This window comes from Emys orbicularis, chromosome 9 (genome assembly GCF_028017835.1).
Source record: "Emys orbicularis isolate rEmyOrb1 chromosome 9, rEmyOrb1.hap1, whole genome shotgun sequence".
In the NCBI taxonomy this organism is placed as follows: Eukaryota; Metazoa; Chordata; order Testudines; family Emydidae; genus Emys; species Emys orbicularis.
Window position 1 is genome coordinate 26807809 of NC_088691.1, and position 72089 is coordinate 26879897.

The 72089-nt window shown below is 44.2% G+C and overlaps 1 protein-coding gene across 1 annotated transcript; it reads right to left on the reverse strand.

The window, feature by feature from the left end:
* Positions 1 to 5561: 5561 nt before the first annotated feature.
* CYSLTR1 (cysteinyl leukotriene receptor 1) lies at positions 5562 to 16786 on the reverse strand. Its single transcript, XM_065411289.1, has 2 exons — positions 16733 to 16786; positions 5562 to 6625 (listed from the first exon to the last, which is right to left on the reverse strand). Exon 2 carries the CDS (start codon positions 6585 to 6587, stop codon positions 5562 to 5564), a length of 1026 nt encoding a protein of 341 aa, XP_065267361.1. The 5' UTR covers positions 6588 to 6625; positions 16733 to 16786.
* Positions 16787 to 72089: the final 55303 nt, after the last annotated feature.

A 72089-nucleotide genomic window follows, 5' to 3' on the forward strand; every position in this document is an offset into this window, starting at 1 on the left:
GCAGATGTGGACAGAATACATTTGTCTTTAATTCCCCTCAGCACTGAACGATACAGGCATAGCACAAGTTGTGTAGACATGGGGACCCAGTCTTGGGGTTTGACGAAGCTGCACTTAGCACTGGACCTAAGAGATGAGGCCAAAGGCAGCTGTCATCCACTGTACGTCTTCTTGACAATGTGCTACTTCAGGCTGCTCTAAGCTGTGCCCAGTTACAACAGCCCCCAAAGGCACCATATCATCTTTTAGTATCACATCTTAATTAAGAAGAATCCTTATGCAGAGTTTTTAAAACTAGAAAATCAGAACACAGAGAACAAGTCTCAAATTATAACTTGCACCATTTTCTTTTAATTGTGTCTGGAATTGTTTTGTAAGTACAAAAACCTTCCCTCTTATACAAAAACAGGCTGATGTACCTTTTCTTACTATTCGTATTGTGTCATCAAAGACAGAACAATGAAATAAGTAATGTTATACATAAATCTTTACGGTACAATACATTGCATGGAACATTTTTCATTAGATATAGCTAAAGTACTTAATACATATTTTGAAACACTCTTGAAATAGGTCAGTGCAAACACACTTACACAATGACACCACCGACAACACCATATAAATAGCCTGAGACACAGCTGTAACATTTTACATCACACCTAAAGAACACGTTCTTCAGAACACAACAATTTAGACCACTCTTAATTTACAATATTAAAGTAATTTCCTTTATACAGAAAGATGTCAGACTACATTAAGACCACAAAACTCAACGATTTAACTACTTGTTAAACAAGCTTTAACTACTTGTTTTCTAGATAAGATGCTCACTCTTACAAGAGTCTATATATCTTTCCTAGTATGCCAAGGGCCCTCGGTCCAGTGTATGCAGCATTCCAGAGAGACTGTTTTTTGTTTCCATGCATCTGAATAAGTGGGTTTTTTACCCATGAAAGCTTATGCCCAAATAAATCTGTTAGTCTTTAAGGTGCCACTGGACTCCTCGTTGTAACTGTTCAGAGCACTTGGCCTTCCTTCTTGGTTAAAAAACACAAAGGTGCTTTCTTAGATATAGGATGAATTATAAAAATCTGCCCCCAATTTATCTTTTAAGGTAACAATGTGCCTAGCCTTCATCTGTACTGTTTTCTAACAAGACGCCGTCATGTTTTACCTTAAGTATAGTAAACCTTCTTCTGTCTTTTTTCTTCTTTTTCTTTCTTGTGTAGTTTTCCTTGAAGATCTTTCCAGAGTCTTGGGTTTTATCTTTTCCACAGTATGTAAGCAAGATGTGCAGTCAGGAATCACCCCTTTTTGGGGAGCGGGGTGTCATTTTTTTCTTTTTTTAATTAAAAATCACTTTATAGCCTCATACATTTACACAGCACAGCCCAAAGATAGGTGCTGCTCCTTCAGTGAGCTCTGAGTGTCTGGACCCCTGCCTCAATGCAGAGATCATTGCAGGCTCAGGGCCACAGAGCATTATGTTACTGCAATTATTTACAGGACTAGTCCCATTGAAATAAAGCCTATAGAGTGAGCCACATTTCAAAGCTTTTTATTATGTGAGCATTTATGACAGGTAGCGCTACCTTAAGTTACGCTTTAACTTCTATTTGCGCTGATACGATTTATAAATCGGTTTGTTTTATTTGGAAAGGTGTAACACTGTAAGTTTATATTCACAATGGCAGCACAAACAGAAGTTAGTATAATTGGAAACATAAGTTTCCATTGTGAATTAAAAGCAAACAGATTTCTGTAGGCCGGGATATCTGTGTGTATCACACCTATAAATCAAGCAGAAAACAGACCTGATGTCCTTCAGTTTGGTTCCTCTGGGACTTGGTTCCTCTAGTCCTGGAGTGTATCGCCACTTTCCTTGACCCAGCAAAAAAGGAAGTTACACATAAAGCAAGAAAGTGAGGTGAGACTAGTCAGCTATGAAACAGAGAGCAGCTGGGTCCAGTTTTATAAGGGGCTAATTGGGGCACAGTAACTGCAGTTCAGCTACTGGCTGTTCGGGCTCTCCTTGCTTACAAAGGCCTCCCCAGTGGGAGCACAAAGAGGAACAGCGGTTGTGTCTGGAGAGGCAGTCTCTCCTATAATCTTCTTTTCTGCCTAGTCGAGGAACTTCCTTATAGTACAACGTTTTTCATAGGTTCTCAAGGTACATTCAATGTACTTAATCTGGGATCCAATTGTTAGTCTGGAATAAACATTCCAGCACAGAATGCTTCCAGATTTGGGACTGCCTAATTTACCAACCTGCAGGCATGCAATGTGCTGACAATATTTTAATAAGCAGCTTTCTCTGGGACTGTGGTAAATATTGTGTACTCGGCTAGTGAGCTTGGAGTGAAGGGGAGGAGGGACTGCAGAATCTATTCATTAGTTTTCCCTTTTAACCAAAAACATTTTCTCATCTCTATGATCCAGGAAGGTGGTAGTATCATTTGGCAAAACGTTTTCTTTTCACAGTTATTGGTGAAATTCTATCCAAGTCACTAGCAAATGTCCCGTTGACTGCAAATTTGCAACAGAACCAGGCTTATACCATATCTGTCTGACCTACTTCCAATTCAAAGTAGAGTAGATCAAAGCACACTAGGGAACTTTTAGGGCGTGGTAGCAGAGTCCACATGGACAGTTAGGGGACTGTAGATTTATACCCCAGCTTGCTGCACACTAACTGTTCATCTAGACATGCCCCGAGGCTCAGGGATAAGTCATTTGTGGGTGGTGATGATTTAAAGTTATTCAGTGAGTGTGTGCATTGCCCCTGAGGCAAGGGAAAGCACTCCAAGCCTCTCTGGAGTTTGGTGGCAGAATTTTAACATGGCGCCCCTCCAGTGTGTATTTCACTGCTTAAGTCTCGGACAGCAGTAGTCTCTGCATTTCAACTCCTATTGATATTTCTGTTCTATTTTGATTGTGGGGTTTTTTTGGGTAGATTTTGGAAAGCTCTTGTAGCTGACAGGAACCCAAAGAAAGAAAGGAGAGACGGTCTCTCATGCTTCCATGCCTTGAGCAGGCAAAATTCAGCTTGAGACCAACATGTGCTGTGTGGTCAGAATAGAGTGGAGTGGCAGGAGAGAACAGTGCCAACCAAAAATACTACATTACTGGAAACCTGCCCATGGTCAGAGGAAGCCAGAAAGTCCTCCTGCTAATCAGCATTCATTTGAAGGCTGGGAAATGTCGTGGATAAGGGAAGACATGGGAGCTGAAAGAGGAAATGTGGAGTTTGGTGCTCATCCTCCCAGCCTCTAATAACTGAGCAAAAATACAATGTGGAAAATGTACCTGATGACTCACTGCTGTTTAATATTACTTCCAGGAATGCTTCCAAAGCTACATAGGCAACTTAGAATAGCCCCGCTCTGTTCAGCCCTCTTTTACAATGCCACTTTATGGTGGAAAACACTTCAAAGAGGAGCTAAGGTGGGAAGGTGGGTGGGGTTCAACTCTGTATCTTGAATTTTAAATATACCTTTCCACCTCCCCACTCCCACCCCCCGTAAAGCCTGACTGATGCATGGCTTAATTTTCATAGAATCATAGGACTGGAAGGGACCTTGAGAGGTCATCTAGTCCAATCCCTTGCACTCATGACAGGACTAAGTATTATTTAAACACCTGACAGGTGTTTGTCTAATCTGTTCTTAAAAATCTCCAGATGGAGAGTCAACACCCTCCTTAGGCAATGTATTCCAGTGCTTAACTACTCTTGACAGTTAGGAAGTTTTTTCTAATGTCCATCTTAAACCTCCCTTGCTGCAATTTAAGCTCATTGCTTCTTGTCCTATCCTCAGAGGTCAAGGAGAACAATTTTTCTCCGTCCTTCTTGTAACAACCTTTTATGTACTTGAAAACTGTTATCATGTCCCCCCTCAGTCTTCTCTTTTCCAGGCTAAACAAACCCAATTTTTTCAATCTTCCGTCATAGCTCATGTTTTATAGACCTTTAGCCATTTTTATTGCTCTTGTCTGGACTTTCTCCAATTTGTCCACATCTTTCCTGAAATGTGGCGCCCAGCACTGGAGACAATACTCCAGCTGAGGCCTAATTCAGCGTGGACTAGAGCGGAAGAATTACTTCTAGCATCTTGCTTAGAACACTCCTGCAAATATATCCCAGAATGAGGTTTGCTATTTTTGCAACTACACTGTTGACCCATATTTAGCCTGTGATCCACTATGACCCCCAGATCCCTTTCTGCAGTACTCCTTCCTAGGCAGTCTTTTTCCATTTTGTATGTAAGCAGCCACTGGCTTCAAGGAGACTACTCATGTTTTTAGGGTTCAATTGGTGCAGGACTGGGGCCAAAGTGTTTGTTTGGGAGGCACATACCAGAACTATATCTCAGGATTTACTTGTAAAATTCAGACAGACAGAAAGCCATTCAAAGGTCTTGTAGCTGTGAACTGAACTAGTGTGTTGCAATATATTTGGAAATGGGAACTCAAATTACAGGAAATGTGGGGGGGGGGGGGGGGGGACGACAAATACCGTTCCTGTGTGGGAAGGTATAGGCTCAGATCCTCTAGTGTGGTGTGGCTCTTTGTGCTGCACTGCCAGTGTATAGTGGACATAAAGCTAGCTTTAATGGTCACATGAGGATTACTTCTGTGTAGGGTGATCATCTGGTGATGCAGAGCCAGTGTAGTAGCTCCTATGCCACCCCCCTCATGGCTAGGGCTTCCCTAATCCCAGGCTGCAGGATCAGTTCCTTGGGGTGTTTAGTAGCTAGTACAAGTTAGAACAGTCCTTAGGCTGCTCTAAGTTACACCAGAAGATGGGCCTGCCACACAACCGGCCCACAACTGGAGGTGTGTAAAGGTGGCTTAAAGTCATCTGTGCACACGCCCTTCTGAATTAGGTGGTGACAATCAATGATCTATGCCACTGAAAGTTAAAAACCCGGGCAATAAATAACTGGGAATAGGGAAGACATTTTCCTGTGAAATCAGTGTCTGTTTTGGGATTCAGTGCATACTCTCCTCCTCTCTTCCCCCTCCCCCTTTGCATAAGCTCCATCAACTTCTATCATGGCAAATATTTACATTTCCCACTGGCTCAGTGACTAATGGTCTTTGTAGAGTTGCCTCATGACCTTATGTAGGATCTGAAGAGTTTGTCTGCATGAATTTACCAGCACGCAAATGTTTTCCTGCTGCTCTGCTGTAACTTCTTAAGTCGGGGGGAGGGGGGCGGGAACTGTACATGCCTTCTGAGCACGTTTTCAGAATATCCATTCACATTTCAGTCCTTTTTGCTTTGAGTCTCTTGGAATTTAAAATTACCCTCAGAATGCTCCACAGCACGATCAAATAAACCCCTCAATGGCAGCCAGAGGGGTGTCTGGTCAGAAAGGTATGAGTAGAAGCAGGTCCCTTTGGATTTTTGTCTCTATTTAACTTTGATGAAGATGCATTTGTTTTGTTCAGTTCTCCTGAAGCAGTTCTGCAATCACTGGTGTCCCACTGTGAGCTTATTTCTACTGCAGTGCCACACAAAAAGCCTTACAAAGGAAGCACAGCTACACTGCACATCCACCTTATTTATGGCTTTCTTGAAATGGCTCGTCGTCTTTCTCCTTTAATGATAACTTTTTCCTGGGTCCCTGTATCACACTGGAGGAGGAAGCCTTTCTAAATGTGGAAAGTCTCCTCCGAAAGTTGCCCCCTGAAAAGAAATACAGGAGTGGGTCAAAGCAGCAGTTTGAAGCTGCCAAGGATAGGGTTATCACTACTAATTTCTGCATGAAAAGGATGTCTTCACAGCTGGAGTCGTTCCTCTTCAGGAAGTGAAGGTGGATTGTGCGCTGAATATGGTAAGGTGTGAAGCTGACCAGGAAGGCAGCTGTTACAATGATTATCATCCAGATGGCCTTCTTACGAGTAGACTGATTCTTCTTCAGAGAATTCTTCAGTAAGGTCTTTATGATCATGGCATAACAGATAGTTATGACACTAAATGGGATAATAAAGCCTACAAACAGCGCAATATAATGTAGTACCAGCAGGCTGGTCATCTGACTGCTTTTTGGAGGTTCAAAGCACTTTGTCTTGTTACCTTCTTGGTAAGACCCACTCAGTAAAAATGGAGAACTTGTCAGTGTGACAAAAATCCAAATGCTCAGACATGCCAGTTTGGACTTTTTCTCAGTTACCAAATTGAGATTCTGGACGGGGAAAACTATGGCTATGCAGCGAGAGAAGCTCATGGCTGTCATGAATAAAATGCTACAGTACAGGTTGACGTAGAATGCATAGGAACTAACTCTGCATAAGAAGTCACCAAAGAACCAGTTGCCTCTGTGAACGTAATACACTACTCGAAGAGGCAGGGTGCATACACAGAGGAGGTCTGACACTGCAAGATTCAGCATGTAGATCTGGAAGGCTGTCTTCTGCTGGTACGTTTTTATGAGGACACACAGTACAAAGCCGTTTCCAACAAAGCCCAGAATCGCAATCATAGAGTACAATGTGGAGTACACTTTATTTCGGAAGTCGTCAATGGTCAAAAGGCATGTCAAGTTGCCGTCAGGCAATGCGGTCATATTTCCTGTGGTATCCATAGGCTCTGCCTGAGAGGTGTCACCTTGAAACCTACAGTCTAAAGATGAAAAATAAAAGTGAGTTTTATAAAGCAGTACATCAAAATATAACCCAATTATTAAATGGAAAAGACAGAAAGGTGAGTTTTTTGTTTGTTTTTTGGGGTGGGGCTAGAAGGGTTCATATTGAGCTAATATTTCAAATATCTGATGGCATAACTATCCTCACAAAAGGCAGGATCAATGTTCTTAAACCCAGATAATTCGTATTATAAACATCAAGGGTGAGATTTTCAAAATTCCTCAGCATTGGCTTGACTCTTCTCCCACTGAAGTCAATTGGAGTTTTGCCTTTGACCCCCAAGGAAGAAGAATTAGCCCAACACTGAGAACTTCTGAATATCCCATGCTAATTTCTCATAACCAGGGCCGGCTCCAGGCACCAGCGCAGCAAGCAGGTGCCTGGGGCAGCCAATGAAGAGGGCCGGCACGTTCGGCTCTTTGGCGGCAATTCGGCGGTGGGTCCCTCGGTCCCTCTCGGACGGAAGGACCTGCCGCCGAATTGCCGCCGAAGAATGGAGTGGCGCGGTGGAGCTGCCGCAGAAGTGCCGCCAATCGCAATCGCGGCTTCCCTCCTCCCTTTCCCCCCGGCCGCTTGGGGCGGCAAAAACCCTGGAGCCGGCCCTGCTCATAACTCATTCTAAAAGCAAATAAAAGAACAAAACAAAAATCCCCACTGGTGCTACCACTGGTTCCAAACTGGCAGTACAGTAGTAGTGGTTGGAGCTGCAATGCAGACAACTTTATTGGCTTCCAAGTTCTAACTTCCATGTTAGTTAAAAGGGGGAGAAGGAAATATCTGACAGCAGTATAATCACTGGTCAGCAAATATAGAACTTTAAAATGTATTCAAAAGGGACACGTTTAGCTACTCGCTCCTGTTTTTAGTGTGCTCACTCTCTAAATGCCTGGCAAATCCCAACTCCCTCCACACCATTCCGGAGGCCTTCTTGCATGAGGACAGACCTCAGCAGGAGAAAGCCCATATGGCAAGTTTTGAAGCTTTAACCAAAGTGTACAAAGAAGCCTTTTCTAGTACACAGAACGATTTAAAAAACTTTAAAAATAATCTTGAAGACAGCTCCAAGGTTGAGGCTGCTCACAGCTAGAATAGATGCTTGTTAGCTGCCAAAATTCTGCACAGGCCTCACTCCACTTAGGAATGATACAAATCTTAACTTGCCAAATTAATATAATATATTAATATAATATACACAGTCCCTCACTCATTTCATAAGAGCCCTACATGTTAGCCTACCAAAATCCAAATGTGGGAGGAGGGCTTACAATGGGAAGTTAACTCCAGAAATATCAAGACTTAGAACAACGCTTCCTTAGCTCTCGTCCCCTAACGCCCCTACTCTACTTGCGCTACATTGATGACATCTTCATCATCTGGACCCATGGAAAAGAAGCCCTTGAGGAATTCTACCATGATTTCAATAATTTCCATCCCACCATCAACCTCAGCCTAGATCAATCCACACAAGCGGTCCATTTCCTGGACACTACTGTGCTAATAAGCAATGGTCACATAAATAGCACCCTATACCGGAAACCTACTGACCACTATACTTACCTACATGCCTCCAGCTTCCATCCAGGACGCACCACACGATCCATTGTTTACAGCCAAGCTCTAAGATACGCATTTGCTCCAATCCCTCAGACAGAGACAAGCACCTACAAGATCTCTATCAAGCATTCTTAAAACTACAATACCCACCTGCTGAAGTGAAAAAACAGATTGACAGAGCCAGATGAGTACCCAGAAGTCACCTCCTACAAGACAGGCCCAACAAAGAAAATAACAGAACACCACTAGCTGTCACCTTCAGCCCCCAACTAAAACCTCTCCAGCGCATCATCAAAGATCTACAACCTATCCTGAAAGATGATCCCTCACTCTCACAGATCTTGGGAGACAGACCTGTCCTCGCTTACAGACAACCCCCCAACCTGAAGCAAATACTCACCAGCAACCACACATCACTGAACAAAAACACTGACCCAGGAACCTATCCTTGCAACAAAGCCCGATGCCAACTCTGTCCACATATCTATTCAAGTGACATCATCGTAGGACCTAATCACATCAGCCATGCCATCAGGGGCTCGTTCACCTGCACATCTACCAATGTGATATATGCCATCATGTGCCAGCAATGCCCCTCTGCCATGTACATTGGCCAAACTGGACAGTCTCTACGCAAAAGAATTAATGGACACAAATCTGACATCAGGAATCATAACATTCAAAAACCAGTAGGAGAACACTTTAACCTGTCTGGTCATTCAATGACAGACCTGCGGGTGGCAATTTTGCAACAGAAAAGCTTCAAAAACAGACTCCAACGAGAAACTGCTGAGCTGGAATTGATATGCAAACTAGATACAATCAACTTAGGCTTGAATAGAGACTGGGAATGGCTGAGCCATTACAAACATTGAATCTATCTCCCCATGTAAGTATTCTCACACTTCTTATCAAACTGTCTGTACTGGGCTAACTTGATTATCACTTCAAAAGTTTTTTTTCTCTTACTTAATTGGCCTCTCAGAGTTGGTAAGACAACTCCCACCTGTTCATGCTCTCTGTATGTGTGTATATATATCTCCTCAATATATGTTTCACTCTATATGCATCCGAAGAAGTGGGCTGTAGCCCATGAAAGCTTATGCTCTAATAAATTTGTTAGTCTCTAAGGTGCCACAAGTACTCCTGTTCTTTTTGCAGGAGACAGGTTTCAGAGTGTTAGCCGTGTTAGTCTGTATCAGCAAAAACAAGGAGGAATCCTTGTGGCACCTTAGAGATTAACAAATACTGATACTCACACCTTCTTGTCAACTGCTTGAAATGGGCCACCTTGATTACATTGGCCTCATTAGCACTACAAAAGTGATTTTCCCTCCCTTGGTATTCACCCCTTCTTGTCAACTGTTGAGAATAGGCCACTTCCACTTTAACTGAATTGGCTCCTTAGCACTGACCCCCCCCCCACTTGGTAAGGCAACTCCCATCTTTTCACGTGCTGTGTATTTATACCTGCCTACTGCATTTTCCATTCCAGGCAACTGATGAAGTGGGTTTTAGCCCACGAAAGCTTATGCCCAAATACATTTGTTAGTCTCTAAGGTGCCACAAGGACTCCTCGTTGTTTTTACTGCAGGAGACTGTCCCTTCCTGCAGCATCTTCCTACAGCCCTTTATAGGGAAAAACTATGCCCTTCTCAGCTGCATTTGATTAGTGATCAGGGCTGGCTGGTCCCAGATCTCTGGCCCTTAAGTGGGTGAGCCACCCTGTTACATATGCAAATAGTTCAGATGCTAAAAAGATGATTAGGACGAATTCCATCTAGGTCTGTGACGGGGACCATTGAAAGAGGTGCTATGAAGATAAAGATTTACTCCCCAAATCAAAGAAAAAACACGTGTCTTATACAGCACCATTTAGGAAGTGCACACTAGTCTGGTGCAAGGGGGCATTTCAGCCTTCTGAAATCATCAAGGGAAGTGCTGAGCTCAAGCATTTAATTACTTTTGGTTTCCTTTAATACTGGACAACTTCTGTATCAAATAAATATTTCTTGGGGGACATAATATTAGAAATGCTCAGCAGCAACCTCTGAAGGACATGCTAGCTATCGTGTGTGTGATTTATAAAGAACCCCTCTGTATGCCTGTAGAGGGGCAGGCGAGATTTGGAAGTGGACAAGCAAATCGGTTATATAATGATTTGTTCAGAGCCACTTCCCAGCAGTGGGTAAGATCACATCCTCTCTGAGTCAGAGCGGAGTAGGCAAATCCTCCATCCTTGCCTAGGTTAGCTTCCTTACACAGACTCTGTTCCCCTTTGTGGGTTTCGTTCAGTTCCATTGCTTTATGTAGAGCAATTTAGAACATCAGGCTGCCTGATTTGTTCCATCTTAAATCTGTTAGCAGTAGCATTTTATAATGTTTGAAGTAGATGAATAAAAACAAAGAGATAAGTCCACCACTTAAAAAAGCCTAGTGTCTTCACTCTCAAGCAAGATGTTTGAGATTACATATGTGAGAAAGAATTAATACATGATGGCATAGTAAGGATTTATCTGCATGAATTTACTTAGACTGTGAACTCTTTGGGGCAGGGACTGTCTCTGTTCTGTGTTTGTGCAGTGCCTTCCACAACGGGGTCCTGTTCCATGACCAGGGTTCCTAGGCACTACAGAAATACAAATACTAAATAATAATAATAATGATGATGATAGGTTTGGGATGGTCAGATTACTCAGGAGTGGGAAGGCATCAGGGGTTATGCTGGTGTTCCCAAACAATATAACATTTATAGCATCCTACCCTAACAAGCCCTCTATATGTGCCAAATATTTTACAGCAAGTCTATTTTTATAAATATTCTGGGAAGTTTTAAAACTTCATTGGGACTATTTTTTGTTTTCTTTCATCTCTGAAACCAGATGCTCTAGTTACCATGAGTTCAACAAAAACTCTAAAAGTGACCTAAAATAGCTTTCCATACATAAAAATATCATGACCTTAAGGTCTGATATCTCAGGATAATCCATGGGTCTCCCCATGGACAGAAGGAGATAGTCTCCCTGCTTAGAGTAGCTCAGCGATGAGTCTGATCTGTCCTTCCAACCACAGCCTCTCCCACCACACCTCTTCCCCAATGGACTTTGGGGAAGAGGTGTGGTGGGAGAGGCTGTGGTTGGAAGGACATTACAACATGCAAACTTAAATAAGCAAGAGCCACGTGGTGATGTTCACAGTTGCATTTGGACGCCAAACCTGTCCTGATTTTGGTTAAGTTCAGGATTCTATATGAACACTTTGCACAGCTATGCCCTCAACCTGGGACTAATTAAAACCAATTACCTACTGTAGGAAGGATTTCCCTCTCACTATTAGTTCCCTGAAGACCCAATCTCCCCCAGGGGTTGGTTATTATACATAAATTACTATTTCTCTTATTATCCTTAAGAAGACAAGCAACTAGTCAACAGCTGTTTCTGATCATGCTTTTCTTTTAAAACAGCTGAGCACTGACATTTGTCGGGTTTCTAAATATGACTAAAGATTTCCTTTAAAATCATGAGTGATTTGTAAGCGAAACTAAAAACCACTGATGAAAATGTGCTGCATTCAAACAAGTAGGCTGATTATAACAAATAAAATATGTGACAATTCTTGTGTGTATCTGTTGAAAGAATTTATTTGCTAACTGATGATGATTTAGATTAATTTTGCATCATATGAAATTAGGCACAGGGAAAGTCTAATTTACAAACATGACCAAATGCCTCTACTGATGTAGTCATAATCAACAGGAATTTTTAACTAAATCAGTTTCTGTTTATACTTGGTGGAGTCTTGAACCAAAACCTTGGAACTGAACAAACCTCAGTTGTGGAGGTGTTCCAAATGTCAGTCCAGATCCAGACATAAAATTTGCAAACAATCCCCCTTTTTAAAAAAAATAGTGGCAGAACCAAAACCCTGGATCCAAACATCCAACCTTGGGTAGAAATTGGATGGAACTTTGTGACTTAGACCTACTGCTTGGCCACATATTGAGGGTATAACAGATCCCTCTCTTTTTATGTTCTTTACATAATGACAGTGCATGGAACCATTTATCTACGTACAGCTGCAGCTAACATGGTAGGCATGTAAGCAACCAGAAGGGGGCAGCCATGATTAACCAGAACAAAGTATATGCCAAATTAAAATAACCACCAAACAATTTAGAGACGATTTAGTTTTGTTATTCTTAATAATTCTTCATATACTGTACCCAGGCTTCTAGTGGGTTTTAAATAAATTACACTGGAAAATTGCACTAAAGAATTACATAAACAAGAGACAAAGCCAAGTATAAGATGCCACTATGGCTGTTTTTAAAATGAGAGTTAAAGCATAATCAACCCTAGATGTCAATTCTAGTGTTCTTAATGATGTGAGCCAGATTTAATTTTCTCTGAGGAGGAGTATGTGAGTTACCTGCAAACGCTGAACTCAGACAGCTGCTTTTAAAAATTCCTTATTGTTATATTTTAGCTTAAAGGACAGAGTGAGGTATAGCCAGAACAAACTGAAAACCTTGATGAGTTATATTGCATAGGTTTGAGTCAGCTTGCAAGATCAGTGTGGTGACTTGTATATTTTTCTTTCAGTTCGAGCATACATTATATTCCTCTGTGTTATGCCTCGTAACAGTTAGTCATATACAGATCCCAATGCTGTAAACAAGCATATGCTTAACTTTGCTCGCACAAGTAGTCCCAGTCCCACTGAATCCGGAGAGACTGAGTGGAAGTGTTTGCAGGATCGGGCCCACAGTGTATCACATGTTTATTTTATAGTCTATTCTTTATAACAGAGTCCCTGGATGGATTGTCTAGGTCAGCAGTTCCCAATCTATGGGTCATGAGTCATGACCCCACCCGGGGTCATGCCAAAATGGTGGCCTCCATGCTGTCTGGGGTTGCGGAAAGCAACAAAGTCTGGAAATGGGATTATGCAGACAAAAAGTTTGGGAACCAGTGATCTAGGACCTGATCCTGCCTCCCTGAGGTCCATGGGAGCTTTGCCATTGACAGGGTTACCAGCTCTCATGGTCTTATTTCAAGTCTCAACATACTTGGTGTAATTCATGAAACCTCAGCTGCTGGAATCAAGAGATTGCATGAGAAATTCATCTTTCATGAAAAAAGCTGGAAATTTCTAGCCCTCACGGGTTGCAGAGAAAAGTTTGAAAGTGTGAAACAAGGGTACCCTAAAATCTCAGAAATCAGAAGGCAAAGAAAAAGAACCCCGAAGGTATTATTTTTTAAAATCTCCTGATTTTTAAGGCAATAATGATCTTTTGGGAGCTTCAGCTCATGATTTCTGAACTGTTGAGGTTGGCAATAATGCGACTGACTTCACTCTCTGAAGGATCAAGCCCCTAGTTCCTGTAGCCTTCAGCTCTGAACCTGCAACCACTTACGCACATGCATAACTTTTCCCAGGAGAGTTCAATGGGTCTATTTGTGTGCAAAATTACTCGTGTGCAAGTGATTGCATGGTGGCAGCAAGAGAGGATTTCCATTTCAGTTACATGAGCCTTTTGGCTATTAGATTTTTAAATAAGTCTCTTTTTTTTGCCCATTAGTTTGGTCAAAGCTGAGGGATTCTAATATAAGTAAGTTTGGGTTATGTCGGTTGTGTGCGTTCTGCCTTTGGAATCTCCTCCCCCAAGTGTTTTATTACATCATGCAGTTAGTAAGCAGAAGTGTGCCAGTCCCCAGCATCTGTGACTAAGTTTGATGCCCGCAGCAGAAAAGAGAGAATGGCAGTGAAATGTTCGGTGAATTGTAGTGCCTGTGAAAGGTGCTGGATTGAAAATGCTGGAGGTTGAGGTCATCTGTTTACCTCAAAACAGACACATAGGCAACGGCAATAAAGGGTCCCCACACTGCCCTATCAATTAGCTTTAATTCTGAACCAGAGGGACCAGCCCTAGGCTTTAGACAGCGATTAATTTTCCATACTCATTGACTGCTTTACTATGGCTCTTTACCATGGCCTTGTCTATACTGGGGATTTGCCTTGATTTCAGCTCCCAGTGTAGCTACACCAGTGCAAACTCCTAGTGTAGACAGGCAAAGACTCTATGAGCCATAATTTGCGCCTGTGCATTTTACAACCATTTCAGTTAGGGGTAAACTCTCCCAGTGCAAAGAGAGGCTTTGCATTCTACACTAGAGGTTTGCACTGCTGCAGTTACATTGGTGGCTGGCCACCAATGGCTGAAATTGGGGCAAATTCCCAGTGTGGACAAGGACTAAGAGGGCCAGCAAAACTTTCAAATGGTGGCGGTGGCGTTCTGATGTGGAAACCTATTTATTAAAAAGCTGTTAAATGACAGCTCTCAGTCATAGCTAATCTGGGGCTGGATTCAAGCCAAGCTACATGAGAAATGCTTCATCTTCTATTACCAATATCATGGATCATCTAGTCTGCATGCATCTGCTCTTTCTGTTAGTGTCCAATGTCCATGAAATAGGATTTTCTGTCATATTGATTAGGAACAGTAGATCAGCTGTGGGCTATTTTTAAAAAGTAGGAAAAATTTTATGCTGAAGTATACTTTTGTTATGGTTCTGTGCTACTCCTAGGTAAATCTATACGCTATATTTTCCGTGGGGATGTTAACTTTTGAGGAGATATGGTTTGAAAAGGTCACCAATGTTCTTCATCTTGTGGGTTTTGTATTTTCCTTGCAAATAAAGATATGTGGAACCATAGAATCATAGAAGTGTAGGATTGAAAGGGACCTCAATAGGTCTTCTAGTCCAGTCCCCTGCACTCAAGGCAGGACTACATTACTAGACCATTCTTGACTGGTGTTTGTCTAATCTGTTCTTAAAAACCTCCACTGACAGAGATTCCACAACCTCCCTAGGCAATTTGTTCCAGTGTTCACCTACTCTGACAGGAAGATTTTCCTAATGTCCAACCTAAACCTCCCTTGCTGCAATTTAAGCCCATTGCTTCTTGTCCTATCCTCAGAGGTTAACAAGAACAATTTTTGAGCAGTCTCTTAAACAAAAGTAATTTTCAGATTCGGAGAGACATAGGCTATAGATTTCCCTTTGCTTCATATTATTACTAATAACAATAAAACTTCATTATCAGTCTGATCCTGATGTATCAATATTTTCTTAAGAGGTAAACAATTGCTTTAGTATTTGATTAATTCTGACTTGCAATTTGATAGTATGGTATTTGTAGTCAAGTGAACACTAAAGAAACTCGAAGACTTCATGTGATACCATTCAAGCTCTCTTGAAGTTCCTATCTACACTGGATATTTTCTTTTAAATTTCCCACTGTTGTTACCACCAGTTCAGCTTCACTAGTGAGACCAAAGCTGGGAATGCTAGTATAGACAAGCCACCAGAGCTTTAACCCCTGGCTCTGAACTGGTGTAGATAACACAGTGGTTAAAATACAGATGGCTGGTGTTGACTTATTGCCTATATGTTATACAGGAATTTAAATGGCATCAGATACAGGTTTTTGGTTTCTTTAGTATTTGCTTGGTTACAAATACTGTACTTTCAAACTGCCAGCCTTATTCAAGATTTTTGTTATGACTTGAATACCTTTCAGCAGGTTGTTTGGTACATTGTTGGTCATCGGGCAAATTTTTCAGTCAACACATAGAAGTTCTTGCCAGATCCAAAGATATGAGCTATGTTCACCAATCCTAATACTAATATTTCTATTTTTTTCTGGGAGGAGGTATTAAAATGATCGCTGTAGAATAAAGGAGAAATGGTAGGGTTCTTTGGCTGTGGGTAAGTTTAATATTATTATGTAAGCGGAGAGCTTAATGTCCTCGAAAGAGATTTGCCTACTTCTGACCTTCTTTAGACAGTGCTCACGTCCAGAGATGGGAAATGTGCAGCCTGTCTGTCAGTCCAGTAGATGCCTCAAGTGAGGTACCTAAATCCACAGTTAGGCATCTAAATACAGGTGGCATGATATTCAGTGGTGCGAATGCCTAACTGGATTTGAGGAACCTCACTTGTAGACACCCAGGCTTGAAAGTTTTCTTCCACGTCTCAAATTCTTCTACAAGTTATCAAAAAGTCTGGCATTACATCTGAGGGAACGGAAAATAACCCCAGCAGTTACTGTAGACAAGGAAACCAGCAAACTGCTGAACTTCGAAAATAAAGTCATGTTTTCTCCTAATTTAATCTGGGGCAGACACATCCTCCCCCACCCCTGGAAACCCCCAAACACCTTTCCCCTCCACACTATTGAGGAATCCACAGAAAGCCCTAAAATGGTCCTCATTGAAGCTTTGCAAGAGTTCTGCCCCACGCATACTTCTCCCATTATGTCACTGTAGTTGTATTTTACAAGTTAAAACCTGCGATTTTCTAAACAATTTATGAAAAAAGCCTAACTACAGGTTGCAAAATCAGGCTGAGAGAGGAGATAAGACTGTCCTCCCACTTCTGCAACTCTCACTGTACCTAGCAATCTGCAGTATTAAAGCCATGGAAAGAATCTTTGCAACCAGCATTTAAACATCAGATCAACTTACTTTTTAAGTCTCCAACTTGACACACTGGATCTGCTCACTGTTTTCACCCTTAGAAGTAAGTGAAAGATTTTGGGGAAGTCTTAAGTTCAGTATTTTCTTCACAGATCTGTCTGGGGCTGGCTTCGGTACCAAGCTGGTTAAACCAGAGCGTATGCTAAGAGCACACAATTTGCATTTTCTTTGGTCGTTTAAGAAACCCTCTGTAACGATCCTCCCTTAAGGCAGCTCTTTGCTGTGAAAGGAGGCAGCATGTGGCTATTGGCTAATGCTCAAAGGGGAAGAAGAGAACAGCCCACAAAAATATCTAAATATTTGTAGTTAAGTGAAAGTCGCCACATGACATTTTTCGGGTGCGGGAGGGGGAACAAAAACAAAAAAGGAGAGAGAGAGGCTTACAAGTGCATCTGGCTCTTCTAGGCTCCAGACTCCCAGCTGCAGGAACTATATGGAGCGAGACTTCTCCTGCTTTAAAAGAAGAGCAGCTTGTGTCCCTCCCCAATTCCTGTGGCTAGGGAGTGGCTTAACCCTCTCAGCAGTGTAAAAAAAAAAATAACTTTCCCACAACTCATTAATTCAAAGAAACAGATCGTTTAGACAAGCTGACCCCTTTATCTGGAGTGTGTGGCAGTGAGTCCAGAACAGATCAGAGGGTGCCTTTGAGTTTGTCTTTTCCAGATACTTTTTCCTGTCCCCTTTCCACACCCGCTGTCTTGAGGCTTCCCATTTTTGCTACCTGTTTTAAAAATTAAAAGTGCAAAGAACTGCTGGACAATCTTGTACGACTCCATCAAGGGTCCCTATCTGGGAAATGGAAACTCTGTAGCATGCTCTGAACTGGCCATGGGCTCAATAAGGTAACTCACACAATGGGCTGGGATTGTCAAAGGAGCCTAAGGAGTCTGGTGGCAAAATCCCACATTTCTAAGGGCTTGTCTACATGGGACACTACTGCGTGACAAACCAGGTGTGAGTTTACAGGGCACTAGCTTGCCACGCAGTAAGGGACCGTGTGAATGCTGCTACAGTGCACTAAAAGTCCCAGAGTGCTCTTTGACTTACCATGCTTTAGTAGCAGCCAAAGAACACTCTGGGACTTTCAGTGCAGCTGTGTCCAGTGCTTAATTTGTAATGAAAGAGGTGCCGGGGCTATGAACTGCCAAGCCTAGAGGTGCTGGGGCTATGAACTGCCAAGCCTAGATGTGCCGGGGCTCAGCCTTGGCAAGCCCCGACACAAATTAAGCGCTGGCTGTGTCCAAATGGGATGTTACTGTGAAGCAAGCTGACACATCGCAGATTCACACTGGCTTGCCACGCAGGAATGGCAGACAAGCCTTAACACCCTATGGTGCCTCTAAAAATCTAGCCCACATAAATACACATGGATGACGATTTGGACCCTATATAAATCACATAGGTTTTGAGACAAGGCAGGAAATTCAAAGTTAAGGCTTAGATTCTATCCTGCAAAGGGGAATAATAGATTTGTGCCCCATTTTGCTTCTTTATGCTGGATAAAGAAGACCCGAAAGGACTTTTTAGAATATTTTTATCCAACCTTATCTTCCTCATTTTTGCAGGAGCTCTCCCTTGTGCATCCAGAGGAGTGGATCAGGAGCTTTCTCAGCCCTACATTGAACAGGACTGTCGAATCATTAGCAAGGAGATCTTTTCTTCCTGCCCATAGGGTGTTTGACTTAAATAGATATTAACAAAAATAAGCAGGGCTAAGCAGTCTGAGTAAAAAGAACGCTTCCTCTCAATTGCACAGTTTTCACTCCTTGGTGCCTGTGTGGCTCTAATCCTGTTTGTTTCCCAGCCATCCCTAGAGCTTACCTGGAAAAACAGTAGATGAGACTGCAGTTTCTGATTTAAAAATCAGAGCTTGTGCATGTATAATTTAAAATCTCAGACTGTCATCTAGCTTATGAAGCAAAGAGGGTCCAACCTCAATTTGTTTCTTTGTATGTGACTTTAACACATACTAGAAAGCAAGGGGAACTGGAAGCACAATGGAGTCGTTCCATTTCCTTCTCAGCTGCAGCAGAGCAATCATCCCCTTTGGACAGTGTGACCGTGGGAAGGCCCTCCAAGGCGACATCTTCAGTGCAGGCTAATCCTGAGTTAAGCAGTTCCAGGTTAGCCTATCACACTACAGCATGACCACACTGTCCTTATCGGCACACTGCTCTCACTCCCTGCATCCGCACTGGTGCTGTAACTCAGTGATAAGCAAGCCGCTATCTAGGCGTGTGTAAGCCAAGATTCATTGTGCCACATCTCACTGCATCTCTCTGTGCTCGCATTCGCAAGGTGCTGTAGGGCAACTCGTCCACTCACTCAGGGCATTGTGGGAGGAAATCATCTAGATCTGGGAAATTCAATTCTTGGCAGGCCCCAGGCTGGTGTGGTGGTATGCTGTGACATGCTTAAAGTATGAATCATGCTCCTGTTAATAACTAATGCTTTTATAGAGGCACGGTTTCTTTTTTGTGCATCTGCAGAAGCTGTTGCCAAGAGACACTGATGGGTGTTTCAGAGGCTGCTCTTGACCTGAAGAAGGTGAAGGCAGAGGCTTACAAGCAGAAGGGGACCAGGTGAAGATGGAGGTGTGGACACGCTGGTGCTGTTTTTCTCAGCAGATTCCCTCCTCTGCATATCCTCACTTCTGGATCAAGACCGCAAGCATACACTGGCAGGACCACATTGTAGTGAAAACATGGGATGACCAGCAATAAACCCAGAATTTTTGCATAAGGAGAGCCAGATTCCTGGAGCTGGGTAAGGAGCTTGCCCCAGCCCTTGAGTAGCAAAGCACCCTGATAAGAGAGTCAGTAATGCTCCAGAAGCATGCTTCTATCACCTTGTGAAAGCTGGCAACCCCAGATGGCTACAGATCTGCTGGTAATCAGTTCAGGTAGGTAAAACCACAGCTAGCAAAGTGGTCATGAAGGTTTTGCAAGGCAGTTAATGCTGTGCAGACCTCCATGGTTATAAGGCTTGGAAAAATCCCTGAAATAATGGCAGGGCTTGAACAGCTCAGCTGGGCAAGTGCAATCAAAGGCATGTATGTACCCATCCTATGCCTGCCATTTCAAGCAAATACATACATTTACAGGAAAGGAATGGGGATACTACTCCAGATACACTGACAGGCAGGGTGCATGATGCCACAGTGTTCAAGAGGTCTGGCCTTTTTCAGCATGGGCAATGGGCAAACAGTATATGTTTCCCCCTTATCACAATCATCAAGCCGCTATCTGTGACCCAGCATACTTTCTGTTGCCTTTGTTGATGATGGCTTATCCTGATATGCACCAGCCAGGCAAGAGGCTGTTTAACTACATGCTGAGCCAATGCAGGATGTGGTGGAATGTGCCTTTGGCTGTCCGAAAGCAGGATTGTGCTGCTCACTGACTAAAGCTAGTGGCAGGTTGCATCACAGCTTCTGTTTAAAGGTTGACCTCTGTAAGTCCTCTCAAACTGACATATCAAATGTAGTCAGAGGATTCCTTTGAAATCTGGTGTGCCTCAGGCCGGCGCAGAGTAGGGTTGCTTACAAACTTTTTGAAAAAAGCTGTGGGTTTTGTGGTTTCTTCCCATCCCCTGCAGAGCTAGAGATCAAACAATTGATGTGATGGGGGTCAAAATGGCCTCTAGCTGTCAAGTTTTACCCAAGGTAGGGCCTGGCACCCCTTAAATCTTTGGGGGATCTAAATTGAGACTGGTATTTAAGAAAAAGTACAGAGTTTACAATGCAATGAGCCAATACAGAAAAACATCTAGAGGGTTTCCGTTCCCACCAATGTATATGTTTTACTGCTTAAAGAACAGGAGTACTTCTGGCACCTTAGAGACTAACAAATTTATTTGAGTATAAGCTTTCGTAAACACTCTAACATTTGAACGGTTATTTGGATTGCTTTGAAATTCTGTATGCCTCATGGGGGTGTGTGATAGCACGAGTGACCTAAATTTAGGGTCATTTGTCCAAGGGGTTCCCGGGTTACAGCCCTCCAAATAGAGTTTCCTTCTGCTGCCAAGAACCTTCTGCTTCCTTCTTCAGTTTTCTTCTGCTGCCGAGAGGTACTAAGGACCTTGTTGAGATTGATGGCTGTGAACTCACCCTTCAGTTAACATAACTATGGATACCTTAATCCCAAGTCCCCACCTAAGCCAAAACAAGTTTTGGACTGAATAGCTGGAGATTGCTACAATTTGTGAGTCGTGGGTGGCAATTTTATTTTGGGGGGAATGTAGTCAAAGTATTTGGGGGAAAATACTATTTCCCGGGAAGGGAAGGACATTAGTGGCAGAGGAGAAGAGGGGTTTGGGGCTGGAGCAAGTGAAGTTTTACCTAAGGTAGTACATGACACCCACTAACAATTTGGGGAACCCAAATGTGAACAGTATTTAAGAACATACTCACTTTTGTGCTTGTGTAAATGTGCAGTTCAAAGGATTACAGTGCACACGTGCCAACACAAAAGGGAGAGGGTTTTTATGCAGCCACTTTGTGTGTGCTTGGGTAGTTTGAGGGAATACCCCACCACTGATGCTTCTAGTCCAAACCTTTGTACACCCATGCAATGAAGATTTAATAGTTCATGTTGCTTGCTACAAGTTGTCTGTTATAATATTGTGTGTTTTTTATTATTTGGGGAGGCTTCCTGTGAGCATAACAGAAGAGTCAGCAGCCAGTCTAACCACAATTTGTGTTATATCAAGTGGGAAGGAGCCAGAGAACTCTGTGGAGGGTGGGGGAGGGTGGGGAGGAGGGGGACAGGGACAAGGAGAAGACTTGCAGCTGTAGAGGGGGCAGGACATGAGGGACAGTGGTTAAAAAGCCTTGGATTGGTTATTTGAGAAAATCTGTATTTTATTAATCCCTGGAGGGAGTTAGAGCAGGGTGAAGTGGTTACTTCCTGATCTCGGGGCTGCTTAATGTGATGTTTCCAGAAACACACAGCGTGGAGATTTGGAACTGACAGCTCGGATATCTTGACCACTGAGGGTTGTCAACATGTGGATTCTGGGTGATTCCTGGATCATGAAGTTGTAGAAGTTGGCAGGAGAGCAAGGTGTACACACCATGATGTAGGGATTGATGACTACACACTGATATGGGTGGACACAGGTGGCCTGCATTGTCATCATGTTTTTCCCACTATGCTACATCCGACTTGTGACTTAGGTAGTTGTGATCTACTGGATATTGTGTGCTTCACTCTTATAGAAGTGAACTGGGCCTTTTCCTGGATGTACACCTCATACAATACATGAGAGCAGATTTGAACCGCATCAGAGACTTGTGTCGAGGAGCTGTGATAGTTTTCTCTGCTGTGGCTGAGCACCTAAATACACCTCTACCCCAATATAACGCTGTCCTCGGGAGCCAAAAAATCTTACCGCGTTATAGGTGAAACCGCGTTACATTGAACTTGCTTTGCTCCACCGGAGTGCGCAGCCCCGCCCCCCTGGAGCACTGCTTTACCGCGTTATATCCGAATTCAGGTTATATCGGGTCGCATTATATCGAGGTAGCAGTGTAATTTCTACAGTGATAGTAGAAGGCTATTAAATGTTGGAAGAACATTAATTGGGAAATTGGAGGGTTCATGACTGACCAGAAAATGAATACAGTATGGCATAGAGACATTACAAGTTCTAACACCTCACTGTTGCTTGGAGATGGGGTACATCTATTCAGTGGTGCAAGTAGAAATCATTTCTTGCCAGTACTGCATTCATGGAAAGGACACAAGGGAGGGCACGTGACCTCCCCATGTGACCCTCCATGTGACTCCTCCCCCCACCCCCCGCCTGGGGCCCCTACATTCTCCCCATCTCCTCCGACACCCCCCTTACCTGTCTAAAATTGTACAATTGCATCTGTTAAACAGATGCAGTTGTGAAATGATACTTTGGGCCCCTGGTGCCACCTGTACTTCCAGGTGTCCTTGAGGATCCAGCAGCACCCCAAATTGAAAACTTCTTAAATGAAAGAAGGATAGGAAGGACAATCACCCCACTGTCCCTTAACACACTATCAGTGCCTCCCTTATGTCCAAACTAAACTTCTGCCAGCTCCTGCCTTTATCTAAGTAGTGCTCTCCGCCAGGCACTAGGAAAGCAAAGCTGTTGCGCCATCTGGGTTTGATGGAAAAGAGGCATAGAACTGTGTGTGCCATGTGCATCTTGATAGAACTACAGCCCAAATTGTTTTATTATTTTCCTCCGCATGACATACAGGAGGGGCAATCAAAATCAGCCTGGCAGAACGTGCATGAGAACTGTCTCTAGACAGATAAGCAGTTGATCAAAATCACATTCTCTGATTTCTTGGAGCCAAATCCTGTTCCCGTTGAGATCAAAAGGAGTTTTGCTATTGAGTTCAATGGGAAATTTGGAGAGGAAAGAACAAAACCACACAAGCAAGGGCTATGTTGCTTATACCACAGGTATCAAAGGCTGCTGACTCATATGAGAAATTCAGCAGACATCTGATCTTTGTCCATTGCAAGGGAGAAATCAGTAATCAATGAGGCTAGAACACTCTCTATACCATATCCAACTCATAAGTCCATCTGCAAAGGATCAAGGAAATATGAAGGCTCCAGATTACCTTAAAGTCCTCAGTCCCTTGGTCAGAATGCTCCCATTAGTATATGGTCATAGCCCAGAGGCTGGAGCAGGAAATAGGCAAAATGGAGATGTTTCCAGGCCAGGGCCTTTTAGCTTCTGCCAAGTGCCAAATAAAGGGAAATCTGTTCTGACTGTGAAAGATGATGTTTGGAGTCACATGGGTGAGTTACATGTCCATCATCCTCACCCATATTCTAGTTAAAACATTCACAAAAAGTCCATTAAGTGTAGACAGGCGTTTTCTAGGGTCCATTGTGAGCTAAGTGTTCCTTAATGGGCCATTCAACTTGACTTGTCTCTTCATGTGCTGGCTAAATACCTTGTGGGTGTTACCACAGGAGCAAACATGTAGTAAACCTAGCTAATATTCATAACTTCAGATACCAAGATGAATATACATGCATAGAAATAGCATAATCATAAGTACCAGCTATTTCACCTACATGACTATTCCCAAAAGAGATTCTGAAAAATCACACCACATACCTGAGACCCTATGTGCCAGCACCATGCCCCACTGGAGTTTTGTTCTCTGCTATGGAACAACAGAGATGGAGCCAGTGATATCACTCCATTTAGCCTAAAAGGGCAAGGTTAATTTGTAGCTGTTCAGGTGTGACTGCACCTTTAGTCAGTGAGGGCACACTGGCTGGCACACATTCAGGTTAATGGGCTTCAGTGTTCCTTTGCAGTTAACTTTGTAATGTTCATAAACCTGGTATGTGCTGAGGTGGTTTAAAGCATAACACAGGTTTTTAGGTTTGCAAATCTGTGAACCTCGGCCTTTTAAAGATTTTATTAGTATTATTTATTTATTTTGCTGGTCATAATGTGGGTGGGTATCCGCTCCGCCCTCTGTGCATGAGGTTATGTATGTGTCTTGTAGCCCTCCTCTTAACACTAGTTAGAAGGAATTTTTTCTATATTTTTTTTCTATATTTTTCAGCTATATTTTCCAGTACAGTGATGAAATGGGTGTTTGTATATACAAACATCAACATGCTTAACTACCCACTTTCCCCCAAAATATGTAGTATTTCAGTCTGTTTATATGGAAGTTATAGGAGTTGGGTGAGGAGCTATTTCAGCATATGTATGATTTATTAAAAGACAAATTTTAAGTAGAACTGTATCTTAAACTGCATTATGGTATTGTACCCAAACATTGCATTTCAATGGGAGATTCAACTTCCTTTTTAGGACCAGAACAGACTCCTGAAACTCTTACCACAAAAGTGGTCCACAGATATGCAAATAGTCCCATTGTCTTCAATGGGATTGATCAAATGAATTAGGATTTTCAGGATTTGGTTCCAAGTTTGGACATTGTTCTGGATGAAACCTACAATGCCTCAGCTGTCAGATCAGAAGGCGCTTCATTCAAATAAAGGTGGGCAGATATGTGATGAGTCCTGGCTCCATTGCTAAGATGAGGAACATATTTTCAGCAAAGTTCTTGGCAGATTCCTGAGGCAGCTGGTTTAAGGCCATCAGTGTCTGTCATTATTATCTTTACTTATAGTTACCTCACCCACAAAGCTGGAAAATGAGGCATTTGTTTTCTATGTTTTGTTGCTCCAGTTCCAGTTAACAAAATGCATGTTAGACTAGTTTGGCTGCAAAGAATAATTCTATGTACACTGGGGACAACACCTGATTCATGCAAGGCTGCAGAACTGGGCTGACATCAGAATCCAAACATCCTTTGGCCAGTGCAAGCAGAAGCATTCCTCTAATGATTTGTACTTGATGTGATGCAGTATGAATGTAATGGATAATTCAGACCAAATGGGAGAAACAGAATAAAAAACACTGTTTAAACACCTTCCATCCCTTCGCCTCCCCTCTTGAGGACTCCTGACCAATTTAACAGCACAATACATATGCTAAGAAACTTAAACAAAGCCTTTGTTTAAGTTTATTAGCATATGCATTGTGCTGTTAAAGCCATATAAAGAATGAATGCCCTCCCTAGCTGTGTTCTGCTCCTTTAAGGCTAGCCCCAAGTCTTTCTGGGTACCCTGTACCCACTAAAAATCTCTTGCCGGTACTGGGTACTGGAGAGTACCGCCCTACTTGCACTACTGCATATATTGAACAGGAGTCAGAGGATCTTTACTGACATAAAATTGTCATTATTTGGAAACAGAAATCCTGTCTGTGATCTCAGTCGCTGGCACTGCCACAAACTCCACCCTCTACTCATTCTGAAATATGACCAGGGGTATCATTCTACTGTAACATACTTGCCCTCACTCTAGGCACTGCATGTGAGTTAGGTTATGTGGAGCATGGGGGAAGTAACATCAGGAGAAATGTTTCTATACCAGAAGTGATGACTTCAAAGACATATGTTCCCTGCTTGTTGTGGGATGGACTGGGTACAGTAGTGTGTGTGTGTGTGTGGGGGGGCAGGTTGAAGGGGGCAATGCTGGGAATAGGTCAGGGGCATGGCTGGGGATGTGTGTTGAAGCAGGGCTGGTGGAGCCCAGCTGATGTGTGTGGGTGTGTGGGACGGGTGGGAGTGTGCTGGCTGGCTTGATATGCAAATGGCAAGACATAATATGCACAATTGCCTAAATGACTACTGCCTATCAACAACATATCTTATTCCCATTCAAAACATTAGGAAATTCAATGGCAAAAAACTACATTAATGCAGAGTTAAAGTTGCTTGGTGGTTTATCGACCCCTTGCAGGGCATTTAGCTGAGCAAAACTTAAACGTCTGAAAACCAGGCAATGCACAGCTAAGGTTACCCATGGTTAAGTCATTGCCATTGCTCTGTCTGTTTGACCTCAAATTCGGAAGCCTTTTGATCACACTGACTGAGCCTCCAAGTTGCCTTCCATTCCCTGGATGACCCTAGTACTGTCTCACTTGGTCCTGACAAAAAGAAGAAAAAAAAAGTTTGAATAATATGACTCCTTATAATTTCATACTCACAGTACGCAGCTGCAACTAAGTAGTAACAACTTTCATCTCAAAAGGATACTGTTCTTGTTGCTGATTCTCTCAGCCAGCACATTTCTGCCTGCTGTGAGGTGCTCTTTTTGGGAAAGAGAGCTGTCGATGGGGGTGTGGTTCAGGTGCTGGGAGGTAGAGAATAGCAATGGTGATTATATTAATCCCATTTCCAATTGGTGCAGCCTTACATGTCATGCAGCTTCAGGTTCCAGAATAGAAGGACCACTTATTTCAGGCCTTGGGGAGGAGACCTTTCGTGTGTTCAAGGGAAATCTTTCTCCTTGTGGCAGATGAAAAGATAAGTGACTGGAGAAGGATTACAAGTTACAAGCGTGGGAAGCTTGCCCTACCAAGCAATCTCAGAGACCACCTGGAATATTTACAGAATGAAAAATGAACCCAGATAAGATCAGCAATAAATCAGCTTTTGCCTAGTGGGAGATATTTGGAAAGTAGTGCCTTTAAGGATTGAGTTACGGTAAATTACATTTTGCCTGGGCTTTTTCCTTTTGTATTAAGTGCTTTTCCAGTAAAAAATTGCTTCTGCATTCAGCCACTCTAAGATGCCAGTTTGTAGGTCTTTTTCTTGTCCCCCATTTTAAGTAGTATTGTTGGGAGGTAAGGAAGCTGGGGATGGAGAGGTATGGACAAGCATAATGGCACAATGTCTACCCGCAACTGAAGCAGCTGCTGGGATTATAGGGTAAAACCTGCCCAAATATTTTGCAATATCCCTCATAATAATAACCATATTACCTGGTTGAGATGCAGATTCCTCCCTGGATTCTACTATTTGGGTCCCCTCCACCTGGCTGTGCTCTTCCTGGTCCGGATCAAGGAAGAGCTCTCTCTGAGGCTGATGTTCCCCCTGTGACAGTGTACCCCATAAGCTTTATGGGGGGGTGCTTATAAATGTATGTATGACATAACTGGAATATGTTTTGTGCTGCCTGTACCATGTAATATATCTCCGTAAAGGTTATGGTCTACTATATCTATTCATCCTATTTGTACATATATATCATTCTCTACTTGAGGTTAAGAATATGGGCTGTATGGTGGCTTGGTTTCTAAGTAAGCTTTGTGAGGCATTTAGTCAGCTTCTTTAGGAAGGAATTCGCCAGGTTAAGTACCTGATCAGGAAACACTTGGGGAACAATGCATCTTGGAATGCTCCAATCCACATAAGAAGTCTTCCTGGAGACCTGCAAGATACCATGTGGACAATGGCTTCGGCCTGTAAAGACTGAGTCATGCAGGGACATGTGACTTGCCCAGGTGACTCCAGAACTCCATCTTGGAGCTGGACTTTGCATAGGAGGGAGGAGGGGGGTCTCCACGCACAAGAGAGAGTCTATTTAAACCCGTGGGAGACCCCTCCATTTGGTCTTCAGCTGGCTAAGGAAGGAGCCTCTCCACCCCCCCACCCCAGGATACTTGAAGGGAACTGGAACAAACGACAATAACTACAGGGGGTGTGAGTGATTGCTGGACCCAGGCTAAAAGGAGATTAGCCTGTAAAAGGGAGCATTCTGGAACTGGTGAGGAACTTATCTGTATTTAGTTTGATTAGACATAGATTTGCGCATTTTATTTTATTTTGCTTGGTGACTTACTTTGTTCTGTCTGTTACTACTTGGAACCACTTAAATCCTATTTTCTGTATTTAATAAAATCACTTTTTATTTAGTAATTTACTCAGAGTATGTATTAATACCTCGGGGAGCAAACAACTGTGCATATCTCTCTATCAATGTTATAGAGGGCGAACAATTTATGAGTTTACTCTGCATGAGCTTTATGCAGGGTAAAACAGATTTATTTGGGTTTAGACCCCATTGGGAGTTGGGCATCTGAGTGCTAAAGACAAGCACACTTCTGTGAGCTGTTTTCAGGTAAACTTGCAGCTTTGGGGCAAGTGATTCAGACCCTGGGTCTGTGTTGGAGCAGACGGGAGTGTCTGGCTCAACAAGACAGGGTGCTGGAGTCCTGAGCTGGCAGGGAAAACAGGAGCAGGGGTAGTCTTTGCACATCGGGTGGCAGCTCCCAAGGGGGTTTCTGTGACCCAACCCGTCACACCCCCAAGCTCTGCATGGCTGTTTGGTGAGATGGAGGGCACCTGCTTTGCTGACATCCAAGTTCTGAATGCACACCTGTCCCAGCTCCACAGGTGTGTCCATGCTGAAACGGGTCTCTGTGCTCAGGGTGCTGCTCAGAACATGATCCATTTAATCATGAGATGGACAGGACATCATGGCAGCACCAGATTTCTTATAGTTATCCACAGCTTTCCAGTACCTCACCTTGAGCCCCTTTATCTTTTCCCTGCACTGCTGCTGTCCAATCCACTTGGTCCCATGATCAGCCAGCAGCTGCTGAGATAGTCTATCATACATTTTGGGGGACCTCTCAGAGGAGTTAAAGTCATGGTTTTTGTTTGCTTCTGCCCCAAGCAGCATCAAGAATCTGGTTTCAGTCTCTGGCCAGGTGACTGCCTGCTGATACATGGGCTCAGTACTGGGCATTATTCTGCTGGATAAAACACTGGAGATGGGTGAAGGTGGAACAGCTGCAAGCAGTGTGGGACTGAGAAGTCTCAGCAGAAGCATATGAAAGGAGACCACTTCTGGTTTGGGGTTAGAGCACAAGTAGATGGCAAGTCAGTACACAAGGAATGGTTGCCTAGGGGGCTTGAAGAAAGGGATTGGAGGACCATCATGTATTGATTCAGGTGACTGGCTGTGGCTGACCATTTTCACTGCAGTTATGTTGGGTTAGCAATACTCAGAATAAGCTATTTTAGGTCCATCCTATACCTCAGGGCATGCTGGCTGCCTTGCCATATGGCACAGATCAAGGCATTTGGATGTATGAATGTGGAGCTTCTTAAGGGGAAAACCCACAGCTGAACCAGTGTTAAGTTTGCCATGAAAACAAAGCCTAAGACTGCAGAGCAATATATTCTCTGAAGCCAGAGCACAAGACCCCCTTGTGGAAAGGGGAGTAGTGTACCTTGGTCTCCCAGAAGCATTTGATCTTCAGCCCTCTGTAAAGAGAGCAACAAACTCTGAAAAGCCCAAACAAGATGCTAAGAGAAGTGACATCAGGCAGAATATATAATGCTTCAGATAACATTGCAGGCACTGTAACTGCAGTACAGAACTTACAGTGCATAACAAGTAATACTACTGTCTACCTAGGGATCATTTCCTTTAAATATAATCATTACTAATTATATACATTACCGTAGCACATGGAGGTCCCAATGGGACCCCTCTGGGTATTTGTACAAAGAGAAAAAGATGATACCTTCTTGGAACAGCTTAAAATCTAATTAAACAACATGCAACAAAAGGGTGTAACAAGCACTTGGAAGGACTAGGGGATGGAGAATGAGGAAAACAGTAGTAAGAACATGAATTTACATAGGCCGATATATGCACAACTAGATGGAGCCGCATAGACCCTGAAAGATGCACATGAGGGGAGAAGGACTTACCAAAAGAGACACTGAAAGAATGAGCAGTGTTAGGAGGAGAACCATGGGAGGACGGGATGGTGAAACCCAAGGAAGGTATGAACAAAGATGTTAAATGCAGCTGAAAAGGATGAAAATGGAGTACAGATTTAGCCATGAAGAGGCTGTTAGAGACCATCCTGAGAGCAGGTGCAGTGGCGTGGAGAGGATGGAAGCCCGTTCTGAGGAGGTCAGGATGAAGTTGGATATGGGGAACTCAAGCCAACCGTTGTAGACAGTGTATCCAATGGGTTTGGAGGTGAAAGCAGCTGAGGTAATTAGTTAAGAGATGCCACTGGGGGCAAGGGCTGGTTTTAATTAGAATAGGGCATACCAGACATTGCTTGTATTGTGAGAGGAGGGAAACTGATGAGAAGTGAGAGAGAAAGTAGTAAAGAGAAGGAGTGGTAGAAGGGTGTGGACAAGCAGAGAAATGAGCTGCAAAAGGATGGGGTTAGGTCAGGAGGTGAGAAACCATCAGTGTGAGCATGAAGAACGGAGAAGAGCGTGATAGAGAAGGGGTAGTCACATCAGCGTTTGCTGTTCTTCCCTTTGAAAAAGTCTAAAATCCTGCACAGAGAGGGAGGAGGATGTTGGGGTGGGGAGGGGAAGATGGAGGTGCAAGAGGGATTCCCAAGTAGTTGACTAGGTGGCTGGGATTGTGGGTGTGGGAATTCAGTGGTGGTGGAGAAGTATTGCTGGTCAGTTAGGAAGACTGAAGAACTGAAAGCTGTTACCAAGCCATGATTTAATTTCTGAAAAAGATGTAAACAGATTCTTTAGTTTTCATAAAAATGTGATAACAATTTGGCATAATGAAGTGAGTGCTTGAACATTGGATACATAGTACTTTCTTAGCAATAAGTCAGTAGCCTTGACAAGAACAAAGGGGAACCAGCAATGTTTTGGAAATAAGTCATTTGGATAAATGAAAAATGATCTCTTAACCCAAAACAAAAATCAGTCCAAAGCACTGTTGTGTGGTAACCCAGAATGTGACTTGAGAGATGAAAAGAAGATCTTCAGGCTGCTTCAGACATGAGCTGTTGTCAGGGCCGGCTCCAGCTTTTTTGCCGCCCCAAGCGGCGAAGAAAAAAAGAAAAGAAAAGCCCGATTGAGCGGAGTGACTGAGCTGCCGCCGAAGTGCCGCTGAAGAGGAAGCAAGGCACGGAAGGACCCGCCGCCAAATTGCCGCTGCAGACCCGGACATGCCGCCCCAACAACGGACGGAGTGCCGCCCCTTTCTATTGGCCGCCCCAGGCACCTGCTTCCTTCGTTGGTGCCTGGAGCCGGCCCTGGCTGTTGTCAGGAGAGACGGAGCTCACAAAATACCAAACAACGCAAGCAGTGAGAAAGAATCCCTGATTTGCACACTTGCTTCTGTCTGCATTATTACTATTCTTGGGGAGTTGTGTTTGTGGTGCAGTCTAACATTATGATCAGAAATTATGTAACACTCCACTTCCCACATTTTAAATAGATCATATAATTTCAACTGATATAATGTAGCATACCGATCTGCTCCTGTAAACGACGTATGTAAAGATAATGGCTGTCACACTTCTATATGGAGGGAACGATCATGTGGGTGCAACATTTTCATTCAATGTGTTCCAGTTTAATGTCTTGATTTGTATTAATATATGTGCTACAATTTCTGACAATTATTTTAAAGATACTGCCGACCAGAGAACTGCACAGCTAACAAGAGTCGCAGTGCCACCCTCAGATATACTGGTATAGCTCCTGTGAAACTCAGGGGGAGTTCCGCATGCCTATTAAGGGCCCAAGAACTGAGAAAGTGTTTGTGTGACGAGAAGGGAATGAACTATTCAGACGTGGTTGTTGGTGATCTTGCTGTGGGAAGGGTTTATGCTGTTTTAAAAGAAATGTCTTCCCGGAAATGTTCACAGTCATCTTGATGTCGTTGATTGCTCATTTTTGCTTTTTGTTTTAGCAAATCTTTATGCAAGCCGCATACTTTTGCTGGCGATGCGTCTCCACATCTGAGACGGTGGCTGTGCTGCAGTTAGCCCACCCAAATAATGGAATACCTTCACACTGGCCTTCAGTGACATAAGCATTATTATTCATCGTTTATATTACAGTAGCAACTAGAAGCCACATCTGAGACTGGGGCTCTCTTGTGTTAGGTGCTGAAGGACATAAATCCACACCGTGTAGAGGTCAAGCAAAGGAGTTTATTACACACAGCGCTGGCGGAGTGTCACCTGGCTTATTAGGCTCAGAGACACTGTCAATCAATTGATTACAATAGAATATATAGATTTTCCATGGGCGGGGGAAAGTGGCGGGGTAGGCAGTTCCACACCCCGGGATAGGTTTTGCAGCAAGACAAGATAGCACATTAGCCAAAGGTTAAAAGGTTACATAATGTCTCCGCCCATGGTCTCAAGTTAGCAAGTTAACATTTAATTAATACTTTGATAAAATGTTATTAGTATAAAATATATATGTTGAATTCTGATTTGGGGTCCATAGGAATGGAGCAACTCCTTTGATTGTCCAACAGGTACATTCCTAGTGTAAGGGGACTGTTGCCCCCTTACTAACATTCAGTGGGGGTGTTTTGGTTGGCTAGCTCCCAGCACTAAAAGGGGAAGGGTCGACAGCAAATCAGGAGCCTGAGACTGACAGTCCCCAGGAACAATGGGGAGAGGCCAATGCTCCAGATCAGCCTGATTGACAGGGCGGGCAGGCTAATCAGGGAGTCAGGAGGCCACGGGGGGTCCCGTCCTCCGTGTGAACTGGAATTGCCTGAGTCAGACAGAATGGGGCCGAGCTAAGGAGAGAGCAGGGGCCCGAGCTAAGTTGCTGGAAGCAGAGCTGCAGCCCCAAAGCCAGAGCACAGCCCAGAAAGAGCAGACCTGCCCTGGGAGCAGAGCTGTAGTAACCAGAGCCAGAGAGGCCAGAGAAGCAGCCCAGGGAGCTGAAGGCAGAGCAGCAGCAGCCGTGCTGAGGCAGAGTGGAGCTGGAGCTGGAGCTGGAGCTGGGGCTGGGGCTGGAGCTGGGGCTGAGGCTGGAGCAGTCCGGAGCTGGGTGCGGTGAGCAGCTGGGGAGAGTGAGGGGGACCCTGGGCAGTGGGCCCAGCGCAGGGAGACACCTCAGCCAAGAGGCCTTGCAGGCCAGACTTGGAGGGGGATCGTAACCCTGTCAGTGCGGGGGCAACGCTGGGAAAAAGGGTCCTGCCACCTAGAGCCTGAGAGCGTGTGGCCACCGCCCGAGCAAGTGTCCAACCCGCAGCGTCTCTGCAGCACAGCCAGGGCCTGAGAAGGAGCCTGGGACCTACAAGGAACAGACTGTGACCTGCCCTGACGTTCCAGAGACACTGTTTGTAATGTTCCCTGCCACAGAGCGGGGTGATGTGTTTACTTTAACCTTTCCCATTTTTCCTTATTCTTTTTAAAATTAATTGTTAATTAAACAACTTGTATTTGCTTTAAATTGTATGAAATGATCAGTGGGTCAGGGAGGTGCCCAGTGCAGAGAGAGTACCCCGGAGTGGGGACACCCTAGCCCCTGTCCTGGGTGACCACAGCAGGGTTGGGGGTCGAGCCCCCCAGGAATCCTGGGCCCAGCCTTGTCGGGGTTTACGAGGACTCTGCCAGACAGGAGAGTGGAAGGGGAGTCTTCAAGGGCAGGGAGGCCTCTGGGTAAAGGAAGTGGGAGCGAGGACTCAGATCCTTTCGCTAGCCCACTTCACCGGGGTAGTGCAGAAGCCAGGAAAGTTCCTCACAATAGCGGGACCATTCCCCCGCTTACACTAGGGGTTAAAACAAAGAAACAGCGAAAGGATATGATAATACAGATTGTTTCCTTTATGTCTTAAGGCAGGGCATTGGTCCCTGGGAAGGGAGGTGGAAGGATGCCATATCATTATACTGACATGTGTCAATTTTCATAAACTCAAGGTTGTATCTGTGGGAAGAACGTTCCTTACAGAAGAGACTGACACAATAGGAACAATTTGTTCAATCTGAAACATTGGATGAAACATCATTATTCAGTTATTGCTTCAACATCTGGCATTTCTACTGACCAAGCATATCTTAGCAAAGGCAATGTTATCTTGTTTATTTTGCTTTTCTCTTATCTCTGGACTTTGGGTCTGAAAAAGAGCTGGCACAATCCATGTACCAGGTTGTTATATAAAATGCACATGGATTTTAACCCTTCAGGTGCACAGAGCAAGAGACAATCCCTGGCCCAGAGAGCTTACATTGGAAATAGACTGTATCATCCACATTTGTGGGGCAGTGGGCTAACAATGGTTTAGAGCTCGACTGGATGACATATGCATGAGGTGTGCAGGCTTTGGAAACCCCTTTGTGATGCGTGGAAATATCTGGAGAAGCCACACTGCTGCTTTACAGTTATCTACCACGTCTGCCAATTAGCACAGATTCCCCTCCATGGATCTCATGCGAGGCATTGGCTTCCAGGGCCTGATTCTCCCAGGTGCTGAATGCCTTCAGTTCCATTCATTCATCAGCCTCTTTCCCAGCTCATCCATCCTTTTAACAGGCATCTTATTAATCCAGTGCTCCAGCTGCTTGTTGGTTTCCTGCTGGAGTTTCAGTCAATTGTTATAGCTTATACAAAGTCTGAATAGAGTGGGGCCTGATTGAGAAGGCGGCCTTTCAATACTGGAGCACAGGGGCCCCCAGAGGATTCAGGGGGCCTGGGGCAAAGCAATTTCGGGGGGCCCTTCTATAAAAAAAAGTTGCAATACTATAGAATACTATATTCTCGTGGGGGCCCCTGCGGGGCCTGGGGCAAATTGCCCCACTTGCCCCCCCCCCAGCGGCCCTGCTGGAGCACCCTTCCCTCCCCCTTTAGGGGTTTTAAGGGTGAATGGTCTGAGGAATATAGGGTCTGAAACAAGGAGGGGCTTTGGGCATTATAGGTGAGTAATTACTAGTTGTGTTTTGATGGGTAGCCTGTTACATATGCTTTTTTTTACACTGTGTGTTTCCAATCACAGTGAAAGCACCCAGGGCAGTGTATGGAAGCACAGGGGCAATTACTAACAAAAATCAGTAAATCAATATAGGGTTGCCAACCTTCCAGGATTGTCCTGGAGTCTCCAGCAATGAAAGATTATGTCATGTGATGAAACTTCCAGAACTACATCCAAACAAAATTGGCAACCCTAATTATTACTACATATCCTTGACTGGAGTCCAGATGCTCCTCACCATTGAGCAGCTCAGAAGAGAATAAAAGAGAGTGAAAGGGGATCAGAAAGGCCCAGAAACTAGCAGACGAGGGGAATGGAGCTCTGTGGCATGTTTGCCTTGAACCTATGGAAGTCTGCTGTGAAAATCCTGCACAACTGGAGCACTGCAGGTTTGGGCTGTGCTAGCTTGCCTGAGGTGCGGCTGGCGGTGGGGAGTTGCTGCGGTGTATAGGATGATGCCCTAGCAACTTGGTGAAAATACCACTACAAAACAATCAGAAGTTAATGGTAACATTTCTTTCTAGCAATGGGTGCAGAGCAAACACACCTGGGAGCCAATGGCCTCAGGAAAAGGGCATGAGCCCTGGGAAGCAGAGCAGAGTGGCTGGCATGCTCTGCAGCTGCCATTCATTCTACAAGCTTGGAGCTTGGTTTCTTCTCTGATTTTCAGGCTACACAGGGCTCAAAGGCCATATCACATGCTCTGCTCTAGTCACATGACTACAGACCAGCCTTGCTGAGGACAGTGGTAAATGCACATGGTGAACCTTATGGAGTTCTATGACAGCACCTTACTCTCCGATGGGATATTTTCCACAGAAAAGAATGACTTAGACCTCGCTATTAACGTGTCCATGACATGCCCCACTGTTTTCTTTCAATATGCAACTACATGAATCCACACCCAGAGAATCTTTTACCATCTCCCTTCCATTGAAATTAATGGGAATCATGTTGTTAAATTTCCTGGATAGTACTAAAAAATTAGGGGTGTGTGTGATTGTTCAGAGTACCAGTAAAGCACTAACTTAAGAGCTCTAACACTTCAGAGTAGCAGCTTCCTATCTGGCATTTCCATGCTGACCATGGAATTTTGGAGGGTTTACTTCAGAATTTGGGTTGCTTTTGTTCCCATGGGAACAGCTAACCAGTTTAGCAGGGTCAAATAGATAGAAATGCACTAGAAGCCCCTCAGGTCAGGCTGGGTAGGCACTCCCTTTTTGTTATCAGATTCAGTATGTTTTTTGCCTGCTGCTTGTTTCCTCTACCAGTATTCAGACATCTGGGTCTAATGCTACCCTTTCACTGAGTGGAGTTATATTTGTGTTTTCTTTGGCCTGTGTAAAAGAAGCTAATGGAAAAAGAAACAGCTGATGCATCTGGCCCTTTTGTCTCTTATTCCTTATAGCTCGTAAATAGTTTTTCTCTTTCATCAACAAGTAATAGCACAGCCTCCCGATTGCTTTTCACTGGAAAGCATTCCGCTTCTTCACACAGGCTTTTTCTTCTTCTTTGCTGGTAAATTTTTATTTTTAGGATTCTGAAGTATGCTGTTTCCCTTCAGCTTTTGACTGAGAGCAACAATGAGTTCAAATACAGGGGAATGTTACTATAAATTGTTTAGAGCAATCCAGGCTACGTGACACTGCAGATGGAAGCACAGGGGCAATTTCATATGCTGGAATTAAAATTTAAATCCATGTGGAATCATTTATTACAGGGGTCGGCAACCTTTCAGAAGTTTCACTCTAATTTAAGGTTTCATGTGCCGGTAATAATTTTAACATTTTTAGAAGGTCTCTTGCTACAAGTCTATAATATACAACTAAACTATTGTTGTATGTAAAGTAAATAAGGTTTTTAAAATGTTTAAGAAGCTTCATTTAAAATTAAATTAAAATGCAGAGCCCCCGGACCAGTGGCCAGAACCCGGGCAGTGTGAGTGCCACTGAAAATCAGCTCGCGTGCCGCCTTCGGCACCTGAGCCATAGGTTGCCTACCCCTGATTTACTATATAATGGTAACTAAGGAGCTTTTGAAACTGCCAAATTAAAATGCTATAAATTGGCTTTTAATGGGGCTTTTTAAATTGCTTAAAAAACAATCCTAGCAGAATCCATTTTAGCCCAATATTGTACTCGATATATAGAAGAGATACTATCAATTTAAACTGCATAAAGATTTACACACTGCACTGATCTTATTGTAATCCAGGTGTGTAGAACCGGGCATGAGATACAGGAATTATCACAAACAAATTCACCCTCCTGCAAACACTTTCTGGCAGATTTTCAGACACTGGTTTCCATTTCTGCGAGTAACAATAATTGGGGATGAAATTCTGCCCCCCACAATTTAGGCATTGAAGTAACCTAAATACTTGTGATGCCAGATAAGGGTTTATCTACAGAGGGAACAAACTACTCAGCAATAGCTATTCTGGAAGAGCTCCCCGTGTGGACTCTCTATTCCAGAATTAAAGTAATTTCATTCTAGAATTACTCAGTGTTAGAAGTGCACTAATTGGCTGAACAAAGCGAGGTCCTACCTTCAAACATTTGCCTGTCTGTTTCAATTTATTACAATAACTTTTGAATGCCACAAGTGATGAATTCCAAAATGACTGTGAACTTTCTCGGTGTCAACAGGCAGACCCCTACAGATTTTGGTGAAAATCAGAAACCTGGAAGGGAGAATTGGGGGACACATGGGGAGCCTCTGACATATGGTTACCAGACACAGCAACTTCAACTTTCTCTTCTATAGATCAAAGAACCAGTTGATGGCAGAAATTAACACACTTCAGCATAACAGTACCTCCCATCTCAACTCTGCCCATCCTCCCAATAAAGTTTAACAGGTTGACTCCCTGAATGCCTTATTTCCCAACAGGAAAAAAAAAGTGTGGGGGGTGGGGGGGGAGAGAAGAGAAGGAAAGGATGGATAGGTGGGCAGAGTCCCTGGCATGGAGGGGGACAAAAGGGGACCTAGGTAAGCGGGGAGGGGAGAATGTGAGGGACACAAAAATCCCTGGCAGGGGGAGAACCGAGGATCCTGATATGGGGGTGAAAAGGGAAAATGGGGGAGGGGGCACAAAGAGCCCCTGGCATGGGTGGAGCAAGTAATGGGGAACACACAGAACCCCTAGCATAGTGAGGAGGATGGGGAGACAATGATATGGGGAAGGGGACACACAGAGCCCCTGATAGAGGGGAAGGGTAGAATGGGGTACAGGGACATGTGGGGAACACAGAGCCTCTGGTGTGTGTCAGAGGGGAAAATGGGGAGGACACAGAGCCTTTGGCATGAGGGTGGGGGTGAGGGGCTGTAGGGAGTCCCTGAAATAGAGGGGAAAGGAGGGATGCAAGGAGCCTCTGGTGTGTGCAAAGAACTTGACCTACACCAACTATGAATCACAGAATCATAGAAATGTAGGACTGAAAGGGACCTCAATAGGTCATCTAGTCCAGTCCCTTGCACTGAGGCAGGACTAAGTATTACCTGGACCATCCCTGATAGGTGGTTTTGTCTAACCTGTTCTTAAAAACCTCCAGTAATGGAGAGTCCACAACCTCCCAAGGCAATTTGTCCCTGACAGGAAATTTTTCCTAACATCTAACCTAAATCTCCCATGCTGCAATTTAAGCCCATTACTTCTTGACCCATCCTCAGTGGTTAAGGAGATCAATTTATCACCCTCCTCTTTGTAACAATGAAACAATCCTTTATTAGGGTTACCATATTTCAGCAAGCAAAAAAGAGGACGGGAGGAGCCCCGCCCTAGCCCCGCCCTTGTCCTGCCCTAGCCCCGCCCCTGTCCCTCCCACTTCCCCCCCTCAGAACCCCCAACCCTCCCCCCGCTCCTTGTCCCCTGACTGCCCCCTCCTGGGACCCCTGCCCCTAACTGCCCCCCAGGACTCCACCCCCTACCTAAACCTCTCTGTTCCTTGTCCCCTAACTGCCCCCTTCTAAGACCCCCCCCAAATGCCCCCCAGCACCCTACCCCCTACCTGTACCCTGACTGCCCAAAACCTTATCCACACCCCCACCCCCAGAAAGCCCCCCCCCGAACTCCCGACCCCCCCGTCTCTTGACTGCCCCCTCCAGAACCTCCCTGTCCCTTCTCCGACCCCCTGGCTCCCTTGTTGTTGGCCTTCGCCTAATGTCTCTGTGAGCTTGCTCAGGAACGGCCTGAGCCGTTCGTCCTGGCACTCTGGGGAGCGGGGGAGGAGCTCCAGACTGCCGGAGGCGATCTGTGAATGCAGGGAGGGAGGGAGGGAGTGATCTCTGCTGCAGGGGAGAGGAGGAGGGGCTCTCTTTGGCTGTCGGAGCCCCATGTAAGTGGCACCATCCGGCCGGCTGCCCTGTTAGCCGCGCGCGCTCTGCATGGGGGGGGGGGGAAGTCCGGACATTTACAAATTCCCCACGGACGCTATTTTTAGCTCAAAAAGCCGGACATGCCTGGGGGAATCCGGACGAATGGTAACCCTACCTTTATGTACTTGAAGACGTAAGTACCCCCTCAGTGGCCTCTTCTACAGAGTAAACAAACCCAGTTTTTTCAATCTTTCCTTGTAGGTCATGTTTTCTAGACCTCGAATAATTTTTGTTGCTCTCCTCTGGACTTTGTCTAATTTGTCCACATCTTTCCCAAAGTGTGGGGTCCAGAACTGGACACTATACTCCAGTTGAGGTCTTATCAGTGCTGAGTAGAGTGGAAGAATGACTTCTTGTGTCTTGCTTAAAACACTCTTGCTAATACATCCCAGAATGATGTTCGCTTTTTTGCAACAGTGTTACATTGTTGCCTCATAATTAGTTTGTGATCCACTATGCCCCCTGTAATGATGCTGCCTCTGGCAGGACACAACTGAGAGTATTAATTCAGGACAAATTGCTTAGAGCAGGGCAGTCACAGCCCCAGGCTGGTGGTTCTCCACCTCTAAGGCACACCAAACCAGCCAAACAGAGAGGACTTTGGTCTCACCCCACTGGCTAACCATAAGTCATACAGAAGCTCCCCGACTTACGCAAGCATTTCGTTCCAGAACGCCTTGCGTAAGTTGAGTTATGCGTAAGTTGGGAATGTATCTCCGACAATTACGCCAAAAAAAAAAAAAAAAAAAAAAAAAAAGGTTGCGGAATTTATGTAACTTTTTCCTTAAGTCCGGATTTCTGTAAGTTGGGTTTGTGAACCCGGGGAGTGTCTGTACAAGCAATTCCCTAAGACACTCCAGTTTCCCAGTATCACCACCAGTGCCACTCGTTATGGGGATGAATGGTTATGAAAACCAATGCCCCAGTAAAAGGATCTCCCGATCCCAAAGGACCAAGCCCCAGACCCATGTCAATATACAAGTCAGATCTTACCCACAAATCACGCTGTTGCCAATCCTTTAGAATCTAAAATCTAAAGGTTTATTCATAAAAGGAAAAAATATAGATGAGAGCTAAAATTGGTTAAATGGAATCAATTACATACAGTAATGGCAAAGTTCTTGGTTCAGGCTTGTAGCAGTGATGGAATAAACTGCAGGCTTAAATCAAGTCTCTAGAGTACATTCACAGCTTGGATGGGTCATTCAGTCCTTTGTTCAGAGCTTCAGTTTGTAGGAAAGTTCCTCCAGAGGTATGAAGCAGGATTGAAGACAAAATGGAGGGGTTCCCAGGGCCTTTTATATTCTCTGCCATGTGAAAGGACACCCCTTTGTTCTTACTGTGGAAAATCACAGCAGCAAGATAGAGTTTGGAGTCACATGGGCAAGTCACATGTCCATGCATGACTCAGTTATTTACAGGGAGAGCAGCCATTGCTCACGTGCTACCTTGAACATTCCCAGGAAGACTTCTCATGTGGATTGGAGTCTCCCAAGGTCCATTGTCAGTTAAGTGTTTGGAGTCTCCCAAGGTCCATTGTCAGTTAAGTGTTTCTTGATTGGGCACTTAATCTGCAAATTTTTTTCTCAAGAAGCTGACCAAATGCTTCTTCACTAATGCCACTTAGAATCAAACACATTGAGATACAAGTACATAGCCAATAATAATAATTTCATCTACAAAATTGATACATGCATACAGATAGCATAATCATAACCATCAGATCATAACCTTTCCATAGACATCTTACTGGACCTCCTTTGTACAAGATTTGGTGCAAATATATAACAGTGGTTGCAACTGTTACCCGGGGTTCTTTCAACCCAAAGCTCTTGGTAACTTTTACTCTGTGCGAGGTGGTGTCAGGAAATAAATCAGGGGAGACATGGCCATCCAACCAATAGATGGCTGGCACAAACAGGACAACACGAGAGTGCTTTCACTTAAAGCTAAACCTTACTTAGTCTCAAGCACTTACACACGTCTGCAACAAGTTAGTAAAACACCCCCAACCCTTGATAATTACCAAAGCTGAGTGTGGCTCTTGAGTGGCACAACGGCAGCCCATGTGCTGGTGGGGAACACAAGATGCATCCAGAGGGAGAGTCCAGTCCTGAAGAATCCCACTACCTCAAACTTTTCCCCCTTATTTATACATTAGTAATAGAATGCCATGTCCCTTAAAGAAAGTAGGGACTGTTAAGCAAGTAGTTTCGATGGTCAAGCAAGAGGCTTCCTTCTGATTATTGATTAACCAGGTGTGGGGTTTTCTCAGAGTTTGCAGCCTTGAGCCCCAATAGACATTCCTGCTCTTCTAAAATGCACATATCAGCAACTTCAACACAATTATTATCAGGAAGGACGCGGGGTCAAGCTGCCCTTTCTGTGGCACCCAAAACTCCCTCCCCTCCTGCCTTGGTCAAGCTGAGTTTGCTACATGGCCACTGTGACGGGTTGGATCACAGAAACCCCCTTGGGAGCTGCCACCCAATGTACCAAGACTACCCCTGCTCCTGTTTTCCCTGCCAGCTCAGGACTCCAGCACCCTGTCTTGCTGAGCCAGACACTCCCGTCTGCTCCAACACAGACCCAGGGTCTGAATCACTTGTCCCAAAGCTGCAAGTTTACCTGAAAACAGCTCACAGAAGTGTGCTGGTCTTTGGCACTCAGATGCCCAACTCCCAATGGGGTCTAAACCCAGATAAATCCGTTTTACCCTGCATAAAGCTTATGCAGAGCAAACTCATAAATTGTTCGCCCTCTATAACACTGATAGAGAGATATGCACAGTTGTTTGCTCCCCCAGGTATTAATACATACTCTGAGTAAATTACTAAATAAAAAGTGATTTTATTAAATACAGAAAATAGGATTTAAGTGGTTCCAAGTAGTAACAGACAGAACAAAGTCTGTCACCAAGTAAAATAAAATAAAATGCACAAATCTATGTCTAATCAAACTAAATACAGATAAGTTCCTCACCAGTTCCAGAATGCTCCCTTTTACAGGCTAATCTCCTTTTAGCCTGGGTCCAGCAATCACTCACACCCCCTGTAGTTATTGTCGTTTGTTCCAGTTCCCTTCAAGTATCCTGGGGGGGTGGAGAGGCTCCTTCCTTAGCCAGCTGAAGACCAAATGGAGGGGTCTCCCACGGGTTTAAATAGACTCTCTCTTGTGCGTGGAGACCCCCCTCCTCCCTCCTATGCAAAGTCCAGCTCCAAGATGGAGTTCTGGAGTCACCTGGGCAAGTCACATGCCCCTGCATGACTCAGTCTTTACAGGCCGACGCCATTGTCCGCATGGTATCTTGCATGTCTCCAGGAAGACTTCTTTTGTGGATTGGAGCATTCCAAGATGCATTGTTCCCCCAGTGTTTCCTGATCAGGTACTTAACCTGGCGGATTCCTTCCTAAAGAAGCTGACCAAATGCCTCACAAAGCTTACTTAGAAACCAAGCAAGCATACAGCCTATATTCTTAACCTCAAGTAGAAAATGATATATATGTACAAATAGGATGAATAGATATAGTAGACCATAACCTTTACGGAGATATGTTACATGGCACAGGCAGCACAAAACATATTCCAGTTATATCATACATACATTTATAAACACCCCCCCATAAAGCCTTATGGGGTATGCTGTCACAGCCACTTTATGGCCTGCTGACTTGGCTGCTTTTAGCAATGAGCCATAATGGTTTCAGGCACTTTATTGGTTTGCCACAATCTCCCCCTACACAGCAACGATCTGTATGGTTACAGTTCATGTCAATAATGTCACCGTCCCCCCATCCTTTTCTGCAGTACACCTTCCTAGGCAGTCATTTCCCATTTTGTGCTTGTGCAATTGATTATTCCTTGCTAAGTGTAGTACCTTGCATTTGTCTTTACTGAATTTCATCCTATTTATTTCAGACCATTTCTTCAGTGTTTCAAGATTATTTTGAATTCTATTCCTGTCCTCCAAAGCACTTGCAACCCTTCCCAACTGGGCATCGTCTGCAAACTTTATAAGCGTACTCGCTATGCCATTATCCAAATAATTTATGAAGCTACTGAATAGAACCAGACCCAGAACAGATCCCTCAGGGATCCCTCTCACTATATACTTCCAACTTGATTTTGAACCATTGATAACTACTCTCTGAGTACAGTTTTTCAACAAGTTGTGCACCCACCTTATGGGAGGTTTGTTTAGGCTATATTTCTTTGTTTGCTTATGAGATGGTCATGACAGACAGTATCAAAAGCCTTACTGAAGTTGAGATACATCACATCTGCAGAAGCACGTGACACCTCCTCCCCCCATATTATTCTGGGATAAAGTGTCTTATTTCAGAAAAGTGTACATATGGGGAGCTATTCTGCAGTAGCTGTTCTGATTGATTTCCCATAGAGACAGCAAACCCTAAGCCTATCTCAGCTTTATCTGAGCTGATGCTGGTTGGCTGGGGGGAAACCGCCCTATGAAATGCTGGAGATTATATCAGCACCTTTAGCTGAGTGGGTGTGCACAAATCTTGTTCATGATTGCTACTTTGGTATCTTGGTGAGCCCCCCAGCTGCCTGTGGTGGTGGCTATGAATATACATATTTTTTTATCACTATCTTGACAGAAGTTTGTAATAATTTTCTCTCTGCGATTTTTGCTACAGTAGTTCATATTGCTATCAGTTGCAGAGTGGATTGCTATGTTCGACATGGAGCCACCTACTAGTATCACTCAGACTGCAGAATGTGGCTGCTCATTTGTTTCCCGGCACATCCTGAAGAGAGCACATTATTTATATCCGTGCTCCAGGGTCAGCGTTGTCTTCCAGTTTGTTTCTGGATTCAATTCAAGCTGTTGTTGGTTTCAATGCATGAGGCTCTCACTGTAGCTGATTAAATTAGCTGAGAGGCTAACAATCCCCGTGCTTTGATTCAAAGGAGAGTGGAGGAATCTTCAGTAACAAGCATTCTGGTCCCCATTGGTCTGCCAGAGCCCAGAGTGGTGGATATTCAGGTCACACTGCATAGCCTACCTTTTCTCCCCAGCTTTTCCTGGGAAAGAGAGCTGACCTAGTGAGAAAGTTTGGGTTGAAAGGATTTCATATTCTGAGGGCTGGTTCTAATTCATGGTTTATTGTCTGTTATATCTCCCCAAGCTTCACATGAGCACACTTTAAGATGAATGGAAGCAGATAAATAAATTTCAGCAGGAAATGATTGCAGTTGTAGAGTTTTGACTGAAAAATTGATTAAGGCCAGTCTGAACATTTGAACCTAAATGTATTACTTCATATCTATCTATCTATCAATCAACCATAAAGATGAATATGGATGGCTGATATCTGGGGATAACTGAGTAGAGAGAGAAATGATGAAGACAACAGCTAAGTAAAAATGAGTTTTTTTTTTTTTTTTTTACAGCTGCAAATAAAAATAGGGTTGACAAAGAGGGTTTGTGTGAGATGAGCACAATATGCAAATCAGTGGTGAGATTTTGGGCTGCACCTCTAAGAAGCACAGCATAGAATGCCTAGCCCATGAAGCAGAGGGGAAAGGTACCTATAAGTTGGCTGGAGACACCTCTGGCACAACTTAGTCCTGGGGCAACCTCTAGGGCTGTACTATGGGCTGCAGTGCTGCCTGGAATCTCAGCAGTTGCGTGTGCTGTGGCATCGTCCCTGAAATGCCCCTCTAATTTTCCCCAAGCCTCACCCCGGCACACCCCCAAAGGGTAGGTCTTTGCAAGACAGACAGCTTTCACAGTGCTGTGCCGGGGGAAACCTCCCCCAGGTGGAACTGGGGATTTTAGGGCCCCTTTACTCTGCGCTGCTCTAGGCCTTTTGACTGGTGTAAAGAGGCAGGATCAGGGGACAGGATCTCAGCTCAAACTCTGGAGTGTTGACCCTAATTGCAGAGAAAATGTCTGCATGGACCCTTGCAGAATGGAACCCTGGGTTTCACCTAGCTGTAGTTATAGCATTGATCCTGTAAGGTGGCGAGCATCCTCAAGTCTTGCTATCTTTAATGGCAGTTGATGGTGCTCTCTACCAGTTGCATGACAGAGCCCTAGAACCATTGTTTGATTCACCACCTTATACAAAAACCCAGAATGCCTACACATATTCACAAGGTACTAAATTTCCATTAGTAATAAATATAACACCTATATTTTAAAGAGATTCTGTACTGATATGGCCAATATCCTCTTCCTGTTATGTATAAGTGTCAAGCCAGTGTTCTAACAGATAGTTATGATACAGCATTCTGTATACTTGTTGCCCTGTAAACTAACTGTTTCACAATTCATTCTGCACACATATTAGTCAAAAAAGAACAAAGGACCCTGGCCATTTTGATGACAATTTGTTTTCACTATTAGACAGACCCAGCAGCATCTTTTTTGGTTTCCTTTGTTTTAATTTGAAATCCATCTGCATTGCTATTTGCATAATTCACTTGAAATTACCTCTCTTTCATTTCTAAATGTATAAGGGGATCCATCACACAATCTCTGAGGACTGAGTAATTTTGAAAAAATAACACACTTAAGTCTAAACTGGAACATTACAGTCCATCCTGAGAAGAGGATAGCATGTAGTTGTTTCAGAGTAGCAGCCGTGTTAGTCTGTATCCGCAAAAATAACAGGAGTACTTGTGGCACCTTAGAGACTAACAAATTTATTAGAGCATAAGCTTTCGTGCAAATCAGAGAGAAAACTGAGACTAGTATCTTTTTCCTCCCCAGTGGGGTGTCATAAGGGCAGGTCACAATCTCCCTCATAATACCACGGTCACATTACCACACTTAGCCCCACTTTCCTCAAGCAAAAACCTGAGAGATGATATAAGCCTTTACACCATGCTCTGAAAGTCATCAGGCTCTAACACACTGGTGGGAGGGAGTTCCGGACCTGAGGAGCCTCAACTAAAAATGCCCCATCACCAGCTTCTGGGTATTTCAGTCAGTGTAGGGACTGTTAGCTCAACAGACCTACATAAGAACGGCCATACTGGGTCAGACCAAAGGTCCATCTAGCCCAGTATCCTGTCTTCTGACAGTGGTCAATGCCAGGTGCTTCAAAGGGAATGAACAGAACAGGTAATCATGATGTGATCTATCCCCTGTTGCCATTCCCATCTTCTGGCAAAAAAGAGTCTAGGGATACCATCCCTGCCCATCCTGGCTAATAGCCATTGATGGACCTATCCTCCATGAACTTATCTAGTTCTTTCTTCAACCTAGATAATCTCTGCTCCTGTGGTAGCACATGTAGCTAGAGGGGATTTCTCAGATTGCCATGACCAAACCAGGCAGAACTATAGATGATATATATAGAGATAAATTTGCATAACGAATGAAGAAGCCAGTTCAATGTTTAGAAAACAGATCTAACAAGCTCTCTGGGGAGCATACTACCAAACTTGTAGGTAGCGACCTCCAGCTCTGCTGTTACATTCCTAGTGGTCTGCAAGATTAACCTCTTGCAGTGTGCATTACAGTAATCTATTCTTTAACCCAATTTGTAATAAACCTTCAGTTGCATAATCTTAGTTTGGGTCTCTTCTTCTAGAGCAGACGTGGGCAAACTACGGCCTGCGGTCCACATCTGGCCCATGGGACCGTTCTTCCCGGCCCGAGCTCCCAGCCAGGGAGCCTAGTCCCCGGCCTCTCCCCTGCTGTCCCTCCTCCCCCGCAGCCATGCAGCCATGTGGGCCGCGCTATGGCCCGCCGCTCCCGCTGGGCAGCGGGGGGAGCGCAGCTGGCTCTGGCTGGGTGTTGCGGCTGCTGGTAAGGGGGCAGGGAGCGGGGGGTTCTGGGGAGCAGTCAGGGAGGAGGGGGCGGTTGGATGGGGCAGAGGTTCTGGGGGGGCGGTCAGGGGATGGGGAACAGGGAGGGTTGGGAGTGGGAGTCCTGGGGGGGCCTGTCAGGGGGCAGGGATGCGGATAGGGGTCGGGAGGGCAGTCAGGGGACAGTGAGCAGAGGGCGGTTGGATAGGGGGTGGGAGTCCCGGAGGGGCTGTCAGGGGGTAGGGGTGTGGAGAGGGGTCGGGGCAGTCAGGGGACAGGGAGCAGGGGGGTTGGATAGGGAGCGGGGGTCCTGGAAGGGGGCGGTCAGGGGACAAGGAGCAGGGGGGGTTGGATGGGTTGGGGGCTCTGAGTGGGGCAGTCAGGGGGAAAGAAGTGGGAGGGAGTGGATAGGGGCCGGGGGCCAGGCTGTTTGGGGAGGCACAGCCTTCCCTAACCGGCCCTCCATATAGTTGCGCAACCCCGATGTGGCCCTTGGGCCAAAAAGTTTGCCCACCCCGTTCTAGAGACATCTACCTTTGGCTGCTTTCCTTAGAGCTCAAAAGGAGAAATCCTGCTGAAATCAAATGCAACTTCCAATGGTCCCCGAGCATCACTGCTTTCTCAGGTTATCGATAAAAAGGTCTACCAAATCAGCAGTTTAATGTGTCAGAGATTTTCACAACTGAGATTCCCAATAGCTGGCACAATTCTTTTCTCGGAAAGCAGGGTTGCCAGGTCACAAGCTGTGAGACTTCTGGGACAATTACAATAATTGGTATGTTTCTTCAAACCCCAGTTCCTGGATTCTCATGAATACACAAATCTCAGCTTTTTCTTTCCTTCTTTTAATTTTTAATGGAAATTTCTAGTTCTCAACGTTGTGGAGAAGAGCTTGAAAATATGACCAGAGTTTACCCTAAAGTTACCCAGAAGGCACATAAAAAGAACCCAACATTTATATACATTTTACAATCTCATGATTGTAAAGCCAATCCTGGGGCTTTAGGGGGCATGACTCATGACTTCTGAATGCTTGGGATTGGCAATACTGTGAAAAGAGTCAATTTAGTTACAGAAATGAGGAGGGGTCCTTGCTGCCCAGGCAAGAAGTACAACATTTGGTGTGGCATTCTGCCAGTCATGGCCTGGCGCCAGCTGAAATACTGGTTTGCAAAAGGAAAAAAATCATTTCCTTACCATAACGTGCTCTTCTCTTAGCATGTGCCTGCTGTCCCAGGTACTGTCCCCGCATGGATGTACTGCTTTCAGTCCCATGTCTCAGGTAGAGATTCCAATCTCTCTTTCTTTATTCTGCCAGCAGGCACTCCCTGCTTGTGGGTGTGACATACTGCAGCCAAACACAGACAGACCTGTTTGTAAAAAAATAAATAAATATTGAAACTGGGTTAGGATCTCGGAAATAATCAAATGAAAGCAAGGTTTATCCGTAGGGCAACTGAGGTCCTAGACAGCAAAATAAAAATAACTCCTCCTTCCTCACAGGAGTTAAACTCTACAAGAACACAAAATGCCTTCTAGCCCTACATTTCTATGGTTCTATGATTGGTAATAAAATGCCTCTGTGCTGTGCAGAAAAATAATGGCATTTGATAGCATCCACGCTAGGTGCAGACAGAGAAGAACAATGTAGGTGAAAAACCTGTCCAATTGCTTGGTCTGACCTACCAAGATCACATCAGATTGAAAAGGAGATGATCTCTCACCTGGCATAGAAGAGTTAATAGGTGAAGGAGTTTGAAAGGACAAAATGGATCTGTTACTTGAATAAACAGTGGGACCTCTATTTCTGAGCAAGCTCATTTAAGTGACTATTACAAATTACAGTTTACTGGCTCCAGTAAGTAATCTGTTACATATTATTAATGACTTCTTGGGATTACTTTCAACAAGCTATTTGAATGACTGAAAATGAAGTCAAAACTAAACTAGATATCAACTCAAGTCAAGATTTAAACTTTTTTCCCATCAGTATGACAATTAGTATCAGGCACTGGATGACTCCTTCTGGGTGTATTATTTGTTTAATTACAAATTAACTAGCACGAAGGATATTAAGCAGCAAGGAGGAGAAAACTCTTCCATGTCTATCAGGAACACTTTCTTATATGACATCTGCAGCGCATCCACCCCTGCAGAGAAAGGATCATGTGTTGAGCACTGCTCTGTAGGAACTCCCAGACTAGACTCCAGAAGAACAAGATGGCTGGAAGGATTGACTCTTGGATTAGGATCATGTCTGTACTTGTCGTACAAGTGTTGCTGGCACAGAGGCCCGAGGACAGCAACAGCGGGGTTCGTTGCCCGGTGTGCTTCGCGCCAAGAAACATACCGGGGTGGAGAAGCAATCAAAGTTTATTTGAGATCTCAAAGTGGTGCAAGGAGACAGGCAAGTCTCAGATCAAGCACACTAGCAAAAACAGTTTCTCTCTTCTTATACATTCTACAACTAAGCCCCCCCCTTCCTCCCTCTCTACCACCCCTTTACCCCCCCTCTACCCCTCCCTTTCCTCCCCCTCCCCTCTCTACTGAAGGCATGTTTATACATTTAAGCAATTAAATCATTCTGGGGCTATAAGTCTAGCTTGTTAGTAACACTCCTCTAAACTGTTATCTGGTCTTGTTTACCCTTGGTTTATTATCTCTTCAGCCAGAAACATGCAAACCTCATCATTATCGCTTGGTACCTGGTATGAGGGGGGGTTGTAATTGATAACTGGCTGTTTACACATTCCATGCATCTAGCTTTCGAGGTCGATTAGAGTTAAACATTGAAGAACTTTGGTTCACTAGGCCTAGTGTCATCAACACAAGTGAATTTCCTCTTATTAAATAACTGCACCAAACCATTGCAGGTCATCACCTGAATGAAATTCTGAGTGCTTCCCTCTAGGGGTATTACAAAATCCTGGAGCCATTATCTAAAGCAGCGGTTCTCAAACTATGGGGTGGGCCTCCCAAGGGAGGCACGGAAATGTGTAAAGGGAGGCCCGAGCTGTGTGCTTTAAAAAAAAAGAGCTCTGGCTGTCAGGCCCGGGTGGCTGGGGCTTGTGCAGAAGGGCCATGCACACCCGGGAGGCAGGGATAAAGGGGACAGCCATGGGCTCGGGTTCTCTTCCCTCCACTTAATCCCTCACTGGGAAGCAGGCTGGACTAAGGCTCTCCTTCATCCTGCCCCATATCCCGCACCTGGAGGTGGTGGGGTTCCAGCTGTCAGCCCCAGGGTGGCAGAAGCAGTGAAGAAGTAAGGATGGCAATGGGGCCTTAAGTCTACGGTGAAAAGTGATATTGACAAATCTCACTTTTCACATTGCCACCCTTACTTCTGTGCTGCTGCTGCTGACATGTGCTGCCTTCAGAGCTGGGCACCCGGCCAGCAGCTGCTGCTCTCTGCTCTGCTCAGAGCTGATCGTGGTATATGTACTTGTGGAAGCGGGAGGGGGCATAACACCTACAAACACAAATAAGCTTGAGAACCACTGCGCTAAAGACATAAGACACCTAGTTCTGCATACTAGATTCTCTTGGGACATACACTTGCCCAAGTTCCAAGTGGAGAAAGAACTTTTCTCCTTCTGTAAATAAATCCAAAATCATTCTGTATACTAACAACTATTCAATTCTTTTTTTTTTCATGCCTGGTTATTTGAGAGGCAGAGAATATATTTCACAGATTCCTTCCACTCCTGTTTAAGTGTCCATGCTATATAGAATCCTCTTTCCTAAAGGATGGCCACTGGACTTGTATATTTTTCCTTTAGAAACAATTCTCAGACTCCAAATGTGGGAGGCATGAGGAATTTGGAAGAAATGCCTACCTGACCTGCCCAAAGGTTGAAAGGAAGTTATAAATCACCCAAGCCCCCCTCTCTCCTCCACACACTTCTTAAAAATGTGTTTTGTTGAAGCCTTGAATTGTCAACACCAGGAAAGGTGGAAGGCCTTCTGCTGATGACCCAGTATCAATGATCCCCTTGATGGCAATAAGGAATGTTTGCTGTGTCATGGGAGATCAGAGATGCTGCCTACAGGCATTAGTGGTTTGGGACTGGTCTCTTGTTCTGCAGGTCACAGTACATACACAGGCCCAGCAGCTACGAGTGCATGTCTCACACTGAGAGAGACATTTCTTCCTCAGTGCTCCTGGATTACTGTCATTTGAATTGTCCCCTGCCATTGGCAGGCTGATAGTAAGAGCTGCTAGACCAACCAGCTGCCATGATTTGAGGAGAACTATTGACACGCTCAATAAAGGGGCATTTTAGGCTAGGCTGTTCTGCACAGAGAGTAAGCTGGGGGTAGACATATTCCAGGTTACCTTTTCCAACAGATCTAGCTATTTGAGTGGCCTGCTGGTTCAAGCAACCTGGAGATATGGGCTAGATCCATCTGCTGCCTTACTGAGGAAAGCCAGTTGGCAATGTGGTAAGAAGGTGGGAAAGCTAAACCACACTGACTGTGTAGTCTTGGAGAGCTGTTTGCAATATTGACTGCTTAGCACTAGCACGTGGAGAGGTGAAATGGCATCCTAAGCACATCCATGCTGACAACATGCAAACGTGGAGGGAACCAGAAGAACAGACTCAGCATATGGGGTCATCAGGCTGTCCTGAACCAATAATGGAGAACCAAAACTTGCAAAGGTTTGTCTGAGTATTTGAACTCTGCTATATAACAGAACAGCTCTATAGCAGGGTGGTAATAGGGTTTTGAAGCTACAAGCTTCCTATCTCGTCTCTTATATTAGATTACACGGAGTTGGAGACAGCAGGAGGAACCACTTTCGAGGGTCCTGCAACCGTTTTGTAAAGTCAGGGACAAATCACTGGGTTCAAGTCAGGAGCCACTTAAATCCTGAGGGAAGCAGTCCAAATATAAGGATAGCAAGCATGAAAAGGCTGTGACTGGGACCGAGTGCTAGGGCTCTCCCAGGATGCTTAGGGAGTTCATTTTTTGCTCTTTCCTGACTGATGTACATTTATTTGGATTTAAATAATAAAGAGTATCCATTTCAAAAGCTCAAAGCATCCTCACGGTTAATTAAATTTATAGCTGAAAATGGTCACCACTCAGCATCAAAAATATATAAGGTATAACTAGATTATATATTATGTGGACAAGGGTTGGCAGAAACAGAGCATGGCTTTCAACAATGCCAGGAATGCCAGGACCAGAAGAAAATGTAACTGTTGGGAACTGAAAGTGAATTATCTTCACCTACTAAGTGGGCAAGAAATGTTCAGTTACACTTTCAACTATTCCTTTAATGGGTCTCCACTCAGGCATAGGGAAGTCTATACTGGCAGATAACTTTGCAGAACTGGCAAGTCAAGTAAAACAGAAAACTAAAGTAATGACTCCAAGAAAGATATTTAATTAAATAACTCAATTAGCATCACAATACAAGTAACAGAAATAAAAATGAAAATACTCACAACAGCCTTACCTCTGACCCACAATCAAACCATGAGTTTACATTTCATGCAACAGTTGCAGCAAGGACTATTAAAAAAGTTCTAAAATTAAACATACACATAAAAATGTCATATGTCAATACAATTTGCCAAATATAAAAACTCTCTCATTTTTACATAAGACACCACACACATTGTTTATAATGCAGTGAAAACTACAGATTAATGCTAACAAAGTAATTGGATGAGCCAGGGTAATCTTTTCGAGAAGAAAATATACCAATAATATCACAATACATATTAGACAAATTTAAAATGTAAATATTCTGAAAAACACTAGCTGTCACACTGGTCAATTTAGGTTTCAGAATAATTTTTGCAGAATGTTGATTTCAGAATGGTTTAATTTCTATAAGAATGCACACTGGTATGAGTGTCTACGTTGGTGAACCCCTTTATAAGAGGGGGGTCTTTGGTTTTAGAGTCTGCATTGGTGGAACTATTGTCTATATAGTGCTTATGTGAGCTTACTTCAAATGAGATTTTTTTTTAAGAAATTTCCTTGCTTTTAAAAAATATTTTAATACTGGAGAAAAAGATTCATACACAATATTTTCATTTTATCACTTGTTTAAAATTATTTTATAACATATTTAACATTTATGCATTATCATTTTTCTAAAAAGAAATGATCAAAACTCCATATGAATTTTTTTCTACCAACTTCACAGTGGTATTTTATTCTTATGATGTTCATTTTTTTAGACTACAATTTTCTGATAATGTAATTGTACATCATTTTTATTGTTCTGAGAGATGGAAAACAAATTGGTTAATGTAAAAACTTGTGTGTGCATGAGAAAACTTTTTATTCTCATGACATTTCTCTTTGATCACCTTCAAGAATTAAAAAATCCCAGAAGTAATTAATTTAAATTGGTTTTCAGAAAGAAAATGGTAGAAGTATCACAAAAATAAGTACCTTTTTGACAACAAAATGGTTTTGACATGTATATTTCCTGGAATAATTTCATGAGCCTTGTAAGATGGTGCCGTTGAACTGAAAGATAAATATGTGTGCTTGTTAGATCTTAAAACTGATAATGCAGAAGTGACTTGATTCATATTGAATTCTGGTGTGCCATTTAGTTCTTATTACTATATTTGGTGAGGGCCAAAGACTTATCTGCCACAAACTACATGTCTAAGTTAAGTTGCCTAAAAATTAGAAGAGTCCATTATAATAATTATATTCATACTGTGAGGGAGATCAATTCATCTTTTTCACTGACTTTGATTTCAGCTGACCTAAGTAGGAAATCAAGTCACTGATATACATAAAATATGTCTATGTCTAACAGTTCTTCCACAACAGCTATAACAGTGTGTGTTTGGAAATTAGCTATATGTTTTCTTAGTGTATATTGTCTAATTTACTAGGCTTTGTTCAAGTGACCTATTTTAGCATGACATTTAAAATTTCACAGTCCATGTTCTCCTATTTTAGAAACATTTATGGATGATAACTAACATCTTGAACAGCACCCAGGAGCAAATAGGTAGTCAGTATGGAGCCCAGAGCGCTGGTGTTATGTGCACACAATGGCTTTCATCACTCAAGAAATGGTGCATTCTTTGCTTGCTAAAGCTTCCAGGTGTTTTTCAAAGATGTTCCCAAAGAGTGCACTGCAGTACTCTAGACTTGAAACCAGAGCCATATAATTATAACTATGTGCTGAGGTTTACACCAGGCAGGAGTAGCCCCTAGGCAAACCGATAGTGCAAATGGCACTATTTGCCACAGCTGTTACCTTGTTCAGGAGCAGTAACAGATCGACCCAAGACTGCATACTCAACTGGCAAAGGTTAGACACACAGTGCTATTCCAATGGAAAGGGCACTCACACCCCTGCTTATTCCAATCTATTCCAATCCTGCTTTTCCTGCCTGTTAACATCACTTCATCTTATTCAGGTTGAGCCTACACTAGTTTATTTCCATCTATAGCCCTACCCTTGTTAGACATTGGGAAAGCAGAGACATGGAAGTATCCAGGTTTGTTTAAAAGAATACATGAAGAGGAGGTGTGATGGAGTATACTGGCTGTTCTGGGTTTGGGGGAGAACCCATTTGGGGCTGGAAAGCATCCTGCCCCAAGCAGTGCTTAGAAAGAAAACGTGGTTTCTGTATGCACTGCAGCACATTCTCTAGGGCTAACCAAGGTAAATGTTCGGGTGCCTTTGACAGGTGTAGTGAATACAATACCAGGCTGCCTTGTAGAGGACTCTGGGACTGTAGACCAGGTGCATGAGCAGCACTGAGAAAGTCATACTAGAGACCAGGGTGCCAGCAGCAAAAAGTAGAGGTGTAAACATTGAGGATGGCTGGCCAGAGAAGAGAGAGGCCTAGGGAAAGAATGTAGGCAAGAAGCAGGTTGTTCAGACTGGGTAGGGCTGGGAAGGAGGAAAACCAAGAGTCTGTCTAGACCACGTGTGTGTAATTCTATGACTGTGCATTGATGGTGAGATTAACAGGGTTGTCTATATCAAAATACTTCAGGAGGGCACTTGTGGCAACCAATGTTTTAATTCCTGGAAACTTTGCACTTGGACTAAACCCAGTACCAAGTGACTCCCAAGAAGCAGTGGGAGTGGAGCACTTGTCTTTGACAAGTTTGGGTGAATTTACACATATATGTGTGTATATATATATAATGGTGGCATTTAGAAATAATAGAGTATTGATGAATAAGCATTCAATCTCTCCACAGAACTAAATGGGAAAGTAAGTTAAGACAATGATGTGGTTATGAATTAAAACAGGGCTGGGCAAACTACGGCCTGCCAGCTATTTTAATCCAACCCTTGAGCTGCCGCTGGGGAGCGGGGTCTGGGGCTTGCCCCGCTCAGGCGCTCCAGCTGGGGAGCAGGGTCGGGGGCTGCTCCCAGGGCCGGCACCAGGCACCAGTTTACCAAGCAGGTGCTTGGGGTGGCCACTTCGGAGAGGGGCGGCACATCCAGCTGTTCGGCGGCAATTCGGCGGACGGTCCCTCACTCTTGCTTGGAGTGAAGGACCTCCCGCCGAATTGCCGCTGCAGATTGCGATCGTGGCTTTTTGTTTGTTTGTTTGTTTGGCTGCTTGGGGTGGCCAAAACCCTGGAGCCGGCCCTGGCTGCTCCACATGGCTCCTGGAAGCAGCGTCAGGCCCCGCTCCGGCTCCTATGCGTAAGGGCAGCCAGGAACTGCGGACGGGGCAGTGTGCAGAGCCGCTTGGCCGCGCCTCCACATAGGAGCTGGAGAAGGGACATGCCGCTGCTTCTGGGAGCCGCTTGAGGTAAGCGCCGCCCTGAGTCTGCACCCTTGAGCCTCTCCCCGTGCCCCAACCCCCTGCCCCAGCCCTGATCCCCCTCCCACCCTCTGAACCACTCAGTCCCAGCCCTCCTACACCCCAAACTCCTCATCCTCAGCCCCACCCCAAAGCCCGCACCCCCAGCCGGAGCCCTCAATCCCCCCGCACCCCACTCCCCTGCCCCAGCCTGGAGCCCCCTCCTGCACCATGAACTCCTCATTTCTGGCCCCACCCCAGAGCCCACATCCCCTCCTGCACCCCAACCCAATTTCGTGAGCATTCATGGCCCGCAATACAATTTCTATTCCCAGATGTGGCCCTTGGGCCAAAAAGTTTGCCCGCCCCTGAATCAAAATGTGCAAAAGTCAGGGCATTCAAAGTTATAGTTTTATAATCTAGCTCTGTGATAAAAACAAATATATAAAATGGGTGGGTTATAAACATTGTGGGAATGATAACTTTGAATTTCTTATGTTTTGTGCATTTAAACTCTCAACCTTAATATTTCATTAGTTTAATTTTTATTTTTTCCTTTCAAAGGTAAAAATAAATTAAAAAGAAAAAGAAAACATGGTGACCAATAACACCTCTAAGTATGCTGTTTATTTAAATGTGAGATTCAAATATGCTGACTTCCAGTATCAGTTTTATACTGAAGGTGCTTTCTTAGCTACCGGTATCCACCTTGTATCTCTGCTTCAAGCTAAGATCTTTGATTAACAGGAGCGGAAGGATGTTGCAGGGTGGTTTTACAAATAAGTGGAGGGTTTGCACGCTTCAGCCCTAGCCCTAGCTAGTCTTATAGCCTTAATTCATCAGAATATCAACAGGACAACAGGCCCTCAGTGATTAATGTATTGAAACACCTACATGTGAAATCCAATAGAACATATTGCTTGTAAACCAATGGAGACCTTTCTTTGGTTCTTTCTTTCTCTCTCTCTCTTTGCCTTCAGCGTGTGATTGTCTGCTTCAGAGCATTATGTCCTCTCCTATCATCTATACGGCTTGTACAATTTGATTTAGAAAATGAATCTGAAATGCAGTTCTCATGAAGAGCCTATGCCAAAGCCTAACAAAGCTTTTCTGCTGATTTCAGTGGGCTTTCAATCAGGCGCAGAATGAAGATATCCTTGGGATTTGGGTCAGGCCTTTTAATGGTAAAATAGGCTGCTCTTTAGCCTGTGACTGCTGCTATCTGATGCCCTGAAAAGTTTTGAAAAAGCTGCCAATACTTAGGATGTGGTTATTGTTTTTTCTGACTTAGATTCTTTATATTGTGCAACTACTTACACATGATGAATTTTTGTGGGATTTGAAGAATTGGAAGTTGATTATATCGCATGTTCTTTTTACAGCTTCAAAACAGGAAATATTGAACATTACAACACAATTGCTTCAAATTGAAGGATTTTTCCTTACACAGGAACTTGCACCAGGCCCACCTGAACACAATATGGAGCATAATAGTCTTTCATAATAAAAAACAAAGGCCTGCTGCTGCATGTCCCCAGCTGTGCTGAATCTGCATATGTAGAAATAGCATTTTCTTCTGGAGTGCTTGATGCACTTCTGTATTGGAAAGGTGGTCTTTCTGGGTGCATATATAACAGTTTAAAAGCCAATCCCTTAGGTGTATCTACAGGGAGGTGGTCTGCTCAGCTTCCCTTGGAGAAACAAGGAGTTAAAACAGCTAGGGGATAGGATGGCTCAAAGGACAGAGAGCAGGTAGAGAACTCTTCACCACTAGGTCACCAGTTGAAAGCCAGGTGTTGTCTACACAAAACTGGCAAAGCACACTAGATGGGTGTGATTTGTAAAGTGCACTAATGTGCCCTGTGTAGACCCTGCTGGCACACTCTAAGGGTATGTCTACACTGCGATAAAAAACCCAATGGCACTGAGTCTCAGATCCTGGGTCAGCTGACTTGGGTTTGCAGCATTTGGGCTACAGGACTAAAAATAGCAGTGCAGATGCTCGGGTTGAGGCTGAAGCCTGGACTCTGAGACCCTCCCTCCATAGGTGCTGGAAGTAGGAGTGCTGGGGGTGCTTCCCCACCCCCTGGCTTGAAGTGGTTTCCATCATATACAGGGTTTACAGTTTGGTTCAATGGCTCTCAGCACCCCCACTATAAAATTGTTCCAGCCCCCCTGCCTCCCTCCACCCAGGCTCCCGCCCAAATGTCTACATTGCAATTTATAGCCCTGCAGCCTGCGCCCCACGAGGCTGAGGCAGATGACGGGTGTCAGCCAGAGCTGTGCCACGGATCTGCTATTGCAGTGCAGACATACTCTAAAACAGGGACACTCAGCCCTCAGTGGTTCAGGAGCCAAATTAGTAATCAACATTACTCCGAAGTGCCACCAAAGTGTGAATTCATTGTTTCATTTACTATATTTACATTTACATATTGTACATTTCATTTACATATTTAAACAGTATGACGGGGAAATATTTAATTTATATATATTATGTTAGTCTCACAACAAATAAGTTAATAACTTGAGCAAGTTCATAACTTAATTGGTTAATTAAATAATAAAAGCATCCCGACTGGTTAATAACTTAGATTGGTCAATAATTAAATCACACTGTGTTTCAATATCCTGTGCTGCAAAGAGCCGCAGGAGACACATTAAAAAGCCACTTGTGGCTTGCAAGCCATAGTCTGAGTATCACTGCTCTAAAAGGTACCTTGCCCATGTTAACGTTGTGTGCAACAGTGCAACATGTTAGAGTGCTTTACAAATCGCACCACTCTCGCACACTTTGCCCTGCAGACAAGATCAGGTCAGTGGTGACTGATAGTTGCTACTACCTGATGGCTGTTCAGCGGCCTATGTGAAATGAACAGGCGATGTCAATGCAACTGAAAGTGGACAGGTATCCATAACAACAAACCTTCATCATAAGTGGCACCCTTGTTGGCAGAGAAACCAGAAGGAAGAAAATGAGCTTCCTTCTCACCTCCAGGTCAGGGTTGAAGCACACACAGAGAGAGCAGATTGGGGAAGCTTGGACTGCTGCAGTCTGTGATGTCTCTCTTCTGTGGACAGAAGGCTTCAGTCTCCAGAAGCAGCAATACAGGACCTTGTCACAGAAAAAAAAAGTGTATAAACAGTGCCCTTGGTTGGAGAGAATAGAGGATCTGCTCAAGTACGTGTGATCATATCACATCCTAGGCACTGGCCTACTGACAGTGTAAGCTATAATACGATGAACACAGGTTAACTAACCACTCTCTTTTAGCTCAATTGCTGAAAGTCCTTCTGAGTCCTATCACTGCTGTTGCATGTACGGTCTACATGATACACTTGCCAACCACAAAGTCTCTGTGATCACAGAGTGAAGTCCTTACAAACCCCATGCAACTTTGGCAACATACACCAATCATTACATTTTCATTGAGCAATTCTTTCACTAATCACTGTATTTAAGCTAGATTGGATCCACTGCAAAAGGCTGGATAATCAGAGACTTCCGTAGTTTTATATAACTTACAATTTCTCGTTTGCTGTGATGTTGTAGCTGTGTTGGTCCTGGAGAATTAGAGAGACAAGGTGGGTGAGGTGATATCTTTTATTGGACCAACTTCTGTTGGTGAAAGAGACAAGCTTTTGAGCTTACACAGAACTCTTCTTCAAATCTGTAAGCTTCAAAGCTTGTCTCTCTCACCAACAGAAGTTGGTCCAATAAAAGATATTACCTCACTCACCTTGTCTCTTTACAATTTCTTGTCAACCCAGAATTCATATGATGTCCATCCTAGGAATTGCTGTTCCTATCTCCTTAATTATATTTTACCACTTAACACTCCACTTTTGAAGTTTAACATATGGTGGACATTCTTTTCCCATGACAGCACATAACAACCTGTTTGCTGATAAGTGTTTTCTCTGGTGCTTTTATAACTCAAAAGAATGCAAAAGTATTTGTAGGCAGATAACAGATATAGGACAAAGGGTGGATGAGAAACAAGCCATCATGATTAAAAAGAAGGAAATGCACTGAACTAGGAATGGGTATTAGCTAACTTTCTTTTGTGATTCTCAGCCCTGTGATGGCTCCTTGTGCACCACCATGCAGGAGGTAAGTGGGGGCCAGGCAAAAGCAGGTTGGATCTGGAGAATTTGCTGTTATGTAGGTCCACCTATTCTTTCACAGAGGAGAAATATTAGGGTGGAGGTGGTTTCTGCAGCATAATGGCTGAAGCAGCACCTGCAGAATGACTCAACCACTGCTCCATGGCCTCAGGGGAAGTATCCCTCTGTGTGTCTCTAGTGCCCAGCCCACTTCCTCAGGCCAGATGCAAATATAGACCTAAATGAGCAGTGTCAGCTTATTAGCAATGTGTCAAACCACAGGCAGTACAGGACTTTGCAAGACTAATTTTTGTTTAGGTTTAGAAGGCTAAATACATTGCCAATCGCAGCCTGTCAATACAGCATAATGATAAAGAGATTTATGGGGACAATTGCTCTGGTTCTGGAGAGCAAAATGTTAAAATTGGAAGCATTAGCAAAATTGAGACTTTGGGATGTTTCCTAAGGTTGCATCTGCTGCCATCAAAACAGTCAGCAGCCCTTCTAGAGACCCTATAAACCAAGGATATTCCATTGAAATATATACACACATAGGTCCGCTACTTACTGTGGGAAACTATTCCACTGCCTGAAACATCTTGCTGTTGGGAAGTTCTTCATGGTGTTCAGCCTCAATTGTTCTTTTCTTAATGTCATTCCATTACCACTAGTTCTAACTTCATGTATCAAATGAATTGAATTACTCTCCATTGCCGGTGTTAACAACCTCCAATTATTTGTTGCCTGTTATTTTCCCTTCCCTCTATAGGCATTTCTTAGTCAAGTTCCATTTATGTGGCTCTTGTTGCCTGAATGAGCAAAGCAACTAAACATGTTTAACCGTAACCTAAGTGTTTGTTAGATGGGGATTGACTTTTGCATGTATTTATAACTAAGGACATGCTTAAAGGTTTTGCTGAACTGGGGCCATAATACTTCCTTCTAATTACATCACTCCAGCCCTCTGATATTTTTGTTACTCTTCCCTTGAACTCCCTTCAATTTGTCAATATCCTTCAGGAGACCAGTCAGTGGGAATAGGGAAGTGATTTTACCTCTTTGTAGGGCATCAGTGAGATATTAGAATATTGAGTACAGTTCTGATATCCATATTTATAAAGGATGTTGAAAAGTTGGACAGGGTGCAGAGAGAAGCCCCCAAAATGATTTGAGGGCTGGAAAAAATGCCTCATCGTGAGACACTTCAAGAGCTCAGTCTGTTTAGCTTATCAAAAAGGTAGTTGAGAGGTGACTTGGTCACAGTGTATAAGTACCCTGAAGAGGAGAAAATACAGGGTACTAAAGGGATCTTTAATCTAGCAGAGAAAGGCAGAACAAGAACCAATGGCTGGAAGCCAAAGCCAGACAAATACAAATTAGAAATCAAGCACAGTAAGGGTGATTACCCATTGGAACAAAGTACTAAAGGAAGTGGCAGAATTTTCCAGCTCTTGAGGTCTTCAAATCATGACTGGCTGCCTTTCTGGAAGATATGCTTTAGCCAAGCATAAGTTAGTGGGCTCAATACAGGAGTCATTAGGAGATATGTTAAGGTCTATGATATACAGGTGATCAGATTAGGTGATCTAATGGTCCCTTCTGGCCTTAAACTCCGTGAAACAATGGTAATGTTGTATCCAGAATTTAATACAACATTGTAGGTGTTTTTGCCCAAGAAACGTATAGAATGGGACTATTACTTCCCTGTTTGCTGATGCCTCTGTGTATGTAATCTAGAATTGTGTAGCCCATTTGTGTGCCCATGTCATTTGTATGTGTAATTTGAAGCCCAATACAGTGGTCCTGGAACACTTTTTTTCAGTGGGGGGGGCTGAAAGCCAGTGGTCCCCAAACTTTTTACTTCGCACTCCTCTTACCCCTGTCCATGCCCCCTCTCCCCAGAAGTGGGGCCAGGACCGGACCATGGCTCCGGGAGGGTGTGTGGGGGGGGGGACGCGGACAGGGGTAAGGGGGCTGAGGCTGGGACCACAGCTGGGACCAGGAGCGGAGCCCCAGGCGCAGGGCCAAGAGCGGAGCCCAGGGCCCTGCAGCCGGGACCCCGGGATGCAGGGCTGGGAGCAGAGTCCCAGGCGCGGGGCGGGGGGGCTGGAAGCAGAGGCCAGCCTGGACCCCTGGCAGAGGGCCAGGAGCAGAGCCCTGGCCGCTGAGCCAGCAGCACTGGGACCTTGGGCAAGGGGTTGGTGGGCAGGACCGCACACAAAACCTGGGGGTGCTGCAGGACCCCCCATACCCTTAGTTCCCATGCCTATGGCTCAATATAATCTGTAGGACTGTTTTGGTATTTGTACAGCCCCCATTACCATGGCACAGGGGTGGGCAAACTTTTTGGCCTGAGGGCCACATCTGTGAATAGAAATAGTATGGCGGGCCATGAATGCTCACAGAATTGGGGTTGGGGTGCGGGGGGGGGGGTGAGGGCTCTGGTTGGGGGTGTGGGATCCGGGGTGGGGCCAGAAATGAGAAGTTCAGGGTGCGGGAGGGAGGTACGCGGGGGGGTGGGCGGTGAGGGCTCCAGCTGGGGGGGTGGGCTCTGGGGATGAGGAGTTTGGGGTGTAGGAGAGTGCTCTGGGCTGGGACCAAGGGGTTTGGAGGGTGGGAGGGGGATCAGGGCTGGGACAGGGGTTTGGGGCGTGGGGGTGAGGGCTCTGGCTGGGGGTGCGGGCTCTGGGGTGGGGCTGAGGATAAGTGGTTTGGGGTGCAGGAGGATGCTCTGGGCCAGGACAGAGGTGTTCAGAGGCCAGGAGGGGGATCAGGGCTGGGGCAGGGGTTTGGGGGTGAGGGCTCCGGCTGTGGGTGCGGGCTGGGGATGAGAGGTTTGGGGTGTGGGAGGGTGCTCTGGGCTGGGACTGAGGGGCATGAGGAGAGGCTCAGGGGTGCAGGCTCTGGGCGGCACTTACCCCAAGTGGCTCCCAGAAGCAGCAGCATGTCCCTTCTCCGGCTCCTACATGGAGACGCAGCCAGGCGGCTCTGCGCGTCACCCCGTCCGCAGGCACCGCCCCTGCAGTTCCCATTGGCTGTGGTTCCTGGCCAATGGGAGATGCTGGGTTGGCGCTTGGGGTGGAGGCAGCGTGCAGAGCGGCGCCCCCTGGCTGCCCCTATGCAAAGGAGCCAGAGGGGGGCCATGCCGCTGCTTCTGGGAGCTGCATGGAGCGGCCCCCAACCCTGCTCCCCGGCTGGAGCGGGGCAAGCCCCAGATCCTGCTCCCTAGCGGGAGCTCGAGGGCTGAATTAAAACAGCTGGCTGGTTGGATCCGGCCCGCAGGCCATAGTTTGCCCAGCCCTGCCATAGCATCTGACCACCTCGCAGTTTGTAACGTATTTATCTATACAACATCCCTTTGAGGCAGGGAAGTATTGCCCCTATTTACAAATCATAGAAATGTAGGGCTGGACAGGACTTCAGTAGGTCATCAAGTCCAGCCCCTGTGCAGGCAGGACCAAGTAAACCTAGAACATCCCTGACAAGTGTTTGTCCAATCTGTTTTTAAAAACGCCAATGATGGGGCTTCCACAGCCTCCCTCAGAAGCCTGTTCCAGAGCTTAATAACTACCCATAGAGTTGGAAAGTTTTTCCTAATATCTAACCTAAAACTCCCTTGCTGCAGATTAAGCCCATTGCCTTCAGTGGATGGAGAAAAATTGATCACCATCCTCTTTATAACAGCCAGCCCTTAACATATTTGAAGACAGGTATCAATTCCCCCCTAAATCTTCCTTTCCTCATAGGTCAGGTTTTCTAAACCTTTTATCATTTCTACTGCTCTCCTCTGGACTCTCTCCAAATTGTCCATATCTTTCCTAAAGTGTGGTGGCCAGAACGGGATGCAGCACTCCAGCTGAGGCTAGTTGAGTACTGTCTTACATACATAACTCCGGTTAATACACCCCAGAATGATATTAGCCTTTTTCGCAACTGCATCATATTGTTGGACTCATATTCACTGTAACCCCAATCCTTTTTAGCAGTACTATCACTGAGCCAGTTATTCCCCACTTAGTATTTGTGCATTTGATTTTTCTTTCCTAAGTGTAGTACTTTGCACTTGTCTTTATTGACTTTCATCTTGTTGATTTCCAACCAATTCTCCAGTTTGTAAAGGTCATTTTGAATTCTAATCCTGACCTCCAAGGTGATAGCAGTCCCTCACAGCTTGGGATCATCCTCAGTTTTTATTAGCATACTCTCCACTCCTGTATCCTAGTCATTAATGAAGACAGTGTATTGAGGCAGAAAGAGACTAAGTGACTTGACTAAGGTCACACAGGAAGTCTGTGGCTCAGCAGGGAATAGAAAAGAGGTTCTTCGCATCTCAGCCTACTGCTCTAAACACTAGACCATCCTTCCTCAGCATTTCTGCCTCCAATTAAACCAAATTCTCCCCTCAGACCTGCAAACTCTATGTCTATTGACTTTGATGTAAATTGCTGTGAAGTGGTCTGCAACCCCTCCACAAAACACAGGTAGGAAGGGGTTAAGAACCCTCCCTGCCTGTACACAGCAACCACCCTCAAGTGGGCTCAGCTGTGAGACATGTCAGCTCTGAAAAGAGACAGCCTCAGCTGATGAGAGCAAGCCTGAGTATAAAGAGTGAGACACAGAAGACGAGGGGACAGAAGAGCTTGTTGCCAGATGGCCGGGGAACTAGCACCAGATTGTCTCTGGGAGACTTGGAACCTTCTGGCGTACACGGGAGGGGAGCTGGAGACGAAAGTCCTGGAGGGCAAGGGTTTGTTGACTCAATGTTTATGGACTCCATCTTTTGTTGATTTGATTTAAGTCACTACAGCTCAGGCCAAGGACTGACCCAGGCCCCTCGAACTAGGACTTCACACAAGGTGGTGGCCATCACCACTGACAGCTGCATACACATATCTGATCTGTTTAGTCACCATCCCTAAGTCTTTCTCCTCTTCCACTCCCCTTCCTTAGTTACTCCATTCCCTGTTCTAGGAAATGAATGCTTATTATTCTTATGTGGGTTTGATTTACTATCTTAGTTGATTAACATCCCTGTGACCTCTGGGATAAATTATCGGTATACGCAGCCACAGAGTGGACGTACCAGTTATCAGGAACCCAGGGCCCATTGGTCCCAAAGGAAAAGGTGTCAGAGAGTATTTGAGGAGCAACAAACCAGGGAGACCACTACCTTTCGGGGGCTACAATAACTTTAGCATTCATAAAACATTAAGGAGTAATGGCTGTATAGGTCTACGAACACTAAGGAAAATTGGCCTTACTTTTCTTGAAAAGACCAGGCAATGCTGACTCCCTGAGCCACTCCATTCCTCAGGGAAAAGCGCTGTCAGCATAGACAACAAGTGACATGATCTTAGAAAGGCAACACTGAAACTGTATTAATTCTTACTTTTTACTCTGGAGCTCAAGATTCCAGCTAGCCAGCAGCATTATTGTTCAATGCACATGTACTATTGCAGTTATAGGGGTAAGATCTTTTCACTATATATTACCTGTTGTAACTTTACTGCTTCATAATAAGGTCCAACTTTATACTGAGATAGTGAAAGTGACACTCTCTCTTGGAAAAAGAACAGGAGTACTTGTGGCACCTTAGAGACTAACAAATTTATTAGAGCATAAGCTTTCGTGGGCTACAGCCCACTTCTTCGGATGCATATAGAGTGAAACATATATTGAGGAGATATATATACACACATACAGAGAGCATGAACAGGTGGGAGTTGTCTTACCAACTCTGAGAGGCCAATTAAGTAAGAGAAAAAAACTTTTGAAGTGATACAGTGAACTTTTTGCAGATACAGACTAACACGGCTGCTACTCTGAAACTCTCTCTTGGGTATTTTGGAACGCGCTGTCTGACGGTCTTCAGTGGGACATTAGAGTGTCTCCCCCTCTAAGATCTTAGTCTTCTCTCTAGTGTACAGCTCAAGTAAATAGACAGCATACAAGGGAAGTCAGTAAGAACTGGAGGCAGGGAGGAAGGATTTTGCAATACCCCTGACCTTTGCTATGTTCCCCCTCTGCAAAGGAGTTTGGCTGGTGAATCTGAGTAGTAATAGTTCCCCCTCAAACCTTCTGCAAACTGGGGCTTCTATGTATCATAACTTTATGGTGCAGAGAGGATGTGGATGCTGGTTTTGGCTCTGTGAAGTAGAACCACACTACTTCTGTTATGAACAGGGCCCTTCTGCAGCTTTTACTTGGGCCAAGGGATATGGCCTGAGAGGAGGTAGACAAAGTGAGGTGTAAGGGCCTATGTACACAGACGAATCTATCATGCCCACAAGATTGATATAACATTTTAATTCCTTTCCACCTAATGTACTGTAACTCAGCTTGGTCTTGCTTATGTACATCGGGCCAAACTATCTTTGGTTGTACATTGGATGATTGTGTTAGAACAAGAACTGATAAAAAAAGATTTCAATTTTTTTTCCACAAAAATGTCCCTTTTCTCAACCAGCTCTCGTTATAACAGTTCCTGACATAACAGATTTTGCAGTGTAGAGGGGGCATAAGTGACAATCTATTTTGTGGTCTGGGGTCTGGATGTGGCAGAGAAAGCTGTGTCTATGGGTACAGATTGTGGGAACTGAGTGGAACAAACATGAATTAAAATGGTTCATCACTATATATCTCAAATTCAATTGGACAGCTGTTAGATATATGATGATTTAATAGGGAACAAATAATTTTAGGCTATGAGCTTTGAAATCTGCATATGAAACCAGAAGAAAACAAAAGGAGCTTAATACGTGAGACCATTTCTGGACCATCGGGACTGAATCTCTACCTTATATTTCAGTCTAAAATGATGCTGAACCCTAGATTGTGTTGACTGAGCTTATGCTTTTATTGGCACGATTTTTATAAATCTAAGATGTTCTACCGCTATAGTTAATTACAGGAAGTCTCCCACCTAAGGTTATGTCTCACACAATAAACTAGCAAGTACCCGGAAATTGAGAGTTAAAGGAACATGGCAATTGTCAGTTCAGATTTGTACAAAATTAACTTTGAAAAATAAAAAACACTTCTTGGTCTAGGAAAAATTAGTAATTTTTGGGATTACTTCCAGCACTTCAGTTTTATCTGGCACATTGGGAAGGCTTGTTATGATCCCATGGAACTACTTGGCGTCTCCAAGTCGTGGAGCCCATGTCCTCTTTCTTTTGCAGGTCTTGTCTTTCAGCACATCCATTGAGTAAGTTGGCCTGATTTCTATCACTTCATCTCCTTTGGGAGACTGATGATGCACAAGTTATTTTTGCAATTCCTGTTCTCTATATCCCTCACGCTACAGGTGCATGTTTTGGATAATATCATGCAAACTAAATACTGCATGTTATATTTGCAGGAGTGGCAGTGGATCACTATAGAGTTAAGTTCTATGAGCTCAAGCCAACCAAGGGAGATTACATCATCCTAAACCCTTCTTTTGGTTACTTTTTGTGCTACAGCTCCATCTTCTTCCCCCTCAGTGTGTAAGCAGGGCTGGATTTAGGGGCAGGTGACCCAGGCAACCGCCTGGCGTGCCGGGCTTGGGAGGGCACCAGACTCGGAGTACAGTTTTTGTTGTTAGTGACAAAGGGGAAAATAGAATGTTGCTGCCAAAGAAATGGCAGAAAACATAGGAGTTGAGCCTGTCTTCAAGGAAACTTGTATTCATTGGAAGAAGAGACAGTTTGGTTTCGAGGGCAGAGATGAGGTGATGGAAAGCTTGGAAGAAAAATTCAAGGAGTTTTTTTGCTCGCTCCTTGACACTGCTTGAGTGTTCGTCGAAGAAAGGTTTGGACACATGACGCACCGCAAAAAGACCTGGTTTTTTTTGTATAACCTTAGTAAGCTGCTGGCGGACAGGAAAACACTCTTGAACAATTGTATGGACCTTCACCGGATGCTAACAAATGGGGAATGTTTGGATGTCAATGATAAAGATCTCTATGTCAAATTGGACAACATCCTTTACATTTTGCAGCACAGGAAGCACTCCAAGCTCTTCCAGTCATTCATGATGCAGAGCTGAAGGACACTTTTCCTAATGTGCAAATAGCTTTGAGGATTCTGCTCACGCTACCAGTCACCGTCATGAATGGTGAGCACAGTTTTTTGAAGCTCAGGCTCATTAAAATATATCTTTGATTGATGATAGCCGACGAGAGACTGACATCGCTTGCTATTTTATTGCTTGAAAATGCCACTGCCTAGTCTTCAGATCTCTGTGATCTGTGCTTCAGTTTGCAAGGGCAAAGGCTGTCACCTACTGTAACACTATTTAATACAGGTCCACCCAATGTTGGTGCACAGTTCAATTTCTTGATGTTAGTCCATTTCAGTTAGTCTTAAAATTAAGAAGTTTTCATAATTTTTTTTTTCATTAAAAGCCCCACCCAGATTGCCAGGCCCACCAACTTCCTGCACAAGGCCTGTTAACCCTACTCTTTCCCAAACGTTAAGAAACAATTATGGAACTAACAAGACATATGCTTAATATCACTGCCTGGTCACTTGCATTTGTTGCTTCCTCTTCCTGTTCCTTATCTATACATCTGTTTATAATGGAAACTCTTCAGGATAAGTGCCTGCCTTCATTTTGATCTGGAAAGGACCCATCATGCTGTTGGCTCTGCATAAATATACTTTTCAAAAGCTGCAAGCAAATACCACTAATTAAAATAATTCTATAAAAGTCCTTGCTTTTAAGAATGTCGCACAACTTGGCAGCAGCTTATAAGTACTGCAAATATATTACTATTTCAGCAACTATCTCAAAACAGTGTTCAAGAAGTTCCTGTTTTCACTTCCTTTTTGTATGGCTGAGGCATATTAGTCCAGGTACTTTTTTATTTATACCATTTGCATGATGTTGACTTCAATGGAGTTACTCCTGAATGAGACTTTGGTGAAACCACAATCAGCCCTCTCAGGTCTACTGAACAACTGAAGTCAGTGAATTTACACTGGAGAGGAATTTGGCCCATAACCCCTAAACCTACATTTCTGACATACAGCAACTGAGAAAGAAGAAAGAAAAGGAATTGTGATTCAGTTGTGATTGTATAACATATTTTCAAGAAATGTTGCATTTCCGGTCTCTTATCTTTGAGTTATAGTGCACTTTTTGTTTAAGGAACTACTGGTCTATTGTGTGCTTAAAATATTTGTATTTTGTTATTAAAAGAGAAGGCAGATAAAAGTTGCGGGGGAGGTGGAATGAAAAAGGGATGCATACGTATCTACCACTAAACACGTAGACAATGACAGCTGTGTACTGTATAATAAACAAAGTTTTATGCTTGACATACAGATAATCATGGAACTCCAGAGAGAGGGAGAAAATTCCATATAGAATCCACCTTATATTTTAAACAATATTCAATCCTCACCAAATTCAGTCAGTCACATACCCCATTATTCCTTTCAGCTACATTCAATCTGCATACAGCCCTCTACCTTCTCAGGGTGTCACTGCTACAATATGTTTGGAGTAAGAATGGTTTTGTAGTAAAGGGACTGGACTGGAACACAGAAAATCTGGATCCTATTTCTGGCTCTGCCACAGACTTCCCTGTCTGGCGTTGGACACGTCATTTAATCTCCCTGTGCCACAACTTCCAATCTCCTGCTTGTATGTTGTATCCCTTTCTCACACCCTTTGTCTGGTTTGTCTATTTAGATTGTAAGCTCTTCAGGACAGGAATACTCGCTATGTGTTTGTACAGCACCCAGCACATTGAAATACTTCAGCCCTTGGTTTACATGGGACCTCACTATTAGGAGTCATAGTGAATGTGATGACAGCCTATTCCCATTGTGTTTATATTGCCAGGTACTGCCAATTGCCCAATGGTTCCTATTCATTTTCTTCTTACACTCCCGCCTCCATGCCTTATCCAGGCTGTGCGTATGACTAGAAAGCGTTTCCAATTCTGGTTAACCAAGCTGTGACTACCCTTTCCTCTTTCAGTCCCTCCGAAAGGCTCACTGCTTCAAGATGCCCACAAGTTATGAATTTCAGTACTAGTAAAAACCAAACAAATCCCAGCCTCCCTTCCAACCCCCCAAACACCTACAGTTTACTCCCTCCTCAGGATTTCCCAAATGAGTCCTTTCTTGTCCTTCTTTTAGGGCCTGGTCCAGCTCTACTGAATTTAGTAAGTACAAATTCTTCAAGCGAGGACTGTCTGAAATTTTGGGTCTCCCATAGGACTGAACACACTGCTGACAATTAAAGAACAATAAAATTCCACCCACTTGCACCAGGACTAAGCTTGGCCAATTTCCTTTTAAGGGAACAATGTTGTTTTGTATGGTTCTCGGTAAAACAGACAAAACCAAAAACTCATACAAAATACTGTGACGGAGATGATAACCAGCCATGTCTTTAGACTATTGCATCATTTTAGCTGCATCAGAAATTGTATACAGGTTGATCAAGGAGGGTTATGAAGCTCCATCCAGGAATTAAAATTGGGCTGTGTGTGTGTGTGTGTAATTACTGCTGTCCCTGGAATAGGCAGACAACGCCAGAGAAGACCCACCCTCTAAAGTGAATTTGATATACAGGTTCAGAGCATGTTCAAGAGACCCAGGAGGGAAAGAAAGAGCTTGGGGGTCTAAAGGGTCAGCCTGAACTGACTGATGAGCCCCTGATTTTGATTCAGCAAACTGGCATGAATCTTTAACCAAGGGAAAAAAACATGTTGAAGGATTTGAAGGACTGGAAGATGCAAGCGTCTCCGTAGGAAAGATGATGGAGCTCTGGTAAACTTAAGTATGCATTTGGACCCTTTGTTGTTTTATTATGTTTTCTCTTCAATGCTTTTGTCCTAAAATAAATGTACTGTGCTCTGTATGAGGCTGTGTGATCTCTTGTAAACCACTGCTTTAGCCCTTGAGACAGTGAAACTGCAGGTACTGAGCTGAGGCCAGACCTGCTGGGGTAATCACAGTGAATTGCAGGGGGGGCTGCAAACTTAAAACCTTGTCTGGGGGGAGAAGGATTTGGGTCCCTGCCTAGAGAGAGGTGACGGCTATAGGACCAAGACCCAAGGAGGCATCTTTTGAGCCGGTCTACAAAGGGAGTCAGAGATACAATTATGCTAAAACTGGCAAATACCATCCACAAAAAACCCTACAAGCCCTCCAACCCACTGTTATGTTCCCTCTGTACCACATATGGACTGGCTACAGTGCTTGCTTAAACACAGCAGATGTGTTCATCATCAGATCCTTCAATACTATTGCCTTGTATGGCTCAGGTTAGCTTAAATAAGGTATTTTACACAGTGCCACCTAGTGGCTGAACCATATAATGCAGTTTAGCATTCCATTCCATCTCCTGCTATGTGTTCTACATTCTTCCCATTTACAACATTTACACTATCACACTGCCTCTGAAGTTCAGCATATATCAGTCTGAATTGTATTGGTTTTCTAATTACACAACCTGAGCACATAACAACTTGGTCATCTGGGCTGCCCATTAGTTGCAACGGCTGGCTGTGGTCAGTTTGGAATCTCTGGATCATATTCTTTGTGTTCTGCATCCGCCATCTGTAGAGTTTGCTTTGTTGATTGTTCTGTCTGAGGAACAGTGTTGACAGGTTCTGTTGAACTCTCCACTGGTGGTCTCAACCACATAGAATCTGGGCGCTGAATTCCTTTTCTTTACGACAGATGGAGTTGTCAGTCCTTTTTCTCCATCCAGTTTGATACAAACATGGTCACCAGGTTCTAGACCTGACAGCTCTCCGACTGTTGTCCGTTGCAATAGTGTTCATAGGATCTTTCTGCCTTTTTATCCAATTTGGCTACTTTCTTCATGTCTGGCCACTTAGGATCAAGATTCTTTTTCAAAGTTGGAATAATAATTCTGATGTGTCTTCCCATCAGAAGTTGTGCAGGACTATACCCAGTAGCTGTTACTGGTGTGCCTCTGTAACTCAGAAGAGCAAGGAATGGATCTTCCTTTTTTTTAGGATTTTCTTGTACATGTACAGCTCTCAGCCTCTCCTTTTGCTTGAGGGTAATGTGAACTGCTAGTAATATGAACAAAATTCTGCTGCAGTGAATTATTGTCCATTGTCCATCACTAGTTGTTCTGGAATACCAAAGTGAGCAAAAATGCACTTCAGTTTCTGGATAACACTGAAACATTATGTCTTTCAGGTACATTATTTCTATATACCTGGAAAAATAGTCCACAATGACCAGGTAATGATG

Excerpts from the sequence above, each read along its gene's own strand:
- CYSLTR1 (XM_065411289.1), bottom strand. The coding sequence starts at position 6,587 with ATGGATACCACAGGAAATATGACCGCATTGCCTGACGGCAACTTGACA.